This window comes from Acipenser ruthenus, chromosome 3, assembly GCF_902713425.1.
Source record: "Acipenser ruthenus chromosome 3, fAciRut3.2 maternal haplotype, whole genome shotgun sequence".
In the NCBI taxonomy this organism is placed as follows: Eukaryota; Metazoa; Chordata; class Actinopteri; order Acipenseriformes; family Acipenseridae; genus Acipenser; species Acipenser ruthenus.
The window spans coordinates 36,037,161-36,099,936 of record NC_081191.1 but is presented as its reverse complement, the minus strand read 5'-3'; the positions used below and the strand labels follow the sequence as shown (position 1 = coordinate 36,099,936).

The following is a 62,776-nucleotide window of genomic DNA, read 5'->3' as shown; positions in this document are numbered from 1 at the left end:
TATGTTGCTGAGGAAGAAGCGATAGGAGTGTGCCAGAGTAGAGATTGTGCTGAGAGTGGGGGGGGGGGGGGGGGGGGGGGTCGAGGGTGACAACGAGGTTCTTGGTGGATGAGGAATGAGAGAGGGTGATGGATTCAAGAGGAATAGAAATAGAGGTCAGCAGTGGGGGAGGAAGAGGGGGGGAGAAAAGGAGGTCTGATTTGGAGAGGTTGAGTTTGAGATGATGCAAGTGCATCCAGGAGGAGATGGCCGAGAGGCAGGTAGAGATACATGAAGAAATGTCGGAGTCGGAGGGGGAAAGGAGAGGAAGATATGGGCATCATCAGCATAGAAATTATAAGAGAAGCCATGGGAGGAGTTAACGGGACCCAGGGAGTGGGTGTAGAGAAAAAACAGAAGGGGTCCCAGGACTGAGCCTTCGGGGACACCTGTCAAAAGAGAGCAAGAGACAGAGGGTGAGCCATACCAGGACACCTGGTACATGCGATCAGAGAGGTAGGAGGAGAACCAGGCAAGAGCAGTGTCTGAGAGTCTCAGGTCAGTGAGGAAGGACAGGAGAATAGAGTGGTTGACTGTGTCAAAAGCAGCAGAGAGGTCGAGGAGAATTAGGACAGAGGAGAGGGAGGCGGCACAGGCAGAGAGTAAGTTAGTGAGCAGTTTTAGCGATGTACCGGTCACTCAAGGGTTTTAGAGAAGAACGGGAGAAGGGAGACAGGATGGTAGCGATGAGGGATCAAGGGAGGGTTTTTTTAAGATGGGGGTGATGCAGACCTGTTTGAAGGCAGAGGGGAAACAGCCAGAGAGCAAAGAGGTGTTAAGAAGAGAGGAAATAAAAGGGAGTAGAACAGGGGCAGCAGCCTAGAAGAGGTGAGTGGAGATAGGGTCCAGCTCATCAAGGAAGTGAGTAAGGAGGGTGGTAGAAAACAATGAGGAGGTGACAAGGGGAGGTGATTTCAACAGCGTGAAACTCAAAGGTATGAACAGAGAGGGAGGAGAAGGGGGGGACAGAAAAGAGCAGGGAGGGAGAGAGCAGAAGTCCTGTTCCCCCACCCCGTCCAGACGGACGAGGAGAGTGGAAAGGGTGGCTGGAGTGGTAGAGTTATTGAGAGATCCAGGTTTCAGTGAGAGCTAGGAAGTCAAGAGAGAGGTGAGAAGCAAAGGCGGAGATGAAGTCAGCTTTGTTGGAAGCTGAGCGACAATTCCAGAGGGCGCCAGAGAGGGGGGGGGGGGGGGGGGTGAGCAGAGGAAAGTGGGAGAGACAGGGAGATGAGGTTAGAGGAGATAGATTTGCAGTGGCAGGAAGAAGCCAGAGGACAGGAATGAGAGGAGAGGATTAAGTGGATATTAAAATTAGTCATTCTATGGAGCAGTAGAGGAAAGGAAGTAGAAATGGCTACGGGAGAGGGTGTTGCCAAAAAGGAGGCAAAAACAGACAGGTACAGAAGGAACGAGAGCATTAATTAATAAAAAGGAAATTAAGAAATATATGCAAACCTGGTCTGGATTTGAAGCCTTCACGCTTGTTGCTTGGATAGAAGATTTTGCAGCAGGTCCACATAGGCCTGTCCTCATTGGGACTACAACAGTTTAGACTATCAACCGTTCGGTGAGCTGGCGCTGAGTGCTGGTGTACCAGATTAGCATCAGAACATATATAATTCCCTAAAGGTTGAGAGCTGTGTGCATCAGACAGTGGCGTTGCAAATTAGTCTCAATGAAGTGAACCATGCCCTGCTGTGACTTTTGCAAATAGTTAATTCTACTCAAAATACACACTGCCTAGTATCGTTAACTTTACAGCATCAAAAACTGGCAACAGCTCAATTTACAATTAAAACAAAAACTTTACTTACTTATGAGAGCGATCTGGTCCTTCTGCTTCCCCCTGCTTGCTGTTTTAATAATGCAAACTCTGTCAGTTGCCAAGAGTAATTAAACTCCTCGCTTCAACATAATACATAGTAAACATAATGTACAACTTCTGGACTTGTTTCCATGCAAAAAAAAAAGTTTTGGTCAATTCTATGGCTTTTTTACGATGTGGAATGTGCGTGGTATGTGCGTGCTACGTCACATAAATAATGATTTTCTAAGCTGCATGAAAACCCAGCCATTGTCTTCCAAATTGAAAAATGTTAATCTTAAAATAAATAAATAAATAAATAAATAAATAAATAAATACAGATACAGTAAATACACATAACTGATATTGCATACCCATACCAAATTGCCCTGTTCATCCTGTAACTGCCCCAGGTCATTTTTTCCGAGGAGGCTTTCAGTTTACCCTCAGGAGACCATTCACAGATTTTATATTATATTTCTCTTTTATTCAACAAACCTGCATCAAGCATTTTTTTTAATGCTCAGCACGTTGGTTCCTGCAACTGTGTTGAATCCTTTGTCACCTTCATTTGCATATAATTAACTGGAGATATTCTGTCTAGTGGTAATTGATATTATCAAAGGATTTGTCTCACCAGTGCCTGCAAAATAATATATAGTAAAGAAGCTGGAACAACACTAAACATTTCTAGCCACCTGTACTCTTTCACATTTCTAGCCATTTCTACAATATGCTTTCTCATTCATTATTATTTTTAGAAAATTCTGCAGATGGTGATTGTGTATTGAGGTAAGGAAAATAATGGCAAAAATATAAATTACAATAAGTATTTCTACAAAAGACAAAGTATAGAATTATAAATACTTGTTTTTGTTCACATTTTTTTATCAATATTGGCATGTTTTTCAGTAAGGTATTGTGGCAATGTGCCCCGCCCCTGTGTGCATTTCTGTATTGTATGTTGCGTGTGGTGTGTTAATGTTGGTGTATAGATATGGCTGCACGGGATATAAATGGGTGTGTGCAGCACGAGTTATTTAAAATGTATAATTGTATTTAGGCACAGGATTGCACATCACTTCACGTGCATTTAAAGTATTATTATTATTATTTATTTATTTCTTAGCAGACGCCCTTATCCAGGGCGACTTACAATCTTAAGCAAATACATTAAGTGTTACAAAGTGTTATATAATATGTTAAGTATTATATAATATGTGAGCACGAGGTTGCACATAATTAATTCACGTGCCGGGATTCAAGTGAATAATTAATTAGTAACTGAATCCCAGCACAACAGTATATATAGATGCACGTTTTACTCACTCGGGGTTGTGTGTTCGGTGAGTGGAGAACGGGTGTGGAGAAGGAGGTAAAATAAAATATAACAAAAAGAAGAATAATAATAACTGTTTGACTCACTGTGTTTGTTTGTCTGTCCATCCACCGTTTTGTTTAAGTGTTAGTCCGTTTTGTTTATCTGTTTTATTTGGTGTAAAGTGCTGTGTCCTGTCTTCTGTTTGTTTAAACCTTTTATTTATAATAAACCGCGCAACAGCGCTTTCATCATTTCACCTCATCTGTCCTGTCTCTGTGTATTAATTTCCTGGATTTGATGGCACCACTCAGCCAGCCGTGTGACAGGTATACATTGCATGCAATATTTACAATAGATAAGACATTTTTGATCAATAGAAAACTATTTACAGTAATTTAGGGCACATTTGCTGATAAACCACAGCTGGATTTTAGTACCTGATTCTGGCTGATCAATTGACTCCCTTACCACCCATTTTTTCTAGTTGCTACATTACCATGGACTTATGCCTATAAAATAGCCTTAGTTATAATGCTTAAAGTACATACAGTAATTTCTCTTTTATGCAAACACCTACAAACTATTCCCATGTCCCCGGAATAGCTTGGATAAACAACCTCCAACTGTATTATGTTTTATCAAATATATATGTACAGCTTAAATCTGTAGATGGCAGTGAAAAAAAAAAAACAGCCTCAAAGGAAGAAGTGAAATATTCAGTTGCATGAGGTGACCCTGAAAAGTGCAGTACTGAACAATGAACAATGGAAAATATGAGTGCAGATGTATTCTCACAGAGACGGCCAACAGGGAGAAGGACCCTCTGGTACTTGAAATGCTTCCTATGCTGCTAATATATTGCCCTTGTAGTATGCTTCAAATACGCTTACACTAACTAACGAGCGCTGGTTGTAATCTGTACCAGAACTTGTGTTGCCTTTGTTTTATGTTTTTGATGCTCTCCCAATTAATACTGCATCAAAAATCAGTAATAAATGCTGAGTTATAATATTGAAGTTTAGTTAATACATCTGCTATTAGCATACATTTAGTGGATGTTATAACTGGATTATAGGTCAGTTTAGACTTTAGATTTTGTTAGTATATTTAATTAGTAATAAAATAGGAGTGCAAGCTTATTGTAGCTTATTTTTCAAAAAGATAATATTTTGTTAGCAAATATTGATTTATTTTTTGTATTGTGCTAAGTTTTGTATTTTTCCATACCTGTAAATAAATAAAACGTGTAGTAATTATGTACTGTAGAACCAAACAAGTTGGCTTTTTAAAGGCTGATGTAGTCCATTCACTTGGCAATTTGTGACAGCCATTAAGAAGTTACCGCAGTGCCAATCTCTGCATATCTGTGTGTTTTAGACACTGATTTTATCCAGCTGTACCCTGGTGTTTCTTCTTGCAGGTTTACTTTATCCTGAAGTTGTTGCATCTCCTGCAATCAGAAAATGTGATTATGTTGTGTTACTTATCTTCAGAAAATAATCAAGACTCTGTTGTTTGTACAACCCTCAGAACAGTGGAAAATTCTTTTCTGTTTGATTTGCTTTCATTTTTGAAAAGGGTTTCAATGACAAAGTCTGTTATGTGCTGACTCCTTTCACTGAATAACATGAAGGTCCATGTGGATCTTCACTCAGAATACGATTATCTCCTTGTGCATTCTTTGGTTGTTGCTTTAATATATGTATTGATCAATATATAGTATATCAATATATTGCAATATATACAGTAGCATTTTAAATGAGATCTCCTACTCTATACTGCTATCACATCCCCTTTATAAACCTCATCTATACAGGGGGGTTGATGATGACAGTACCCATTCAGGGAATCTGAGGCTGGGAAGACAACAGTGAAAGAGGGACAGTCACGTTCGCAGTAAAACCTTGTATTTAGCCAGGGTACCACATCTCTTCTAGTTTTTATGAATGTGATCATTATCCTTTGTGTTGTGTGCATTTGCAGATTGAATAGTCAGCTTACTGATGGTACTGGTGGAAGTCACACTTTGATATTGGAATGAGAGTTTTGCAAAACTGGTTTTGTGGTGCAGATGAAAGCATGGCATTAGGATACCATACTTTATTATTTGTTTATTTTGCAGACACCTTTATCCAAGGTGACTTACAGAGACTAGGGTGTGTGAACTATGCATCAGCTGCAGAGTCACTTACAACAAGATTGCATGTTAAAGGGACACTTTATTTGGTAATTTACACCATATTTTCTGGAAATCCAAAGAAAATGTCTGACAAGGATTGTGTCTTTGAAAAGTTGGAACCACCCTTCTTTTATGTGTAAGCTTGACAACATGGACAATGTTTATTTTTAACTGTCTTTGAACATAATGTTGAGGCATACGTCTTTTCCTTTCACACTATGCTCTTTTCTATTTTTACACCATGTTCTTGCTGCTTATATGATCCTCATTTTCAACTCCACGCTGGTGCTACCTGTTTTCTAAAATTTAAAAAAGGTTCATTTCTACACTTTGTCTGTCCTCATGTAGGGATTGTTGTTAAATTCTCTTGTTCTGTACAACTGTCTACTCACTTTTTTCTAGGTGAAGTTTTGTGCTGCCTGTCTCCTGTAAGTGTCTGCCTCACCTGTCTTCAACAGTCCTTGTAGCTTGCAAATATTTGAAAAAAAAAAAAATTTGTTTATACTGAACGTTAGTGTAAAGAAACCAGCGGCATGGAGTGGTTGTGTATGGTGAAACGAAGATGGCTGCCAACCATGAAAAAGTCTGCTTAACACTTGGTAAAAGACAATCTTTCCATAATAAAAAAATGTATCAGGGTACAGTAAATATATGTGGTAATTCTGCAGTGTATCATGCTTGACCAATGCTTGTACAATATATTGAGACCCATTGTTTCAATCATGCTTTATCATTATTAGTTCTCTATCATGGCATATTATTTAGCTTTCACAAAGTTAACCATGATAATAAATTCAAGAAAAAGGTACACCCTGCCCCTGTGTGTATTTTGTTTATTTTGTATTATTATTATTTAAATGTATTGTTTGATGTTTAAATACACTATGTTTTGTTATTGTTGTTTTACAGCATGGGTTGGGTTAAAATTCCCTATCCATGCTAAACTTGCGCAGAATGTGACCATCTTCAGATAGATTAATTTATTACTAAACTGGAGATGGTCACATGTATAAAAACCTGCAGCTTTGGCTGAACGGGGTTAGTGTGTTAGAGGTGGAATGAGAGACGTGAGTTGTGAGATAAAAAGAAAAGTTAAAATCAAATATAACAATTGCTACCCGTGCTGGTTTTACACCAGCACACTACTTGTTGATATTTGTGTTCTGTCCGTCTATTTTGGCCATTATGCCGTTTTGTTTCGGGTTCAGTGTTTTGTTTCTGTTTTGTTTAAATCTTTTATTTGTTTCTAAAACTCACGCATCAGTGCTTCATACCCCAATACTGTGTATCTGTATTTCATGGTCTGACATCACCCACAAGCCATCAGGGTCACAGATGCAAACCAACGTTTTTTTTTTGTTTTTTTTTTTAAAGAAGATGCAAACCAAATAAAACATGAAAGCACTTGGTTTTACCAATGATTCTTGGATGTAGTTCCTGACTTTAAAGAAGTACCGAAGCAGAATGTGATTTATTAAAGGCCTGCCTTCACTGATTTTCAGGAAAGTTAATTATGTTGCTGTTTATTTTTAGAGCTACACTGCAAAAATACCAACAGTCCTGATTGCACTTTCCACGTCACTCTAATGAGCCAACTGCCTCTGAATATTTTCTGCCAGTTCATTATAAAAACATGTCTATAATTCACACAATTTAAATGCAAGTTAATGGAGTTTTGTACCAAGTTCAATTTGGGCTACCAGGTTTTATGAGACAGATTTAATTAGCTATTTCTTTTTTTCATATCTAAGAAAATTGATGTTCAGGTCCTCCTGTCTACATTAGACAATATTGATATGTCTGCAACATCTCATTCTTCACTGACCTAATTGGTCAGAACATAAAATGTACTAAGTCGTTTTTGTTCTTAACCGCAGAATTCTTCATAGTCATTTGTAAACTAATCAGACAAACCAGATGCCCTGTCTAGTACAACAAATGTCTTTATAAATAGGTTTCCTTCTGCTTGTAAAGCAATATTGTAAATATAGTATGCTGCGGCTTTGACTCCTGCAAGGAGATCAACACAATTTGCATCACTTCGTGCACCCCACATGGCTGGTAAATTTTTGCAAAGCACTACTGTATAGTAAAACTGCCCTAAAACATGTAACTTTATTTAAGGCATCTTTCCACCATATTTGAATTAGCAATGATGATGGAAAAACACCAGGTCTGCCACACTTTAGACCTTTAAAATAGATACCATGAAAATGGATAGACATAGTAATATTTTTTTTTGCCTGTGTATTTTCTTATATATGTTTTTTTTTAGTTTTTTAATCAATAATTAAAATAAAATCCCTCTTTCTCCTCCTCCTCTACGCTACTTATGAGTATTTATACATATCTTGATATTGTCTGGTGTATTTATTTTTGGGGTGGATAATTAATGAACCCCAAATTTAAACAACAGAACCTGAAGAAGAGCTTTACCGTCTGGCAAACATGTTGTGTGATCTGTTTGTTATTTTATTTACTTCTTAAATGAAAAACATGTAAAATAATTAAAGTAGTGGCAACATTTTATTTTTTAATTAGGATTTGAGTGCAGGTTTGTATATCTGTGTAAGTTTGAGTATTCAAGTTACTGTTAAGTCATAACATATATTAGTGAAAGTTTTAGTAATTAAAAATATCTAGTAGCCTGCATGTGTTAATGCTGATCTGACTGTTTGTTCAATAAGGTGTTCACTCCAGAATGGAGTGTTCATTTTCTAGATTTGTGATGTCATCATACTGGCATCATACTATACTTTTCTAGATTTTGGAAATGCGGGGGTAGTGCCACTTTGGTAAGATTAACATTGTTAATCATGGGTCAAAATGTATCAAATTCAAGGAACAAATTGAAGAATCTTGGTTGAGACAAAAATACACTTCCTAATCTCCTGTAATCCCAGTACAAATCTGGTGTTAAGAAATGCTTATCACACAAAACAAACAACACAAGCGCTTAAAAGAAAAAAGCATTTGTAAAAAGTATTGATTGGAAATGATATAATAACATATACTTTAGTAAATATTGCATTTTTGGTAAAGATACGTTGTTCTGTCATTGTATCTTTTTTATTTAATTTGATTAAAATGACAATGATCTCTGTTTGCCTTATTGCTGCACAATTACTAATGTAATACTAGCTTGTTGTGGTTACACAGTCAGCATTTTAAAAGTGCCATATATAAGTTGATATACATACATCCAGACTGTGTCTGTTAATTCACTGACATCCTAGCAACAACCTGACCTCAGTAAAGTTGCTGAAAGTAATCAGTCTGCATCCAGTTGTTTGGTTTTACAATTTGTCATTCAAACCAGAGGCTAGTTGCGATTATTGTTGGGGTTACTGTATTGTTGCTGACAGCAAACCCTATTCTCGACTTTAACGCAATTTTCTTTGCTAAATTTAAACGGACAGTGAATGTATAGGACAGTGAGCAAGCAGACTTTAGTCCACATTGGCCGGGTTTCCACGCAATTTAGAAACTCAAAATTCTCTCTCCACGTACATACCACACACATTCCTCATGCTACAGGCAGTGCGAGTCTAAAACATTGTACAACCTTAAAGAGTGGGTAAATCACCTTCACAAGCTCAGGCTTTTGTTGCATGGAAACATGTACCTTATGCTCGTGAGACAGCAGCAGTGAAAATCCTGTTTGTGATGTAACTTTGCGCAACCTTCTGTTATAACTAAAGGGCTGTACCAAAAAATTATTTATTAACTACTGCGATCCGCTGAAAGTAACAAACGAAGTGTTTGACCAAAAATAAGCATACAGTATGAGGGGTTTAGAGACCTCTTCATTCAGTGTCTTTTTTATGTGACACCAACGTTACAAATTATTGCCATTTGACTCATAAAAAGTGCTTTATAGTTTAGTTGTTTTATAAGCAAGGCTATAAAAAATACTGAAGCTACTACAAATAAAAAAATGTAGCCCTTTGCAATAAATACATGTTGTAGGGAAAAGGCCGCTGGCCCGTTAAGGAAATCAGGCAGTGTAAAAAATACAGGTACCAGAATGCCCAGCACCGCAATTACAAAAGGGGTGGGGCCAGGGAGTATATAAGGAAATGCACAGAAAAGCCAGGGGTGTTGCTGTGGGGAGACAGCCCTGACTCTGCTGGGAGACTCGCCGCTATTGAAGCCTGTAAGATGATTACTGGTGTTGGAGAGGATCAGTATTAGAGTAGTTTGAGCAACACACGGCCCGAGCGGGACTGATCATTGAGTGTTTATATGTAAAAGTTTGTGTAAGAACTGTGCTGTTTATTGTGATGCAGTGGGTGAGTATAATCACTGCTAGGTTTAATATGTAATGACAGTATACTCCCGGTCTGGAGATAGACAACCAAGAAAGGAGACTATTGTGTGGTATAACCATTTATTATTGTTTACAACGGACACTTGGGAAGAAGGAATCTTTGTATCAAACGATATCGGACTGTGCTGAGGTGGTTGTCAAAGCGCAGCAGGGCCATCCTTCACTGTTCCTGGAAGGGGAGCTATTTCCCCAAGTTACCTGTGCTTCACTGTTCCTGGAGGGGGAGCCAACTCCCCAACTTACCTCTACTCCACTGTTCCTGAAGGGGGTGACAGTTCCCCAACCTACCTGTGCTACCCAATCACAGGATCAAGAGAGGTGATCATTCCCAGCTCGTGGAAGAACGCTGAGACAAAACTGGGAATCGTATGTTTAACGCTCTAGAATAGAGAGGGATGAAGAAGTGAGTTAGTTAATGTCCATACAGGACTAGGGACTATTAACTGACAATTGTAAATAACTTGTAAATAAAAATCAACTCACCGTGTATTTCCTGGTCCAGTCTCGTCTATATTGGGGAAATTACGCCAACTAGTGGCAGAAATCGGAGTGACAGTTTACAATGTATAAATAAATCAACGAAGCCCTTTGCAAAGCACAGAAAGATATTTCTTTCCTCCTTTACACTTGTGTTATCTTTGTGTTTTGTCATCGGATACCTGATTGCTTTAAGCCAAGACTTTTCTGTCCCTTAGCAATAAGATGCAAATCATTGTACACTAGCCTTAAGTAGCATATATCATAGGTACCTGCCAAGGAAATAAGTCATGGTACCCCACAGTTTATTACATTAACATATTAGCTATATTATTGCTGTAGGCTACCGACATACTAGGCTTGAGCAACTACTTATAGAGTTGAAGTAAAATCTCTTAAACCTAATTCATTAAGCAAGATTTGTTTTAAAAGAATGAAAACATGAAAAAGAAAAAAGAAAACCTGTTGGTTCAATAAATTTGTTCAAAAAGACAAATGCGGGGCTTGACATCAGCTTGCTACAAGTCTAACGAGGTCTCGGGTTGTGTAGCATCTGCTGAGAAATGTGTTGAACTCGTATGGACCCCAATTACAACAACAACAACAACTAATATATAAATAACCACATTCTACTGCTGAGAGCCTTGCACTGTCCCTGCAGAATTCAGATTGAGGGATGATTTGTGGGAGAGTAGGGTAGTCTATTATAGATTTGGATGAGTAGGGTAGGCTATTATAGACTTACAACCAATATTTTAAAAAAATGTACTGTATTAAACATTTTGACTGAATCATTTTTATATCATTAACCTAAAGTGCTTGTATTTTAGCACCGTTCGTAGATTACCATAAGGATCAGATTTGCTGAAGCTACGGTTCTGTAGGATGTGTATAATTGGTTTAGTAGTGGTCGTTTACAGCCCTATATATTCTATTAGAACTCCCAGAGTTTACAGTCTTAGTATGTACAGCTGTAAGACTATAAGGTTTATACAGAAAACGATTCAGTATTGTCAGCCAATCAGCTTCCAGTATAGCAGGCATTAATACACCGCATCACCTGTTAATCAAATTTAAAATCAATCAGTACTGGATTTTTTTCATTTTGACTTGCTGTATTTTTAAGCATAGTTCTATTAGACAGTAAATACTAAACAAAGACACAACTGGTCCAAATCTATTTTATTAGCCACCAAAACCAGACAATCAATACTTTGCACCGACGATAGCAACAAACCCCATGCCTGCAACTGGCGAACACAGCCTGTCAGTCCGAATGGAGTGAAGACACAGCATCTTTCAACGACAACAAACCAAGACACGGACAGTTAATTAATATTGCTCCATTCAGATATCTGGCACTGTTCAGATAAACTATAAGTAGCTCTGACAAGTAAAAAATGTCATTAGTTTAAGTTTTATTTATTTATTTATTTATTTATTTTTTCTCTGATTGTGTTTGATCCTTTATGAACATTTTTTTGGGACTATTTGCTTGAACCCAACAAATCATTACAAGTTCATATAGGTTTTAAAGTTTAAAAAAAAAAATAGTGAAAAAATCGTTTTCTAATATTGATAGTGCCCTCTCGATGAAGGCTCCACTGTGTGTTAGTTGACCTTGACTTTCGTTCGCGGTCAACTAACACACAGCAGAGCCTTCATCAACGGTCACTATTGCTTAATTATGTACAGGTCGAGTGGGCAGCTTAACTGACTTCACCACAGCACACAAACTGGCAGTTTAATAAAAATGACAGCCAGATTTTAAAATATTACTGATGAGACAGATGTTCGTCGAAAATCAGGAAAATGCTGCCACAAGAAAAAAGTTGAAGGTTATAAATTTACTAAAAGCATACTGGAAGAAAATGGTGAAAACGGGGACATGTATCAAATACCTGTACAGCAACTCGACAACATACAAGAGAAGGGAAATAGTCATATGTGCTACTTTTTCAAGCTATTGTAAATGGCTACAACTAATTATAATCAATAAAGTACACCAAAGTGTGCAATAAAAATCCTGTAATCTTATCTCGGGCTTCTGGTGACATTTGAATTTGGAAGGAGAATTTCTCTCCCTAAAAGAAAACTACATGGAAACCCAAATTACCTGAAATGTACTATCAAAATAGAGTGAGAAAAAGGCAAGACTTATTTGAATTTTTACATGAAAAACCAACCATTGAAAAGACAACCTTCAGAGGGTGTGAGAGCTATGGTCAAAAGTTTTGCATCACTCTATAGAATTAACACATTTTGCTTCATAAAGTCAAATGAAACCTGCTGAATAATGTTACATTAACGGGGAATTTTCAAATAACTATGTAACTTGGTATCCAGATGTCATATTTCTTAGAAAGGTAACATTTTAATCTACTCTGCACAATAACTTATTCATACATTTTAAAAACATTTTTGCCTTTTTTTGTACTTTCATATTTTAAATCTGGTAACTGACCCCTGTCCCATAATTAGATTTTTAAGTTTTAGAGTGAAATTTTATACATTTAATTATTATAATTGTATGTTTTTATACAAAAATCTGAAATTGTTTCTAAAACATGCGTTAAATATGAGAAAAATATACCATTCAATGTATGTCCCAGAATTCTACACATAACAAACAATTGCGCCTACAAAATTCAAATTGCATTGCGGCCAGGCAATTATTTTGCATTGCGGCCTATGTAAGCTTAAGAGCAATGCAAATTACTCAACACACACAAATAATGACTTGCAATCATGATAATGAGGGTCATAATGAGCACCGCCTGTGCATCGGGCTATTTAGCAGCCACACTTACAGCCTAGAGGTGAGGAGAGTTAGGAGTACAGAGGGCAGTAGGCGCTGTATGACATTTTACAGACCTTTTTAGGTGCATACATGAGGGAACCCCGACTGGTTCAGGCAGCGAAACCGACTCTTCAGGATGCCAGTTCTCTCGATGACACATCGCGTTGCTACATGGGCATGGTTGTAGCGAACTTGAGCTTCGGTTTCTGCATTGCTCAATAGTGTCATCACCCAGGGTCGCAGGCCATAGCCACTATCCCCTAACATAGAAAATTGTGTCCTATTATGTTATAATAATGTGAAAATTAAATTTTTGGGGACTCCATCACTAAAAGCTTATATTAAATAATACATGTACACCTTTTGTCTCTGACTTGCCATACCCTGTCACTGATAAAGTCTAGGTTTGAGAGTGAACTGGGAGTAATAGCTACAGATGATTGGTGGGAGAGAGCTCAGTCTCGTGTATACTCCACATCTTCCTGAGCCCGGCTGGGACTAATTCAGTTTAAGATATTGCATTGTGCTCACTTATCTTTATTTGTTTATTTAGCAGACGCCTTTATCCAAGGCGACTTACAGAGATTAGGGTGTGTGAACTATGCATCAGCTGTAGAGTCACTTACAACTACGTCTCACCCGAAAGACGGAACACAAGGAGGTTAAGTGACTTGCTCAGGGTCACACAATGAGTCAGTGGCTGAGGTGGGATTTGAACCGGGGACCTCCTGGTTACAAGCCCTTTTCTTTAACCACTGGACCACACAGCCTCTAAGGACAGATTGGTCGAGATCTACCCTGGGTTCGATGGGAGCTGTGACAGATGTAGGTGCTCCACAGCTGTCCTTTTGCCCTAAGGTGGCTGGTTTCTGGTCTTTCATTTTCACAACCCTCTCTCTCTCAGGTACTGCAGACCCCTTGGACCCATGCCCACTATTGGCAATTTTTTGGTGTTCCATATGAGAACCAACCTTTACAAGGTGGACAGGCGGATGTGGTGGCATTTATTACGCATCTGGCTCTCCAGAGGATCTTGCTTGGCTGGAGGACTCTCTCACCCCCCTCTAGTTCTTGTTGGATTAAGGACATATTGTTCTTTTTAAAATGAGAAAAAATGTAATTCACCCTGAGAGGATCAGTTGATACATTTGATTGTAGGTGGCAACCCTTTCTCTCACACCTCTCACACTTACTAGCACTGCCCTCTGCTTAGGAGGTGTGGGCTGTCCCTGGGGTGACTGGGTAACATACTTGAGAATTCATACAATGTTTCTATGGCTTGTATTACAATGTTATTATTGTTTTACCTATATAATAATAATAATAATAATAATAATAACAACAACAACAACAACAACAACAACAACAACAACAACAACAACAACAACAATAATAATAATAACAATAATAATAATAATAATAATAATGCATTAACATTTTGCCGTATAATTTTTTTTTATTATTTTGTCTTATAAAAACAATTTCAAATGTTTTGGTGCATTTTTAAAACTGTTTCCTTAAGATGCGCTTAGATTAAATGCAAATTAAATACTAAAATAAAGAATTTGTTTTAGTAAAAAAAAAATTCTCAATAAGGTAAATAATTAATAAAAAAATCTTACCAGCTTTCCATGAAGGACATTAAACAGTACTTTGCAACAGGTAAGACACCATCCGACGTTACTGACTTTACCCTCTCAGTTTAGCCAGCCTGAAAAGCCGTCAGGTTTTTGAGCCAGAACATTGTCCTCTATAGCGGAACGACTCATTTAGTTTTGTCTTGCTTACATGTATACACCAGGGGTTCTATGGAAGAGTTTCACGATGTGGCTTTTTTTTGTTGTTTTTAATTATGCTTTTTCAGCTGAGACTGTCTGAAGCCTACAAATCTTTTAGAACTATCAAGTGTAAATGAACAAGTACACAGAACAGTCCTGCATGTAGTTCAAGTTCAAATAGTGCGATTCATTGAACATATTCAATGAACAGCAGCATATGAAGCATTCAAAACTCTAACTACTGTTTTTATTACTTTTATTTTAATACCCTGCATTTTGATATGCATTTTAATTCCATGTACAGTTGTCATTTTATTGCATTTACAGCCACGTTGTGTTCATGAAGGATCACTTGGTGAGAAACGCTGAAGATTTTCCCTGTCCCACCCTAATTTAATTAATATGCTCTTGTGACAGAGAAAGAATGAATCTTGGTGATAAATCTCTCTTCCCACCTGTGAGGGCATTGTATAAAGGGAACAGAGTGCCCTGGACTGGATGGCCTGACAATTCATTCCCAGGGTTAGGGGGAAGTCGGACATCTAGAAAGGGGGCGGAGCTACGGTACATTAAGTCATTGCCTCAGGGGGAAAGCGATGTGACAACCGCGGATTTACATATTTTCTGGCAGAATGATTTGGAACACAGATTAAACACAGTTTGAAATATAAAATGTAAGGTCCTTTACCAGAGATTAGGGACCTTATATTGAGGTTAAAGGAAATCTCTGATTGATTTTCTAATCTGTTTCACGACATCACAATACAATAGTGGTCTCATTCCAGAAAGGCAATTCACAATTCCCAAGAAGTTTAGTTCTCTTTATTTCATTTGCTTAACAACATGCCTCATAAATGTTCATTATTCGTCATGGACAAAACGTTTAAATCAGCATTGAGTCTTCAGGACAAAACAATAAAAGCAAATGTATCAGACTTAATGAGCAATACAAGTAATAGAAATGCTTGTTTCCCTTTACAGCAATATAGAACATTTAACCAGATTCGTGAAGTCTACTTCAGCAAAGTGCAATTTGCTTTTTTTTTTTTTTAAAGGGGAACTTAACTGTAATAATCCAAAACTAGCAATAATTAAAGAAAAAATGAAGGACTTAGACATGTTAATTATAAATTGTAAATTGCAGTATGGATTAGTTTGGGTTAAATAAGACTGTGCTTGATGGCTTTTATGTGGTAAAGTTCTATAGTAATAGCTATTTAAATAGTCTCTTTGTAAAGTACTGTAACATACAGTCGAAGACTAAAGTATTGGCACCCTACACTTAACCCCTTAAGGTGCACAAGGCATTCTGCAGTTGTTCAAACAGTTTCTTCTTAAAATACATTTGAGGATCACGAGGAAACTGACCATTTGGATAACCAGATCCAAATGTTCAGTACATTTTAAACCCTTTTTTGTGCACCACATTGCAAAAATAAGAAAGTTCACATCATTTTTATTTGTGGGACACATAAGTCCCTTGTACCTTAAAGGGTTATAAGTTAATTCAAGAAAATATGTTAAATACAAGCATTTAGTGAACATTAGCCAATCACTAATATAACAAAGACCAAAAAACATAATTTCTAGTAGTTTAAAAAACAATCTTTATAAAACAAACGCACTTCAGCAATTTCAAACATTTGTTAGTGACAAAAGTATTGGTACCTTTACATTCAAAGTCTATAAACATTTAATAGAATTAATTAAAAAACTATATTCACTGATTGAAGGATCCTTGAGGATGTCCAGAGACATTTAAACTAGAAAGGAAGGGGGGAGAAAACAAAACAACAGAAGGGAGACCACATCAAAACAAGGGCAACAACTCAGGTAAGACAGCCATTAAATGTATTTATGTTAACGCTAGAAGTCTCAGAAACAAAATGTTAGAACTTGAAGCTACTGCACTAACAAGTAACTACGATGTGATCGGTGTTACAGAAACGTGGTTGTCTGAGAGTGATGGAGACGAATATCATATTAGTGAGTACACACTGTGTAGGAAAGACAGGCAGGGCAGAAGAGAAGGAAGGGTAGTGCTATACATAAGAAATAGTCTTGAAGCCCAGGTGTGAAATCTGGACAAAGAATCGAATACCGAATCAATATGGGTCAGAATAATGGACAAAAATTCAAAAGGCATAATAATAGGAGCATGCTATAGACCGCCAAATTCAGATGCCGAGCAAAATAATGTGTTATACAATGACATTAGAAATGCATGTAGCAAAGGAGAAGCCATTCTAATGGGGGATTTCAATTTCCCCCAAATAAAATGGGAAAACCCGGTGGGGAGCACGACGGACGAAACTGAAATGGTGGAAATGACAATGTCAAGGCACCAACTAGCGGGTAGGCATGCCTTGATTTAGTCTTTTCAAATAACGAAGACAGAATAACTAAAACAGAGGTCAGAGAGCCATTGGCAAACTCAGACCACAACATGGTCTCATTCGAAGTGATTTTTAAAACCCCAAAAGTAATGACTGAAGCTAAGGTTTACAATTTTAGAAAAGCAAACTATGAAGGTATGAAACAAAGACTAACAGAAGCAGCTTGGAGTAAAATAGAGAAAACATCCATAGAAAAGGGGTGGCTGTTTTTCAAAAATGTAGTACTAGAGGCGCAAAACAATTACATCCCAAAAGTAGACAAATCTAAATCTAAAACAAAATGGCCAAAATGGTTTAACAGATCAATTAAAAAAAATATTCAGCGAAAAAAGGCACTTTACAAAGCGTTTAAAAAGGACCAAAAACAAAGCACACAAAAGGAGTACTTGGAACTGCAAACACAAGTCAAAAAGGAAGTTAGAAAGGCCAAGAGAGAGATAGAAATCAATATTGCTAAGGGGGCTAAAAACAATTCCAAAATGTTTTTCCAATATTATAACAGCAAGAGAACATTCAAAGAGGAGGTTAAATGTCTAAGAGACAAATGGCAAAATCATAGATGAAGAAAAAAAATAGCAAATATATTAAATGATTACTTTTCACAGGTTTTTACAAAGGAGGACATGGACAACATGCCCCACATGTTGACCTGTTCCTATCCAGTTTTAAATAACTTTAGCATAACAGAGGCAGAAGTGTTAAAGGGACTAGGAGCTCTTAAAATAAACAAATCCCCTGGGCCGGATGAGATCCTCCCAATAGTACTCAAAGTAATGAGAGAAGTTATTTACAAAACGCTAACCAAGATCATGCAACTCTTGACACAGGGGTTGTACCGACAGACTGGAAAATTGCAAACGTAATACCGATCCACAAAAAGGGAGACAAAACCGAACCAGGTAACTACAGACCAATAAGCCTGACTTCTATTATATGTAAACTTATGGAAACTATAATAAGATCCAAAATGGAAAATTACCTATATGGGAACAATATCCTGGGAGACAGTCAGCATGGTTTTAGGAAAGAGTATCTGGTGCAATGAGACTCAGTGGCGTGCCGTCAGGACCTTCAAGGTATTGTCTGCTGACCAGACAGTGCCAAGTAAACCGTCAGTCAAATGACATTACGTTGCCTCACTCACTTGCGTACAGTGTGCTTGCTTATACTATGAAACATACTACTCTAATTATTATTTGCTCATTTGTCGGACGCCTTTATCCAAGATGACTTACATGGTTTACTAGAGGTTTTTTAAGAGTCTAGGGGTTTCCTGAAGGGGATGTGATCAGCCAATAAGAGATCTGCATTTCACCTCCATAAGTCTAAAACAACGACCAGACGCTAGAAAAAAAAAACATTTGAGGGTATTCTCCATTTAAGTTGAAGGTCTTGAGTGAGTTTTACCAATAGGCGAGTCGAAGAATGTCCTTTTTTTTTTAGACAGGCGACCAATCAAGAGTGAGCAGAGACGGGCCAGAAATCTCCCAGGGTATTCTCTGCCTCACTTGAAGGCCCTGCTTTAGCAACCAATGGGAAAGTCAAAGCTCTGACAGCTGACCAATCATTAGTGAGCAACCCCAAAACATGAATATTCCTTGGTTAGCACTGCAGTTAAGAGGATAGCTAGATTTCACATGATATTACTTATAAATATACATTGATAAATACAAATACCTTTACAACATCTAATTATTTCAAATTTCATTTTACACTAAAATAAAAATAAAAAATGTGAGAAAAAGGAGACATCAAAGTCGATTTGGTTACAAATCCTTTTTCAAGGAGAACCTTCTCTGAAAAATTGGAGATTGTTAAGAAAGGGAGATATACACCACAGATCCCCGAGCTGACACGTGCAGGGAAAGGATATACTCAGCACTTTCAGAATTAAAATTATGAAAGGTATCTGTGGTTTACAGGTAGCTGCCACTTAAAAAAGGAGGGGGGTCGGCGGCGGGGGGGGGGGGGGGGGGGTTGTGATGACTCTGCTACCCCAGTCCATTTTGTCACGGCACGCCACTGATAGTTGCAGTGTTAGTAGCAGTGTTAGTAGCACTTCTCCCCAAAAATGGACCAAGTATGTCTGAAGAAAAAAAGAGAAAGCCTTCAATGAAGAAAACCTTGTATCTACAATTAAACATGGAGGTGGTTCGATCATGATATTGGGGTGTTTTAGCAGTTCAGGGACTGGAGGCATTCTTGTGATTGAAGATAGAATTAATGCAGCCATGTATCAAAACATTCTGCAAAGTACAATGATACCATCCGCTCGTAGGCTGATTGGCAGTTAATCTTCCAACACGACAAAGACCCAAAGCATACGACTAAGTCAACTTTGGAATTCTTGAAGAAAACTAAGATAAAAGTTCTGGAATGGCCTTCATAATCACTAGATCTCAATCTAATAGAAATGCTTTGGACTGATCGGGAAAAAGCTGTAGCCAAGCATTGTGTATCTAATCTGTCTAAGCTGAAGCAAATATGCAAAACAGAATGAGCCCAGATTTCACCATCAAGATGTAACATACTGGTTAAGAATTATCACAAATGTCTGAAACATGTAGAAAAAAAAAGAAGACACAGAAAATACTAAAGCAAGAGTGCCAATACTTTTGTTATGAACAAATACTTTAAATTAAATGTTATTTTGCTTTTTGTATTTCGCTTTTTGATTTATTAAAAAGTGGTTAACGTTTAGTTTAATCAGTTACCTTGAATTATGGTATAATTAGCATAGGGTGCCAATACTTTTGTCTACGACTGTATATCTGTTGCAGTCATTCAGTCAAGTCTGGTATTTAACCAAGGTTGTACAAATTTCAGGGTTTTGGCCAAATGACTACAAAATGTCTATAATCATTTGACCAACTACCAAAACGTTGTAGTCATTTAGTCAAATGCTTAATATATCATACTGTAAGATATAGTGCACAGTAAGTTATGAATTTAACAATAGAAAAAAAACATAAGTTTCTGTATCACTAAGGGAACGAAAGAATGAAAAATGCATAAAATAACCCTGTATAATTAACTATATTTTTGACATTAAAGCAAAAAGAACAAATACTATTGTTGAATCAGGGGACAGGCAACATACATTTCAGGCACTTAAAATCTAGTAATTGTTCTGTGCTACATTGTGCTTGTCTTTCAGTCTTCCTCCCTCTGAGAAAAAAATACACACATACATATATAGATAAATAAATACTCAATACCATAGATCCCCACACCTTATCACTCTATATATTACAGCTGTAAAGTAAGTAAACAGACATTTAATAGCTGTCATGTATATCACTATAATGTATACCATTTTACAGTTTTACCCTTTGTTGTAATGAATATGATCTAAATTAGGTAGAAAGTGGGTATGTATACAGTATAGTGCATCAATAACTGATTTAATGCTGATATACCCTTGACTACTTCATTACCTCATTGCCAGCTTGTACCATTTTAAATGCCTATGTTTAGACTGCAAACCGTCTATAATGTAATTACAGACAAATTACAAGTGTTGTGTAGTTAGCCTCCAAGTGACTGGATTTCTTTGTTGGCCTTGCAAATAAAAGCGAGGTGTTGTCCATGCCATGCAGAGTCGCAAAGCGCACAATTTCCAGAAGACAAACAGGTACTGCTTGAACTTGTGATACTGTGACTAAGCACCAGACTCGCCAATAGTGTATTACATCAATGACTAAGTAATAAAATAGTATTCATTCTAATAACAATACAAATCCACTGGATTGCTTGTTTAAACAGAAGGCCAGGTTTGTGTTATCCTCATTTTCACATACAGTAAGAAAATGATAATAAATTAAATCAAGTAGAAACCCTCTATACAAAAGGCATGATGGGTGCTTGTGTGATGGTTGTGTGTAATTGAATTAACTAAATGTGTCTCAATTGTAATAATCTAGATGGAGAGTGAGGTACTCTATACAAATGATGGCTCTTCCATTTTGATGATCATCTTGCCTTGGGCTCTGAGCCTAATTAGCACCAGAGAGTCATTCGTACCTAGCCTTCCTCCACATAATCCCTTGATTCACCCTTGGTTTATTGAGACAGTAATTACAGCAATGGACTAGGCTAACAGCACAGTTACTTTATGCCCTGTTGGAATTGGTAGAGAAATACCTTTGGTGGGAAACAATTGCATTGTGTAAAACAGATTAAATAAAAATTGGGCTATTAAATTGGTGCTGGTTGTAATTTCCCTGGGGTAGTTTATTCATTAGCATTAAATGCAATAAAAATGTCCCAAATACTTTTCAAGCCAGTCTCCTCCCTATGCATAGCAGGATATACTCTCAACAGTGGGTTACATTTAGGCAAAACGGGTTTGTGAGACCTTAAAGGGATATTATATATTACAGTAGCTACATTTTAATATTTAATTTCTTAGGAGTTTAATATCATATAATGTGTGTTCCCCATTTCTCTTGTTGTTTCTGCTTAGGCAGTTAGACTAGCTACAGTACCAGTCTTACTAGCTTTCAACCACTAAAAATGAGGTGTTCAGCTGCCCTTTCTGAAACTGTGGCAACTGTGAATTAAATGGAAAAATCTCAAAAACAAAATCCCAGATTCATTCAGTACAGCTGCACAGCCTAGCGCATTTTTCTATCTAGAAATTCAAAGATTGAAAAAGGATGTTTTTGCTGGAATAAGCATGGTAAATAACAATCTAAGCAGAATCGACAGTGGAGAATTATAGAGAACATTCACAGGCCATTGAACACGCAAGATATTATTAAGGAAATGTACCCATTTTTTTAATGCTTGATATATGTCCCGCTCTTTGAAATGCACAGGGATTAATCTCTAACAGTCTGACAGCTGCTATTAGCAATGATTGTTATTAATAAATAATAATGAAAGAAAAAACAGAAAGCATGACACTAACTGCATTTGATAAAAGTCTCCTTAGTAATCAGCTTTCAGCCTAACGTTTTAAATGATAGTAAGGCCTGGTCACTTTCAGTTTAAATCTACATTCGAGTCTACTTCCTAAAATAAATGCAGACCAATTATATCTATTACTGTACTTTACTTACAGGAATGCTTCAGAAGCTTGCTTTTAAAATGCATTACTCTAAAAAGACGGTTTTCCTAGCTTTCTAAATACAATGTCTGGAAAACTGCCAACATTGTGTTTCTATGTATTTATTATAAAATGCATTCTGCAGCATTGTGTTTCATATTTTTCTAACGATTTAGATCTTTGTTCTACAACTAACTTTGGCCATACCAAGCTATGCACTACACACTTATTTCTACGATATACATCCAACTTAATCCTCAAACTAGATCTAGTTGATCATCTGACATACAACAAATGTGTTTCTTATTCAGAACTTTTTCCTCCTCTGTGAAATGTGCTCCACTTTTGTTCAAGGGAAATAAAATCCCCACTTAACTCCACATAATTACGTTTTTGGGGCATAAATATATAACTGACGAGTGACAGAAATGTTATGGTATGCAACAGTTCTGTCTTTCTGTGCCTTTCACAAACAAAAATGAAGTGATTTTTGCTTTAGAGATAAAATAATGTATAAGTGTTGGTAATTCTGATAAACTTTGTTGACTAAAGTTATTTCCCATGTACAAAAGGTAGCTTTAACAGGTGCTGATAGGGGGAATGTGAAAGAAATCAGTTAAACCATTAATATAGTATGGTTCTCTGTACCTGACTTCATTATTACCAAACGTGCCACAGACACTGATGTTGTATTTATCCATCAACCACCCATTTCAGACAACCCGCTAGCAGAAACTGGCAGCAGTCAAAGTTCAACAACAAATATCACGTCAGCATCAAAGTTGACATCAACATCTAACCTTTACAAACATGGGGGTTTAACCTGAGTCTCTTAGCTTCACCTAACTAATTTTTTCCACATGGCTATGCTTTGCAACATCCTAAGTGGTGGACAAGCGGTATTACAATAAAGGACCTATATGTGTTAAAACCCTAGTCCTTATCGTAGTCCTCTCTCCATCTCTGACCAAAATCTACTCTTGGATCAAATATTTTATAATGTTAGTAACAGAAGGATCTAAAAGTAACCCTAATTAATCAATCACAGTGCTTGTAACCCAAGATGAACAGCATTCCCTTTGCTTTTTGTTTTAGAATACAGTAGCAGCATTTACTGAAGTCTATTTCCTTAAAGTATTTGTTTGTACATTTTACACATGGAATAACCAAAGGGGGAAGAAACAACTATAAATATGTTCTCACTTTGGTTATCACGTGATGCTTTAATGTTACACTTTATTTATTTTTTCCAGCAATTATTCTCTCTATTTTATAAATGCCACTCTACAGTTAGGATATGGTGTAAAATTTGGTTATGTTCAAACATTTTCAGTCTTTCGACCATGTTAGTTTACATGATGTCATACAACTGTACTTATATCATCTGCTTCATCTGGCTTTATCTGCTTGCTTGGAAGTGACTTCAAATATTCAAGGTGCCTCCTTGTGTCTTCCTGGTTTTGTCGTACATAATACACCACATAAGAAATCACCATGGTGAACCAGCCAAACATGGTAACCAACATGGCGTAATCTGTAGTCTTTTTCGGCAGATTGCAGAGGTCGGCATCAGCTTTTAGAAATGGTCTCCCAGCATGCTCCTCAAGTACAGAGGTCTTGCAGATGACACTGTTGGCGGGCTCGTGGTTGGACACCATGCTTTTCAAAACCTGCTGAAGGGTGCAGTCACAATGCCATGGATTGTTGCCGATCTGGGCTTTTGCCTTCAGGTTGCTGAAAGCATTCTTATGCACTGTTTTAATCTGATTGTCAGAAAGGTCGAGCGTCTGCAAGGTTCCTGCCACGCCTTTGAAAGCGCGCTCGTCCACAAACCCAATGATGTTTTTGGACAAGTTAAGCACCTTGAGCTGGTGCAGGTCCTTGAAGATTTCATTGGGGATGGAGGTTATCTGGTTGGAGTCCAGGTAGAGGAGAGAAGTGTCAGGTGGGAGATCCTTGGGAATCTCTTTGAGGTTCGCATTGCTACAGCTGACATTTAATCCACCAGCGTGGGAACACAGACAACCCTTTGGGCACATACTGGCAGAATGAAAGCACAGTATCATGAGGACAAAACTCTGTAACAGCAGACACATGGAGAGGGAACGAATTAACCACAGGTCCACCAGATTCATGCTGGGCTGTCGGCATAATCACATGGCCTCCTCGCCTAGAATACCCAACAGTAGTGTCAATAACCACTTTTCAGAGCTTGGACCTTACTGTCTCAACCAGCCCGAAGAGAGGGTGGCATAATAAGTTTATTTCATTTTGGATCCACATTGGTGCAATCTAGTCTGTAAAAAAAAAAAAGGTTTGTTAAAAGGTTGTTTTAATACATGGTATGGTATAATTTGTATAACAGAAATACAGAAAGTATACACCAAACACAGTCAATTTCCATTTATGTTATTCCTTTTCTTCTCTACCAGTATTAAGGCACAGGAGAGCCATTATATGTTTTCTGGAATCCCTTTGTTTGTAAAGCTGCAGCAGCAGCAGCAATGAAATTGGTTTTACGGATCAAAATAGCAGAAAGAACAGGCAGTTCTTTCTTGGAGGAGAGTTTGGTGTCTCTTTGCCACCTTTAAAACCATTATATTGTACTGATAAACATCCTTCTGGTGGTTAAAAGTAATCTCATGTCTGGACTAGTGTTGATAAAGAAGTTATATTGGCATTTTACTGTCATCCTACAGGGTACACTGACACTTTCCTGTGATTGCAAATGTACTTAGAGTAGCTGATGCACATTATTGACTGAAGACTTTAATAAAGAGGAACCTTTATTGTAAGGGTCCCTTACACAACTCTACCCTGGTATATCTGCACTGTAATTCTGTAGTATACAGCATGTTTTACCATAGTCCCCAGCGATTCACCATCCTTGCTTTACTCTTAATAATCTTATCACAGAGAGAGAGAGAGGGGGGGGGGGGGGGGGGGGATAGGAAAGAAAGACAGCAGCCGGTCGCCCGTTCATCCAAGAGGTTTAAATACTGTATACTGAAATTCAGCTACTGGCACGACACAGTATGTGGAGTAGGTGGCTTATCTGGGTATTTAATGTTCTGAACAACAACTCATCTCTATGCTGCTGCAATTTAATTTTAGGATTAGAGATTAAAGAAGATGTTATGGAACATGTGCTCTTCTAAGTAAACAAGGAGAACAATTTAATTAAGCTGGTGTTGCAGATATGGTTACATGAAACAAAAAATGATATTGCACTTCCCTTTAAGGTATGTAAAATGCCAATTTTTAGTTAAGATCCTAAGGGATCTGTCTTCTGAAGTACATTAGGATTTGAACCCAGAGCCGTGGGTTTATAAAGCAGACACATTACCACTGCACCAAGGTTGATGTATTTTCATAATACACAAAGTTCTACCTATTATAAAAGTAATGTATTTCAAAGACAATATTGCCCAGGAGCAGGAGATCTGCCTCAGAATAAGATCACCCCTGCGTGATGCCGGTTTGCACTTTAATCAAATCTGCCCCAGAGGCACAACTGTCTTGGAGGCACAACTGAATTACAAAAAACAATTACTGCTACTGTAAACTCATGTAGTTTATAAAGATGTATAAACCAAAAAAAGGTGATTTGATGTGTTTTTTTGTAAGAGAAAAAAGTAATGTTGCTGTATAGTTTGTAGTAGATTTTTTTTTAGCTATAAATGTTTATGCTTTTTGGTCTTATGTCCATGTGAAAATCCACAAACCCCATCTTGGAAAAGAGTGCCACAGTTTTATGTTTTAGTAACTAACTGAAGTGAGTTGTAAAAGATTAATTAAATATCTGAGATTCTTATTGATTATGCCTTAGACCATTAGCTTGAAAACAACATATTACATAAAACTCTAGTTCATTATATAGTACTGCTAAGTGAAAAGCATTTCAAGTAATTCATCATCATGCCTACAATTCCAATAAACATGCACAGAGTAACTAAAAGGACAACCGGTCCCAAACCACAGAGTTATACAGCACCAAAAAAGCAATACATTATTTTAATGTATACAACCACATTTGTTAAGATTTTTGAAAATGCAATATAATTCACTAATGCAGAATTACAGTCCCTTGAATAAAAGCAGCACTAATAGAATTTTTAAAAAAGGTATTCAATGTTGCTTAATTTGGCAGTCCATTGTTCAGATCAACTAATCTAGTCAACTACTGAGAAATTATGTAAGAAAAATGTTAGGTCCTTGTTCACACCTACAGCTATGGCCAAAAGTTTTGCATCACCTAGAATTTTAGGATTGAGATATAAATATAAAAAATATATATACAGTATGAACATAATTTAGATCTTTTATTTAACATTGTGTTATCAAAGAAACTACAAAAGATATTGCAAAGGTCTACCGGAAGCCGTAACAGTAGTACAGTATTTCATGTTACATTTCAAAGCGTCACATTTTAATTTTTAATTTTTGTCAGTTTTTCGTCAAGTATATGGAAAACTACAATGCGGTATGTCATTCGACAAAACATTATTTAGCAGGTTCCATTCGATTATGAAGCAACATTAGTTAATTCTATAGGGTGATGCAACATTTTTGGCCATAGCTATAGGTTTAAAAAGTAAGTAGCTGGGTTACAAAAAATATAGCGTTATACTTCCCCACGTGTTGCTACAACTGTTTAAATAACATACCTGTAATTTATATTTTCATTGTTAGCATCCCGACAACTTAAGAACATAAGAACGTTTACAAACGAGAGGAGGCCATTCGGCCCATCTTGCTCGTTTGGTTGTTAGTAACGGAGGCTGTGTGGTCCAGTGGTTAAAGAAAAGGGCTTATAACCAGGAGGTCCCCGGTTCAAATCCCACCTCAGCCACTGACTCATTGTGTGACCCTGAGCAAGTCACTTAACCTCCTTGTGCTCCGTCTTTCGGATGAGACGTAATTGTAAGTGACTCTGCAGCTGATGCATAGTTCACACACCCTAGTCTCTGTAAGTCGCCTTGGATAAAGGTGTCTGCTAAATAAACAAATAATAATAATAACTTATTGATCCCAGAATCTCATCAAGCAGCTTCTTGAAGGATCCCAGCGTGTCAGTTTCAAAAACATTACTGGGGAGTTGAAGGAACTTTTTACACTTATAACTTTAAAGTCTGTTTCAAAGCTCTTTTCAAAATGTCTGCTCTAGTGCACTTGGGTTTGAGATCTTTCCTCTAAATCACTGCAGGAAGATTACGCGATTACAAAAAAAAAAAAAAGAAAAAACATAACAAGTGCTCTAACTTTTCTGTTCCGTACCACATCACGGATCGTTATTGCTGTGTTACCTGTATGTAGGGTTGCCACCTGTTCTGGTTTTGCTTGGATTGTTCTCTTTTTGAGGCCACTGTCCTGGGAAATCTGTAAGATTTCCCGGGACATTTGTCATCAAAGTATATGAGTTTTATTTTTTTGTTGTATGACTCTGGTGTCCTGGTTTTTTGTAAATCAGAGGTGGGAACCCTGCCTATATAACAATGTGGGCAACAATCCTTACACTATCAGTGCACTAGAGTGGCCATTTTGAAAAGAGCCAGACTTTAAAGTGTAAAAAGTTGTCAGGATATTAACAATGAAAATAAATTACATTACAGGTATGTTATTTAAACAGATGTAGCAACACATGGGGACGTGTAACGCAATATTTTTCTGAGCCCCGCTATTTACTCTTTAAATAACTTTTAGACACTGTAGGAAACGGAGACTATTTAAAACAATCCTGAAAAATAGTGCATCTGTGAATTAACATGTCTAAAATAGTTGGTACAGCAAAGTGTCTTGTTTAATTAGTGCTTTGACAGGAATAATTTATAATGTACAGCGCTGTTCAGAAAAAAAAAGGCAAACAGAAAGTTACTGTAGGACTAGCTAATCACAGTATCCATGCACGGCCACTAAAATATGAAATCATCATTTAGGGGCGAGTATGACAAAAAAAAATAACAACACAAAGCTGTGCAAACAAGCTTTTTGATCCATGATCACAGTGATCATCATTGCCAGCAGCATACATTTCCTCCATTTCCCCATCTCCTGCTGACTGATTTTGGTGTGAGCAGGTATTGAAAGGAATGGAAAACAGAAACGGATGGCTAATAGTGCCAAAATTAAAGCAGAATGCAAATAGCATTTGGTACCTACATGCCAATCAATGGAATAAAATGGTTAAGTAATACTTTAGTGTGTGGCGTTTGCCTACAAGACTGACCATGATTGGTATGTATAGAGTTTGTTGTATTTTAATATAAAATAAACTTGATTATACTGCATTTGTATTTTTAGCAGTATTAGCAATAAAAGTATGTCTCTGCAAGCGTACGTGATTTTTTTTTTTTATCCCACGATATTGCGATATGGAAATTATTATCGATATCGAACGATATCAATATCTTATCAAAATATTGATATTGGTGCCCATCACTAGCTTAAAGATTAACAACAATTGCCATTGCCAATGTAAAGTAGCATAAGCCAACATTTTAAAGCTTGGATATTGTCCCCTCCAGAATGATATGAATTCCCTTCAAGGAATAATAATTCCAGTTATGTGTCTGGGATCCTCATCATGTTGGAATTGCACTGGGTAGATCATGTGATCATTTCAGATATTTTACTGCTCCTTTAATCTGTTAATATTGGCCATAACTGGCCAATTATATGGCACTGGCAACTAAAGAAATTCGCAATGAAATCACTTTTCTTTATTTTAACCATTTATTTTAAAGAGGCAAGAAACGATAAAAAGGGAAAACATGTTATTTTGGTATTCAGCACTGTTATAAATAGTACTATTTCCATTTGAAATACACTTTGATGTCCTTGGGTCTTTATATTTAAACATATACAAGAAGACTTCTTTAATTGCCATTTAATATTTTAAAAAATGAGAATATAGCCAATCCAATTACAGTCATTGTTGCCTAGTAACTAGCACGTCTATGTTAGCTAAATTCTTGCTGATGGATACAGGCTTGCACTGCTAGGGTCTTTTTATTGAAAAGGCCAGCTGTTAACAACCCTGATTTAGATAGCACATGATCCCATGATAAACGTTTCAGACATGATCACAATAAACAGGCATGCCAAAAAGAAAACCAACCCTTTATTATGGGAAATAGAATGTTTTAACATTAGGGGTGCAGAATCCAGACTCACATTTATTTAACCCAAGATTTTTTCAGTAATACTGAATTGTGGTTTGTCACACTTGTACTTTGCTTGAACAAAAGTTATTGTATTTTTTGCTCTTATTGTATTACTTGTATTGTAACACTTAATGTATTTGCTTACGATTGTAAGTCGCCCTGGATAAGGGCGTCTGCTAAGAAATAAATAATAATATTAATAATAATAATAATAATACTAATGTTTGGTGTTTTATATTTGTACCCTTTGGAGGTTTATTTTAGGTACATAATACTACATTCATCCAAATATAATACAGAGAAGTCAACCCATATATGGACATGCACATACAGTACAACTGCAGGTTATACAGGTCAGATCACTGGAATCTAAATGATTTCTATTTTAATACAATTTACAACTTGTAGTATGCATTACCAGTCAGGGAAAATAATCTAAACAGCAACAGATATATACAGTACATAGAAGAACAAACACGCTTTATAGAATGGCATAATATCATAGCGTAGAAAGCTTAGCTGTTATGAACAATAAATGAATATGGCAAAGAATTTAAAAATAAACAATTAATTTTATTTTTTATTTATATGCATTTGGTATGGAAAAATATGCCTTGTTTTATGCCCTATGGTAATTACCTGATATGTGTTTTTTGTGAACAAAAATTAAACAATTCCATAACCAGCATCATTTCTATTCGTTTTTGTATAGGTCCTCCATATTTATTTTGTTTACATTAGCCTGCAAATCTAAAAAGAATTCTGAAATATGACACAGCAAGGGCTAATTTTTATTACACTGCCTTGACTTTACATCAATATTCACCAAACTTGTATCATTCCTAGCCTCCTGTAGACGTTTCGGGTGGCATTTGCTATTGTCCGATTAACCTTTGATTTGATATGGATATTTTTAACCTGTACACTGTACATGCACTCATTCAATTTCTTACCTCAAGCATAATGGAAAGTGGTCAGAAGTTAGTCAAGTTATGTAGGAGTCTACAGTAAACTTATTGTTTATTATACAGGCATAAAAGACTACTTACCAAAAGTGAAAAGACAAGGACATTATTATAACCGGCCTAAGGCAATTGTTATAATCATTTTTTAAACAATGTAAAAATGTTATTAATGGTTCTAAAGTAAAAGTGAAACTCATCATTCACTTTGATATTTTGAATGGGTTGTCTGCTTTGTTTGAAATCTTCATGGTTGTCTGTTTTGTTGAAATCTTCATGGCAGGTGATCATTATATTATTATTATTATTATTATTATTATTATTATTATTATTATTATTATTATTATTAACCCTGCAGGGGTGTGCAATTTTTGAAAAAACGCTTGTCCTTCTTAAAAATCTAGTTGCCCCCTCCCTGTTGCACAAAACACACACAAAAATGTAGAATATAACTTGGAGGATTTTGGTTTTATTTAACAGTGAACACAATCAATCAATTAGTGATTAACAGGGGCGGATCTAGTCTTGTAGCTTGACGGGTTCACTAAATTCTTCAAGATACACAAAAGGTTCCCTGTGACCCCACCTCACCTCAACAAATTTATAACATACTTTAAAGAAATGTTCCTTTCAGTGCAGTTTGGAAAACATTAGTAAATTTAAGTAACATACTAAGAGTACAAATATAATAAGCAATACTTGGGAGTTATTCAAATATAAAAATATCCCACTTTTTATAAGCTGAATCCAACTCCTGATGTGCAGGTGTTTTAGTTTGTTGCATCACAGATACGGAATCATTGCCAACTATTACTGCTGCTTTGTGGAATTCAGAATTTTCTTGACCTTCTTTCAGTTTTGTAACTGCTGACTCCCAGATTTTTAAAGGACTTGTGTATAACCTGTCAAGTTTCTCTGCATTTTGTACTATTTTTATACTAAAATGCACGCAATATTTTCAGTAGATTCCCATCAAATTCTGCAAAGACAAAATGTTTTTCTTTTGTTTATTTCTTATATGCTTTTTTTCTAAACAGTGTACAATATTTTGCAGCTATTCATCCAACATCTTGTTCCATGATGGCTAACTGGAACACTGCTGCAGCAGGAGGATCCTGGTTTCATACCCTGAGGGCAACATTCTTTCCCTGCACTACTCTCACTGAAAAATAAATACATTAATGAATTAATACATAAACACATTGCCATGAGATTTACAGTCTGTATTTTATTTTTTAAAAATAATAAAATATTGTACAGATAATCTAATATATTATTATCATTTCATTTCTATCATTATAAACATATTTGTCAATCTTCATGTTTTAATAGTTTCACAAATCTATGGATTGTGCATGTCCAATAAATAACTAAGATCGCTTCTGTTCAAATCTAGTTGAAAAAAGTCATTTTTTAAATATAGCGTTTATATTTTAAAAAAATATATGAAAATATGGTAAATAGCAAACTATGTTAGCAACACTAAAATCGAAAGACATTTTTGCTGGGAAAGTTTGTCTTGAACAGTAAACTTCGCATTTGTTTTTTACACATCCAAACAAGTGCACGCTAGACCACTAGATTGCTGCATTTCAATGCTACCTTCTTGTATTAAGAAAGCAGTATCACTTATTTGCTAATTTACAAAAAAAACATAAATAATACCTGCTGCCATTTCTGGGTTTCTTTATAACCAATAGAAGATCAGCGTCTTCCACAGCTAGCCAATCAAAAGGTATGTGTTTCCCTTTTGACTTTTTTTAAGATCCAAAATCATCCATCATATGAAGTATGCAACACTAGCGAGGGACAATGCAGTGAGACATTTATTTATTTATTTATTTATTCTGAGTATTGTTGGTGTGCATACACATTAAACACATTTCCTTTGACTGTTAGGCAACATTTTTATCCGATTGTTGCTCCACTTAATTTATATAAAAATTCCACACCTATGAATATAATGCATCTACATTTAAACTGTCACATGGACAGAATCAGTTCTATAAATAAAGCACAGTATATAGTATATCTAATGTTAAGTACATACTCCTAAAATACAGTGGCGTGCCATCAGGACATTCAAGGTATTCTCTGCTGACCAGACAGTGCAAGTAAACCGTCAGTCAAATGACATTACATTGCCTCACTCACTTGCGTACACTGTGCTTGCTTATACTATGAAACATACTACTCTAATTATTATTTGTTAATTTGTCTGATGCCTTTATCCAAGATGACTTACAGGGTTTACTAGAGGTTTTTTAAGAGTCTAGGGGTTTCCTGAAGGGGATGTGATCAGCCAATAAGAGATCTGCAGTTCCCCCGCATAAGTCTAAAACAACGACCAGACGCTAGAAAAAAAACAGTTATGGGTATTCTCCGTTTAAGTTGAAGGTCTTTGAGTGAGTTTTACCAATAGGCGAGTCGAAGAATATCCTTTTTTTTAGACAGGCGACCAATCAGGAGTGAGCAGAGGGGGGCCATAAATCTCCCAGGGTATTCTCTGCCTCACTTGAAGGCTCTGCTTTAGCAACCAATGGGAAAGTCAAAGCTCTGACAGCTGAGCAACATCAAAACATGAATATTCCTTGGTTAGCACTGCAGTTAGGAGGATAGCTGGATTTCGCACGATATTGCTTATAAATATACATTGATAAATACTAATACCTTTACAACATCTAATTATTTCAAATTTTATTTTACACTAAAATAAAAATAAAAATGTTTAAACGGAGACATCATAGTCGATTTGGTTATGTATCCTTTTTCAAGGAGAACTTTCTCTGAAAAACTGGAGATTGTAAAAAAAAGGGAGATATACACCACAGACCCCCGAGCTGACACAATCCATTTTGTCATGGCACGCCACTGCTAAAATATAAATTATACATTTAATGTGCCTGTTTAACTATCTGTCACTCACTACATGGTGAACATAACTGCACTGACTTTGGGACTATAACTTTCACTTACTGTGCACTTATTACTGGATTTTGAGTAGCCATCAAACATGAGCGAAAGAATTATATTCAACAAGAGCGGTTTATTTAAGCCTTCAGATGCAGTCAATTGTGGCATGCCTAATGAAAACAGCATTTTGTTTTGATGTATGTGTTAGGATCCCACAACACAAGGAACCAGCCAGTTCTAAACTCTCCAGAGGGGTTGGAATCTGTCACAACACAACTGTTATAATCTGCACTTTGAGTTTACTGATCTGAAGAAGGAAAATACGAAGAGAGATATGCAATTCATGTTCCTTACATTATTGTTTAACCCATGGGCAAACACCATGGTTTTAGTAGAGCTTATCTTGTGGTTATCTTTATCATTTGAGGAAAGTTGATACAAATTAAGTACATACCAGGTTTGACACATAAAATTGCGGACAGAAGGACAGATCATAATCAAGTTGTATGTATGTTGTCAAGGTGGATGGAAATAAATGTATACCAATAACTAACAACAACCCTGGCTGGGATTACACTTTAATTCAGTTTCCATTAACCGGTAAATACCGGTCAGAGACCATTTCAAAAGCTTGTTTTCCGGCAGAGACGGAAGCCTCAAGTCAGTTTGACTGGCAGCAAAATGTTTGAGAGGCAGCTAAATGATTCTCGCTCTGAGTGGCACATGTCATTGAAAGAAAAATCTGCCGGTTGTAAGCATAAACATATGTCTGTGGTTGTGAGCTGATATGTCTGGTCAGACATTAATATGGACACTTTTCAAAAATGCTGCTTCAAATACAGCTGCAAGTGAAAAAGAAACAGAACTGGACGTGCCTGAAGAGCCACAAGACATTGAAACTACAAAGCCTCCAACAAGTAAGAAAAATTTGTGTGGGTACAACGGAAAATGTCAATGGCACTAACAAAATATTTTGCCAGTTTTCCATAAAAGCTGCATGTAAAAATTGATTTACTGAAGGCTCGGTTAAAATGCAAGTTTCTTCCCTGGCAGCACACGCTGAGTGCAGCGAGCGTATTTTAGCTACTTACACTGAAGCAGCAAGCTACCATGAAAAAGCATTGCGATAAAGCCAATCATCAGGCAGCAAACTGATTACTCAGCTGAAAGCTGTTTATCACATGGCACAAAATTACATTCCAAGTCACCAGTTTAGCGATATGTATGCTAAAATATCAATAACGTTTGAAAACAAATAATGTAACTCTTTTGTTTTACGGTTAATTAAAAATATGAATGCGAAATAGTTTTTTCTACGTGTAATTCTGAATATGTGTATGTGTAGAGTGGACATAACTCTGTTCATTTTGTGTGGTGACCGATACAATATTTCCTAGCAGGTTACAGTGACAGGCTGCGGTTTTTTCCAGCGGAAACGTTGTAGTTAGGCCACTACCTTCCCGACGTCAGTTTAAAAGCCACCAAATGATGTAAAACAAAGCAGTGCCCAATTAGCCACTACAGAATTTCAAGGTCGAAACTTTAAAAATCTTTAATAACATACGGCCTGGTTTTGAAGCAAGAGCAAAGGTGATACCACATTTTTGGACTGGAATGAAATAATTCTAACAGTCTAAATCTAGCAAGAAACGAGCAAGAAAATGCTCATTCCTGCAACCAACAACAAACAACACTCTTTGATTTATACAGCACATATAACAACAACAACAAAAAAAAGGTTTTGCTTAGTTTTTATATACTTTTAATGACAGCACAATCATGCCCAGATAATTTATACCAGACAATTACTGCTAGAAGTCCTTGAAATAAATAGCAGTACAAGAATTGCCACTGAATTGCCTAATGTAAAATACTTCTGGTAATTTTGCTTGGAAAGTGAGAGGGTCTGACTGGGGAGCAATATACCTGTCAATTTTTCTAGCTATGATGCAATTTTCATTATCATTCCAACATGGTAATTTCCTCTGGTAGACATTTGTAAGATTAGCATCTGTCTTTGGTTCTGAACACATAAAGAATGTTTTAAGAAAAAAGAAGGGTATTTAATATTGTGCATGAAACAAGTATGTAATTAAAATGACAACTAGAGTTAAGTATGTTCAGAATCAATCAATGTGTGCAGGATTTACTTAGCTAGTTTTCTTAAATAATGATTATATCAAGTGTTTTGTATATATATATATATATATATATATATATATATATATTTTTTTTTTTTAATTTTACATGGCTATATTAAAACACCTATTCAGATTTAAACTCGAAAGCACATATGAAAATGGCTCCTGGGACTGTCAAAACAGAGGTTAATCTTGCTGTGCAAATTACTTTTTGTTGTTATTATAAGTGCAAAGTAGCTATTTCACACATCATTAACCTATTATGAATGACCAATATCAGATGCTTAAAATAGCTATAGTCCCCAGACAGCCTTGAAGGTCAACAGAGGAATCTTAAATATAACCGTTTATTTGAAAGGGATCCAATGCAAAGTTTCCAAGACAATGTAATATGTTCAGTTTGTTTGGCACTTGTCAGTATTCTTGCAGCAGCAACATTTTGGACCAGTTGCACTATTCAGATTATTTTATTAGTGTTATTGTTTGTTAGAATTAAACAAATGTATAACATTTAGGTTGCTATTTGGTGTGTTATTTTATTGTGAATACAGCAGAAATGCTGGTAGTCTGTTATATGCTTTGCGAGAAGTGTGTCTCTGCAGACCAGAGGCTCAAGCCATGTAGCTCATCATTCTACACTGCAGCCCGATCACATGATAAGGGTGATATCTTGCTTTCAATGTTATTGTTTAACCTAGAAGGTTGTACCCATATTGAGTTGGTGGAGTGAAGTACGTTGTTGAAGAGACATCGGTAAGTGATAAATGTTTAAAAAACAAACAAAGAAAGAAATGTATATTTGACCATAGCTATTGCTTTGCTTAAAATTATACATATATTTAGCTACCAAAACTAATTTTATGGGTAGCTGGTTACATTAACAGACTTATAAATATACATACATTTACTGTTAATCACGTTGCTACGTGCGAATTGTACTTGGTATGACTTGGATTAAAATACAAAACATCACTTTTAAAAAAATCTATTTAAATCCACTAATAATAAAAATGTTTAGTTCAATTATGCTTTATGCACATAAATCGTATTTATAGTAATATAGTAGTATATATTCATTGTATTGTTTAAATGCTGATATATTATGCCCAGTGTTTGAACGGATACAATGTTTACATTTTTAATTGGAAAATTAAACTTTTTTCCCATGACATTATAAGTACGAGTGTAGTGATTTACTATTCCTATGCTGGACATAGCATTTTAAAATGGTTGAAGTGAAGCCCACATGTATGGACCTAATTAGGCTGTATAACTTTTAATTGTAACAGCTATTTTGTACCTATAGTTGAGGTTCTTACTTAAGCGTAACAAACTCTCTTTTTTTTTTCATTTACATATCACTGTGTTGAAGGCATGAAAGCTGCTTACATTAAAACGCTGCTCACAATGTTGTCAGTTGTATCACTGTCCTTTTTGTAAGCCGCCTATATACAAGGCAAGGGACCAATATAGTAAGGCGATATTTGGAGGTCCATCTTAAATGGACAGTTTTTAATATAATTGTTCTTATGCTTTCACCTTAGATGGAAAATAAGTAAAGTTGTAATCTCCATTGTGCTAAAATCTGTTTCAAATATTATTTTTGAGAATGCGAGTAACAGTACCAGTACCAAACACTTTAGCAAATAGTGGAAAATGCCAGTATCAGTACCAAACACTTTAGCAAATAGTGCAGAATGGCATTTTTACATAGTAACCATGACCCTATGTGCACTCTCAGGAGTTAAAAGCCAGTTGTACATTTGACCTTTAGAAAAGGTCAAATGTCATGGACAATGGCATTTTTTGATAGAGCATACATGGGTTACTATATGTGTTCCATAGTAACCATGACCATATCTGCACTCTATAAGGAGTTATTAGCCAGTTTTGTAAGTTGATGAGGTCATCCAACATGGCCACCATGTTTTTTGTTGTAGCAACTTCTCTTGAACAATGTTTAAAGACAACCACACTAGGATCATGTGTGCCTATTTTGGTTCAATGGGACTAGCGGTTTCAGAAACAATGTTTTTTTAAGCCAGTTTTTATGTTAATGATGTCATCCAAAGTGGCCGCCATGTTTATTGTAGCAAATTCCCTTTAACACCCTTTAAAGACAACCACACTATGATCATATGTGCCATTGGGTTTGTTTCAATCGGACTAGCGGTTTGGGAGAAGAAGATCTTTGTAGTTTGTGATTATGACGTCTGTACCATGCAATTTTAGTTGCAGTCGAAGATTATTTGTCTTGTTCGCTTGGTTGGTGCTGCCGTTGCTGGAGGATGATTGTAAATCTTCAGAGAGACAGATTTGTTAAAAGTGCCTAAAAACCACGAATTGTGGGTGTTGTTGAGTGATTTAAAATGAGATATTTTGTTGAAAGTGGTCAAATATGGGTCAAAGGTCAAATATAATCTCGACGAGTATGCCATTTTGACGTCACTACTGCAGTATTATGCCTTTTTTCGAATGGTTCAGGATGCAAATATAGCATTCATCCATGTATTATATATATATATATATAGAGAGAGAGAGAGAGAGAGAGAGAGAGAGAGAGAGAGAGAGAGAGACTGACTTTGACTTAAATGTTCTTTACACAATTTTAAAATAAGTAATACAGATGAGATGAAGATTATTGCAGGCTTTGAGGATTAGCCGCAGCCTCCTCAGCGGAACAACATTATTTTCTTCCTACACACAAAATTTAGCAATTAAAAAACCAACACAATAAGACAAAACAAATAACTTTTAAAAACAAACAACAACACTACAAAGTGCAAAGCGCAACCTTAAAACATCATTGACAACTCACTGTCTTTTAACATTCAAAGAGCATCATCTACACACCAGATACATTCAAACGTTTCAGTATTATTCATCATACTATAAAAACTATATTTCAGTTTAATTCTAGTGGCCAGCAAAACTTAAATTTACTGAGCATGTTTGCTCTGTCCTTGCCAGCCATCTTCCTTTTCCTGCTCTTTAAAATTGACAGTTTGGCTTGTCCCAAAATAAAATTTGCAATCTGATATTTCAATCTTTTATTTTGCCGATATGGCACTCCCATTATAAAAACTGCCTTATTAAAACTCAGATCGAGCCTCTGAAAGAAACAGCTAACATTGCAATCAGGTGCTGCAGTCTGGAACAAGCCATGTACCCATGAAAAAGTCTCCCTTTCTCCACAGAAAAGACAGTTATCTGTCACTCCAGGAGATATTATACTGAGAAAAGAGTTGACAGCAATAATGGTATGAAGTATTCTCCACTGCAAATCTCCAGATCTTTTTGGTAAAATGGACTTATATAGAGTTCTCCATTCCGGCCGCACCTCCAGCCCTAAACTCAAATGCTCCCTCCAAGGAGTGTCATGGATTCCCTGCAGGACGGCAACATGCCTCACCCTCACACACACCCTGTATAGCTCCGTCCTCTCCCACATTGAGAAAGAGAAACTAGTGAGTCTGACAGGATGCAGCAGCTTTCCTTCTTAAATGTGTGTTTGTTTCAGTGCAGGACTTTCAATCAGCGAGGAGAAAGGGTCCTCTGGCACATTAAAACCTGGCTCCACACTATCCTGCACACCACTTGAGGCAGTTACGCTGAACATAACTGACTTAGGAACTTTCCCACTACATATACCAAATGCAGCCCCAGCCGTGCCGCCAGATCCTCAGGGCTACTCCAGCCAACCAGTCCTGGGCCCCGCAAGGCTCCCAGTTTGGCCACTCCTGCCTGCACCATCATAGTTACGAAACTGGGTGATTCCAACACTTTGAGCTTCAAAGCTGGATTATTAACCAGGGGCTCCTCCAGACACCAGTACACACTATTCGCTTCCACATCCCGTTCCACTCTGAACAACTTCCAGGCATGCAGCACACGCCTATAAAACTGTGGAAGCTGTGAAAAGCCCAGCCCTTCAGTGTAACAAAAAAGGTGCCTATCATAACCCAACTCTCCTCAGAAAACTGAAAGCCAGAGGCCTCCAGCTCAGTGGCTCTGTGGAGAACAGCAGCTTCTGCAGAGCCTGCAACTGGAAAGTGGAAACTCTGCTCATCAGATCAATTAACCTCTGTCCCCCTTCCTCCCGGGACAGGTACAACACCCCTTGCCTCAGCCAATGCAACCTGTCCCCAAAGAACTGCAACAAAATACTCTGTAACTCTTTGAGCAGCTCTGCAGGTTGCTCCACGCAAGCCATACGGTGCCACAACATGGAAGCTACTAAGTTATTTATAATTCATACTCTGCCTCTATATGAAAGCAGGGGAAGCAACCAGCGACACTTTTGTAACCTGCCCCTCATCTTCTCCACCACCCCTTCCCAATTAATTACCCAGGAACACCCCCAGACACTTCACCACCCCCCTCCTCCACTGCATCCCCCCTTGTAACCCTGGGGGCACCTGTCTCTACCAACTGCCCAACAAAGTGGCGCTACTTTTAGCCCAATTAATACGTGCAGAGGACACTCTTTAAAAAGCCTCCTGACAATGGAACAGAATCGACACATCATGTTGTCCAGCAATAAAGACAATGATGTCATCAGCATACACTGTCACTCTCACTGGCTCCATTTGGCAATTTGGCACTGATATTCCACTCAATTGTGTCCTTAGCCTATATACTATCGGCTCAATGGCTAATGAATAGAGCATTCCTGACAGTGGGCAACCCTGACGTACCCCCCTGTGCACCGGGAAAGGAGAACTTCCACGATCACAGTCCTCAGCCTGTTAGTCACTGCTTTAGCACAGATCTTATAATCGGTGCACAAGAGGCTGACTGGCCTGGGGTTCTTAATACAACAGAGATCCCATGCAGGAGGTTTTCACCCAACTTGTGACAAAACGCTTAAAAAAAACCCACAGGCAAGCTATCGATACCTGGAGTCTTGCCCGTATGAAGCCCCTCCAGGGCGGTACACAGTTTTTGCAGTGTAAGAGGACGATCTAGGGTACCCTTGTCCCCCTCAGGGACTTGCTGGAGCTTCTGAAAAAACAACTCTGTCTCACTATCCTGTGAGATGTTATCCGCAGTATACAGTTTAGAATAAAAATCCAAAGCACAGCGCCGAATGGCCGCCGGTCACTGCAATTCCTCCCCCGAGTCTGTCCTCAGACAGGGGATCTGCTTACTCTCAGCTGTTTTTTTCTCCAAATTGAAGAAATACTGTGAGGGAGTTTCTATGTAATTTGTATGTTGGTAACGTGAGCGCACCAGTGCACCCTGCACCTTGGTGTCCAACAATTCCTGCAACATCTTCCTCTTAAAGTTTTAATGTTTAATTAACTGGGCATTATACTGGGACTCCAGAGCTTTAACCAGCTGTATAACATCAGCCTCCAGCTGTTATCTCACCTCACTAAGACTTACAGTAACATCTTTAATGTTTTGTTGGCAAGGCTGTTTTATCTGGATTTTCCCAAAATCCCACCATTGCCTCCAAGAGCGGAAAGTCTGTCTGTTAGTCCTCCTCTTCTCCCAAAAAAATCAAAACAGTTTTTTTTAAATGAGCGCCCTCTAAAAGTCTGGTATTAAAATGCCAATATGGACTATGTGACCTTAAAGAAGGCAATACAACAGTGACTAAAACAATCCCATGATCAGACAACCCACTAGGCACAATAACACAGTTCTTCACATAGTTAAAATGATGATTAAACATATAAAAACAGTCTAACCTGGCACATGAAAAAATAGTGGCACTAGCTCTAAGCCACGTATACTGCCTTACTCCATTAGGCCTGGTATTACCTGGACATATTGTTGAGCAGATCCCACACATTCGAACCATTCACCCTAAAAAGCGGTGAAGGTCCAAAAAAAAAAAAAAAAGGGACCCTTACACTCTAGCTTGCTGTCAAGTGTCTGTGTGTGCTACTGCCTTTCTGTGTCTTTCTTTCGTTCTTTCTTTCGTTCTTTCTTTCTTTCTTTCTTTCTTTCTGTGTCTTTCTTTTTCTTTCTTTCTCTCTCTGTCTCTTTCTCCAGGTCTGTAGGCTGTGTCACCCCACTGCAAGCTTCGCGCTGCATCGGTTGTGTACCACACGAGTTCCAGATGGCACCTGAGGATTGCTCCACTCCGCTGTAAGCTTCGCGTTGCACCGGTTGTGTGACTGCACTGCAACTCTCTGTAGGCTATACTCCATACTGTTGCAAGCTACGCACTGTCCCTGGCTGTGTGACTGCAAACAGCCCAGACTAGACACACAGCTCAGTACCCTTGGTGCTGGAAGCCCCCGGTGCTTCGGCTCCCCAGTGTCTCGGCTTTGACGCCTGCGGCCTTGTGCCGTCAGTGCCCCAGTGTTGCTCAGCCTCGGCACCTCAGTGCTTCGGCATCCTCGGTGCCTCCAGGACTCGCCGGTTTTCGGTTCCTCGAGTTTCTCGGTGCCCTACAATAGTGTAGCCTTGGTGCTTCGGCATCCTCAGTGCCTCCAGGACTCACCAGTTTTCGGCGCCTCGAGTTTCTTTTCTGCAGGGGATCTCTGTTGTATTAAGAACCTCAGGCCAGTCAGCCTCTTGTGCACTGATTATAAAATCTGTGCTAAAGCAGTGGCTAACAGGCTGATCGGGGAAGTAGTGCACCATGACCAGACTTACTGTGTGCCAAACAGGTCTATTTCTGATGTCGGGATTTCACCTGTGCATGTCCTGCAAGAGGAAACTTCCCCCACAGGACAAACACACATTGTGTGTCAAGTCCCTGGGCATACAGCACTCCTCTACTGCCATGGCAGATAGGACATCCTGTGGAATTTGCGCAAATTCAAGGGACAGCTGTGCCTGTCTCAGGCAAGTGTCCCGGATGCGGAAATATTGCAACGCTCCCACAGGGAGTGAGAAGTGTCTCGACAGGTGGCTGTGATGCTCGCCTCCCGTGCTCCGGCACGAGAGAGGCGGAAGCGATGGCGTCCGGCAGTTACCACGGTAACCCGGACAGTTCCAATCCCCACTGCGCCACGTGGGGACCTGAGGCACCGCCTTCAGGCCTCTGCAGCAGCTAATACATGGAGCCGTCAGCAAGGACGGGGGAACGCCGGACGTGGGGCCCCAGCACATCAGCGCTCAGGAAGGCAGTTCCAATTGAACTGTCCCAGGCAGCCTCCAGGCCTGTCAGCTGACCGTGTCTCGCCTATGCTGGGAAGCCCTACACTGGTGGAGGAAAACCTCTCACTTGAGCGAAGGCATAAGGATGGCAGTGATACACAACCATCAAGTGGTGACAACAGGCGCATCCAATTCTGTTTGGGGGAAGTCTGGGCAGGCAGCGGAGTCCACGGCACCTGGTCGGGCCGCTGGACATCCCTGCACATAAGTGGGCTGAAGCTGAGAGCAGTCCACCTTGCACTTCAACACTTCCTTCCTGTGCTCCAGAAAAGACATGTCCTTGTCAACATGGACAACATGTCAGTAGGTGCGTACGTGAACCACCAGGGAGGGCTTCAGCTGTTGATCTGAGCACAGAGGCACTTACTATCCCTCCGGGCTGTCCATCTCACGGGAGTGGTGAACTGGGCAGCGGACCTCCTTTCAAGGGAGGGCCCTCACCCATCAGAATGGCGACTGCACCCTCAGGTGGCACGGCGCATTTGGGAACGCTTTGGGGAAGCTCAAGTCAATCTCTTTGCAGCGGCAGAGATGATTCATTTTCCCCCTGTAGGTCCACTAGGCGTCGACGCCCTAGCCCACGAATGGCCCAAAAGCGCTTTTGTACGCATTCCCGCCGATACTGTTACTCTCTGCCTTCCTCCAGATGGCCCAGAAGAATCTGGTTTTCAAACCTCTACCAGCTGCTGCAGTGCCAGTCCTGGGAGATCCCACTGTGCATGGATCTCTGCAGTCAGGCAAAAGGCACCCTCTGGCACCTAGAACCAGGCAGACTCCAACTGTGGGTATGGCCCCTGAACGGGACTGTCTGTCCACCTTAGGGCTCTCAAACGCAGTCGTCGGTACACTGCAGAATGCTACAGCCTCCTCCACAAGAGCATTGTACACCTATAAATGGAATTATTTTCAAAATTGGTGCAGGACCAGAGTTCATGACCCCATTTATTGCCCTATAGCAACTATTTTGCAGTTTCTGCAAGATCTGTTAGAGGCGGGTAGATCCCCCTCTACAATGACAGTGTACCTAGCAGCCATATCTGCATGCCATGTCTCCATTGACTAAGTGTCCCCAGGTGCTCATATATTAGCGACCCGTTTTCTGAAGGGTGCTAGGAGGTTACGTCCTCCTAAGAAGGACGTCCTCCCTGAATGGAGTCTGGACGTGGTATTGGAGGCTGTCACTAAGGCCCCATTTGAGCCGATAGATTCCACAGAGTTGCAATATCTCTCTATGAAGACAGCCTTTTTATTAGCCATCACTTCCGCTAAGCGGGTCAGTGAGCTACAGGCTCTGTCAGTGCACAGTTCCTGTATGCATATTTGGGACAATGGAAACAAGGTATCATTGCACACCAACCCTGCTTTCCTCCCTAAGGTGATTACGGCTTTTCATTTGAATCAATCAGTGGAGCTAGAGGCTTTCCATCCCCCTCCCTTTGCGGAGGAGACGGACCAGAGATTGAATTGCCTCTGCCCTGTTAGAGCATTGAGATGTTATGTGGATAGGATGAGAGCACTGCGTCAGTCTGACCAGCTCTTTGTCTGTCATGGTGAAAAGACCCTGGGTCAAGCCCATTCTAAGCAGTGACTGTCTCGTTGGATTGTGGACACAGTCTCAACTGCGTATACTAATGCTCACCTACCCCCACCTGGGAGGGTGGCCGCGCACACTACCAGAGGTGCAGCTACATCATGGGCCCTCTTTAGAGGAGCTTCATTGACTGACATTTGTATTGTGGCTAGCTGGGCTACGCTGCATACATTCACCAGATTCTACCAACTTAATGTGGTAGATCCCTCTATGCCTTCATTAGGCACAAGGGTCCTTGAGGTTGCACGCTCGCACCACTAACACTAGTTGGCAGCAGCAAGACATCCCAGCGAAGACACAGATCGTCTTCGAACTGAAAGGGAACGATAAGTTACGGATGTAACCCCGGTTCCCTGAAAGAGAAGACGACCACCAGACCTTCACTTGCATGCAAAAGAGGATTTGAGCTCCGCAGAGTGACTACTTATTCCCTCGGCAGGCGGGACCGAGGACAGCAGCTTTGATATAAAATGCTCAGTGAATACCTGACCTGTAGCAGACATATCCCAAAGGTATGGTTGGTGGTCATCTTCTCTAACCTATTGTTATCCATGCATAGAATTGCATAAAACATAAAAGGCAATGCAATTTACCAAAATCAAAAGATTAAAAAAAACAACAACAACAACACAGTTTCCAGAATTAAAACAGTATTCAAAATTGCAGAATATAGTGCTCGATAAGGCCCTAATGTCACAGTTCACTTGCAAATAAAAGATATTTGCAAAAAAAATAAAAATACATCACAGTATCTAAAACTGTTTAATGAGTAACTGTTACGTTACCCTAGCTTGTCTTGTTCGCTTTGTTTTGGCTGCATTTTCGTCAGGTAAAACTGGAGGAAGCACTATGTAACTGTACAGTATAAGACAGATTTGGCATTAGAGAGAATAAAAAAAAAATGCAGCCTGTGACGGATATTCAGATAAATTGTAACATTGAAGAGATGGGCTTTGTATCAGAAAACTAGTGATGGAGTCGGAAAACGTGTTTCATGGGTAAGTGCATTAATTTGTTCATATATATATAATGGGGATTGATTTTATTCTTAATACAAGGGCGGTAAAAGGCGACTGACGTGTATCTGGGTAACGGATATCTGAGTGCTTACTGTATTATCATTCTTAGCTTGATTCATGGGCTTGCAGTGATCCTGAATTTCTGTCGAAACTGGTGGGTTTAATTTGTTGTTGTATTGTTTTTGTCTGTAGCAGAAGAGCTGCTCATGTATTTTGAGAAGTGAAGGCGTGCTCAACACGCAGCAGACTATATGTACTCGTGTGATACTGGAACTCACTTCAACAGTAGCCAATTAAGCGTATTTCTGTCCAGTGCGCCGTCAGAACATACAAAATAAAATAAAATAAAACCCCCATTCATTTTTAGTGCTTTGCTCCATTAAGCGGTTCAGTGACTAACTTTCTATTTAAACAATAACTGCACTCACACTCAATCCAATGCTGCCGCGGCTGGGAGTTAAGACACAGCAATGCGATTAACGCGCGTTAAAAAAATTAATCGGCAAAAAAATTAACGTGTTAATCGCAGAAGTTAACTGTGATTAATTGACAGCCCTAATATATATATACAGTCACCTCCAAAATTATTGGCACCCTTGATAAAGATGAGCAAAAAAGGCTGTATAAAATAAACAACACAGATAATAAGCTATATTTTGGCTTCCTGTTTCACTGGGGTATAAAAATGAGGATATATATAATGTTATCTTTTAATGTTCTGATAATCCAAACAGTTCCATTCTAGGGTAAAGTTCCTTTTCTAAAAGCTCTGAACCTTAAAATGCTTCTTGACACTATGTATGTGAACAAAATCGATGAGCTATTTTAAGCATCTGACATTGGTCATTCCTAATAGGTTAATGATGTGTGAAATAGCTACTTTGCACTTATAATAACAACCAAGGAGAAAAAGTCATTTGCACAGCCGTTTTGACAGTCCCAGGAGCCATTTTCATAGGTGCTTTCGAGTTTAAATCTGAATAGGTGTTTTAATATAGCCATGTAAAATTAAAAATATATGTATATATATACAAAACACTTGATATAATCATTATTTAAGAAAACTAGCTAAGTAAATCCTGCACATATTGATTGATTCTGAACATACTTGACTCTAGTTGTCATTTTAATTACATACTTGTTTCATGCACAATATTAAATACCCTTCTTTTTTCTTAAAACATTCTTTATGTGTTCAGAACCAAAGACAGATGTTAATCTTACAAATGTCTACCAGAGGAAATTACCATGTTGGAATGATAATGAAAATTGCATCATAGCTAGAAAAATTGACAGGTATATTGCTCCCCAGTCAGACCCTCTCACTTTCCAAGCAAAATTACCAGAAGTATTTTACATTAGGCAATTCAGTGGCAATTCTTGTACTGCTATTTATTTCAAGGATTTCTAGCAGTAATTGTCTGGTATAAATTATCTGGGCATGATTGTGCTGTCATTAAAATTATATAAAAACTAAGCAAAACCTTTTTGTTGTTGTTGTTGTTGTTATATGTGCTGTATAAATCAAAAAGTGTTGTTTGTTGTTGGTTGCAGGAATGAGCATTTTCTTGCTCGTTTCTTGCTAGATTTAGACTGTTAGAATTATTTCATTCCAGTCCAAAAATGTGGTATCACCTTTGCTCTTGCTTCAAAACCGGGCCCTATGTTATTAAAGATTTCTGAAGTTTTGACTTGATATTTTGTAGTGGCTAATTGGTAGGGGTGGGTATTGGGACTGAGGACCTGTATTTCAATATATTGCAATACAGAAGACAAAATGTATTGCGATACATATTGAAATTCAATGCTAAATGATGCTGATGTTGATTTTTTGCTACCGAAATAAATCTACATATATAAACTGTGCTTTTTGTCATTTTTATGGAATTTAAAGTATTAGAATGTAATTTAACAAATTAAACTCTCATATGAAATGCCCAGTCACTCATTTTTGTTGGATCCTCTGAAGTACGTGCTCCCAATTTAAAAAATAGACAAAAAGTGCTGGGTTGCCTGTCTAAATAAATATCAAGTCCATGAAAACAATACATTTTTATATAGATCTTACTGCCATAAAAACATTTTCAACATACAAAAATAATTACACTTTACACCTGGACTAAATAATATCTTTATTTTCATTTGTATTAAACATGTTTTTTTTTTGTTTTTTTTTAACTCAACACGTGTGAATAAATGCCAGAGTTATTATACGTTAACACATACTTGTTTAGCAGTCTGCAATTCAGCTTTGACTTTGTTGTACATCTGTGGTATTATAACCTCTGAATTGTTTCCTGCTGGGTACTTGTATCGTGGGTCCAGGACGTTCACCAAGCCTCTGAAGTCTGCAGAATCAATCATTCTGTATGGCCTGAGGTCTTTAATTAAAAAAACGTGCAGTCTTTTCCGTGATGAATTTCGCCCTTGCAGAATTAGCTGGGTACTTCGCCCCTAGCATAGATGTGATTGTCTGCTGACCTGAAATCGACATACTAGCCTTTACTTGTTCACTGGAACTTGAAATTCCTTCTGCAATTAAAACCCCCAGGTGATGCTGGCGAATGTGATATGTAAGGTTGGTGGTACCGCCAGCATATTTTACTTCAGCCTTGCATAAACAACATACCACAATGTTTGATGCGATACAGCCATCCTTTTTAGATTTGTTTTTATTAGGAAACGATTACAGACATGCGACTTTGCTTTGCAGAATTTAAGCAGCTCAAAATCTCTGTATGCTGTATATTTTCTTTTGTGTTAGCGCTGCTCGCATTACGAGTTCTTGCGGGAAGTTATTATCTCACGAGATAATAGCTGACATTTTCCAATAGATGTTTCCCTGAATCACTTAAACCACAAATACTTGTATTTTTGCCAAATACCAATTATTGTGTTCCCTGATGAATATCACAATAATCCCAGCCAGGCTTGTTGTTGGACTTAATTGACTTTGGTAGTGTGTTGCTAATGATTTCCTTTATTATTATTATTATTAATAACAATAATAATAATAATAATAATAATAATAATAATAATAATAATAATAATAATAATAATAATAATAATAATGCACATATATACAAATACAGAAGTACCTCTTACACAAAGGGGTCTAACCTTGACATTGCATAAACTCTATGAGACATATATTTAGTTAGTTATTGGTATATATTTTATTGTGCCATTTTAATGCTACTTCTTAGTGGACAGCAACATGGAATGTCTAACTGGACCTTATTTCCGTCCACCTTGACAACATACATACAACTTGGTTATGACCTGTCCTTCGGTCCGCACTTTTATGTGTCAAACCTGGTATGTACTTTATTTGTATGAACTTTCCTCAAATCATAAAGATTGCCACAAGATAAGCTCTTCTTAAAACCATGGTTTTTGCCCAATAATATGATTTGAGGAACATGAATTGCATCTCTCTCTATCTACCCTCCTCTCTCTCTCTCTCTCTCTCTCTCTCTCTCTCTCTCTCTCTCTCTCTCTCTCTCTCTCTCTCTCTATTTTCCTTTTTCAGCTCAGTAAACTCAAAGTGCAGATTCGAGTAATTGTGTTGTGGCAGATTCCAACCCCTCTGGAGAGTTTAGAACTGGCTGGTTCCCTGTGTTGTGCTGTTTACTGCACTTCTCCTCAGGTGCAGAAGTCATCCCCATTTCTAAACTGCTGAGTTGAAAGAATGAGTCATCTTGTCTGGGAACATGAAAAGTCAAATTAGAAGCTGCCACCCATTCTGAGCCAATAAAAACATCTGAATGAATCGAACGCAGTGCACTGATACTCATGGCCCCACCGCCCCTGGAAGCCATATTCAATCTTTTGAATCCAAGAGTAAATAAACACAGTAGAAACCTGTTTCCCACATACAGCCATTAACAACTAACCACTATTCATTAACCTTGAGGTTATTTCCATTCGCATTTTTATATTCGGACAAAGAATATTAGCATTTAAAATGCACCCAAGGAAGAAAATAAATACCACACCTTCCTCTTAAGTCATAAAAGAAACCTGTTATCAGGAAATGTATCTTGATGCTTGGCAGTGGTACTGTATTTATGCACAGGCTTTTAGTGGTTTGAATCTGAATGGATTCCACAAAGACCAATGTGACAATTTGAAAGGAAATGTTTTGTGTAACGTGGTCCCATCTGTCTCAGTATACAATATGGTAGGAATTAAGCTATGCCTCCTAATGTCACAACAGGTTGGTGTCCTGAGAACCAGCATTAGTATAAAAAGAGGGAGAAGCCTCAGTGTTGCTGTCCTATAGTTATCTCACATTTGGTGTCGTCCAATTTCTTTATAGCAGCTAGCATGGTTTAAGTTCATCAGTATTTGTGCATAAAACAGAATCAGTTATGACATTATTTTTAGATCTCTCCTGTTCTGGTGCCTTTAATTATGGATAACCTTTTAGTATAAAATAAGGTGACTTTATATCCTCAATAGAAGAATAGCATGGGTCCATCGCCTGCTGAATTGCTTGCCATCCCTGCTGTCTTTTTAAGACTTCTATATTTGTTCTATCCTGTTTTCTTCAGTATACAATGTTTTAAAAATAATAAACAGCCTACAGCCCTTGTAAATTAACTGGCAGTACCATATATATATATATATATATATATATATATATATATATATATATATATATATTAGCTTTTTCATAATGGCCTGCGAGTATACCAGATATTTTTATCGCTCACATTGGTTGGATCTAGTCGGGTTTGTGGATGAAGATAGAAAGCTGGTGGATTCTTCAGACATTTCATTATATATTTCTCCAGTGACTTGAGATGTAGCAGTTTTGGATCATCAGGGGACTTAAAAATCATATTTTTAAAACATTACCATTTTAAATTACTCCTTCATGTTTTATTGCAGTACAGACATAGTGCACTAGGGCTTAATCGGCTCCTTCCATTTTCGACAGGCTGTTTACAGTGAGAGATGGTGTTTTTAGAGGCACATATTGTACAGCCAAGTCAGGAATTTGCTATTTTAACAAAACAATGTGGCACACGTTTGCTTTTTTATTTGAATTGTTATGTTACTTTAATATAACTATTTAACTAATGAAACTCAAAGATAATACAGCGTGCATAAAAAATCCAAGATGGACTTCCGGACAAATAATGAGCGAATGAAAGTTTTTGTTTCAGATATCTTTAAGTTGGGTTAAAACTGATTAATACAATTCTATTTGAATTTATTTCTGTTTAACCCTTTGCGGTCCTATGTCGGACCTGGTCCGACATTGCAATTATTCCTATCCGGTCCAATGTCGGACCCTGTCCGACATCATCAAAAAGACGCAAAAAACGGGGTTCTAGTCGTTTTTTCTCCGGAAAAAGCCGAGAAAACCATTAAATGGCCGAGTGGGAGCGACAGGAGCCAAGACAAGCCGAAAAAAAAAAAAAAAGGGGCGTATCTCATGATTAGTCATACTTGCCCCTGGCATCAGATAACAGTGGCCATAAGGAAACAAGCTGGCTGTGACTGCATCAGCGCTTAGAGAATATCACGGACATTTGCAGAGCTTTTTTCAGATGTTATAGTAATAAAATTATGACTTGAATCGCATTATTGATGCGTTTGGTGATAAAACGAGTGATCAGGAGATGATTGATCGGTATGTACGACTATTATTATTATTATTATTATTTATTTATTAGCATATGTGAAAGCTATAGCGAACGAAAGGGTGGGGCGGGGCTGGAGATGCCTAGTGAGTGCGTTGTTGATATGCAGGGCCTTTTAAACCCGTTTGACTGTGGAAAAAAAATACTTTTAAACAGCGCGTCTAAAATTAACTGCGCGTGTGAAAATAAATTGGACCTGACGCGCACTTAATAAATGGACTGCAAAGGGTTAAATAAAAAAATACGTCTGACCACCGTGCTAGTAGCAGTAGGTTTTTCAGTTTGTTCGACAGCATTCCTCTCTGTACTACTTTATTGTGGGTAGACATCTCAGAGGTGCTCGTATTATATTCCGGGAAGTTTTGACTTACCCATTTTTTCAATTAACATGTTATTAAAAAGGTGGAAATTTACTTCAAACGATCATTACATGCAATGTCTTAACTATCCGATTCTTGACTTTCTTCAGGTGTAGTGGGCTAGTCGACGAAACACCAAGGATGGAAGGTGCCCACTTGAAGACCCCAGAGAAGTACCCTACTCAGCTCAGTCCAGACGGTTGTCATGCTGATGCGCTAGGGAGGCCGCACTGTGGTTAATCTCTCTACTCCTTTACTACCTACCATACAGATACATAAGCAGGTCCCCCATGAACTGAATTTTGAACCTGTGCTAAAGAAAGTCAGTACACGGATCCTCACAATTAGTGAGTAGTACATGTGAACAGTATAGTGTGTTCAAGATCTGTACACCTGTTCATATTACTGTTGAAATTATCTAACATAACAATGTCTCAACTAAAGTTTACTTGCTGACATTTATCAGTCATCGGACATGCCAACCAGAAATATTACATTTATACTGTCTACAAAGGTATGTTCCATTGTTTCCTGTAAATGACTGATACACTGAATGGGTCAGTACAACCAAAAGACAAATTCACCAAAAAATAGTTTTTAAATTAAAAATGCTACATTCTGTAAACAAAATCAAAGTATCAATCTGGCACAAACTGTGAATTCCGCAATGCACCATGCAGCCCTCTATGAATGTAAAATGAATCCAAAACCATAACAACATACCTTTATATGAAAGTTACTTTTGGAGACTGTAACTAGGGTGAAGAACAAAATAGTCAAATAGTCAAGGTAAAAATAGTCGACTAGTCACCACTTAAAAATAAATCTATAAATCCTTTGCTACTTTGAGTGCGATTAAAAAACTACCAGTTTCCGAGTTTGACTGTCACTTCTCTAGTCGACTATTTGGTTGTACAGTGTTCCCTGGGGAGCACAGCTGCTTATGCACCCACATCACACTTTATTAGACAAAAGGGGCAAAACAAAAGGGTTGGCTTCAGCCATTTACACCTCTCTTTTAAAGACCTCGTACACACCTCTAACAGTTATTGCCATACGGGGTAGAGCTGCACCCATTGTCAGGGCATTATTGTAAGGTCCTGTGGGGTGAAGTCCATAGGAGAAAGGGGGGTACCAATGGGGTGGGGGGGGGGGGGGGGGGGGGGGAGTGGGTGTTGGGTGGGATGGGGTGGGGTTGGTTTGTGTTACGGTGTGCTATGTACTTCTGTACTTTTCTTCTTTTCTAAATAAATAAAAAAAAACATTTGTGTAGCAGGGCGGTAGAAAGCCCTGTATATTTATTTGTTATTTATTTTTAGAACAGGGTCTCCCCTTCCGCCCCTGTGTTATTTTATGTTTGTTTTATGATTTATATATATATATATATATATGACGGTGTAGCCGCATCGTTTGTTATTGTTTTGTTTTGTTTCAGCGTGTTCTGGCAGAGGCGAGGTTGGTCACTCGTCCTCTGCCAGGAGTAATTAAAAACCTCGTGCAGAAGGTGGCCATCTCCCGAATTAATTAAGTGATTAATTTGTTGCTAAATCGGGAGATGGTCACCGGCATATAAACCTGAAGCTCTCTCGGTTCCGGGTGGTGTGTGTTTGGAGGAGGAACAAGAGCGAGTGAGATGCGAGAGAGAGATTTAGAATAGGTAATACAGGATCAGTGAAAGCGATTGCTCAGCCATTAATTTGGTAGTCATGGTGAAACCTGAGCCATCCACATAATAGATATAAGGCAGGGGTCCCCAAACTTTTTTTACCAAAGGGCCATATACAAACTTGTACCAGCCCAGGAAAAAAATACTATAGTAAAACTGTAGTGGATTTACTATAGTTTCATCACAGTAACTTATCATTGTATTTTTGCGGAAACTATAGTTTTACCATTATAGTATTTACTATAGTTTAACTATAGCATCTTTAATTACCGGTATATGTACTATAGTTTACTGATGTATTTACAGTAGTCAATACTACTTTGTTGACTATGCTTGCTGTATTAAAAAGTATGACTAATATTATAGTATTAACTTTCTCTGGAATAAGATGAGATCCCAGAATCAACACAGAGGTACTAGTTGGAACAAAAGACCATGATGCTGGTGAAAACTTAAAACACGAAGGAAAGGTGTTTTGGGGTTCGACAGGACTCTTAGACAGAGATATCGTTCCAAGCACTTCTTGTCTAATTTTTATTTAACCAAGTTGCAGTTTAACAAATTGTGTACAAACAAAGCACAACAGATCAGCGGCCAGTTGTGTTGTGTCACCGCGATAACAACTGCCTGTGTATGTCATCATGTTTTTATTGGTTGGATTCCCTAGCAACTTGAATGGAGCGTGCTGCCAGTTTGCCCGCTGATCCAATGGGAATGGAGGTTAGAAGAGAGTGTCTGTGAATGTTCTGTCTCTGTTCCTGCCTGTTTCTGTGTGTTCTTGGTAGTGTGAGAGTGCTTAGATCGCATAGCTTTCAATCTGAGTAATTTTTTATAGAAATTTTCCACAACATTAGCGGGCCGGTGTGACAGAGAGAGGAAGAATTTGAACTGTAAATCTCCCTCCCGTCCAGAAAGGGCGCTGTGTAAGGTTGGTGGTATACTTCCTCCTAGATGGGCAGCCTTGACGGTAGGCGGAAACAGGAAGGTGACCATATTAGGTGGAGCGCGTAGTTGCACGTACCCGGAAGGACTCCGTTGCAATCTACTGGAGAAACCATGGCGACGGGTTGATTGCAGGGAGGAGCTTTGGGTACAAAGGGGAAGCAGCTACGTCAGTACAGCCCCTTTGCGCTGACAATGCAATTCAGCCGGAGCTTGTGTTTGTTGCTGTTTTTGTGTTTTATGTTATAGAAGAGGAGTAAGAGTCGGGAGCTGCAGCCACGGAGCCAACATCAAACCCGGAGCACGTCCCTCACAGCACAGCGTAGCACAGCACAGCACAGCACAGCACAGCACAGCACAGCACAGCACCAACACTCACCACGATCCCGGAGGAAAGGAGCACAGTTTTGAGCACGGAGGATTGGGGTTTAGGAGTGAGTTTCTTTTGTTTAATCAGGACTGTAAACCTGCCATCTTCCCCCCGATACCATTGCTGGTAAAGGGGTGGCTTTCCCATGTTATTGCACCACTCACATCCTGATCACCTCTGGTCATGAAAGTTGCACGGGATGGATTTGGCCCGCAGGCCATAGTTTGGGGACCCCTGATATAAGGGATGTTTATAAGGCACGGCAGAGATCTACATATAATTTGAAAACAATATGAAAACCTCTTGCAGGCATTTTGCTAACAGCTATGGCTTCTTGAAAGCTTAAAATAGAATAACTGAAGGAAAATGAAGCAATTAGCACTTCAAATGTGCAAACAAAACAAAACCACCAACATGAACAGCAAAGCAAATACAGACAAGTATTTGCCAACACATTATTGTCACTATCTTCACAGCAACAGAAAAGTTAGACTACTCAGTGTCAGGACTATAAAGTGTGAAAAAACTTTAACCCACTGCACACCCAAGCATTGTTGCAGAAGCATCTACTCAAGAATACTTAAAGAAACAAGGGAAGTCATCTCCAGGGAGCTGGCAGAGATTTTTGAGAGATATTTCCTTTTCTATGTTTTAAGTTATTATGTATTAACACAAGAACCGCCATGTGGGTCAGTTTGACCCATTTTGCATTTAAAATGTTAATTACTCTTAAGTTGTAAATCGTATGTGTATGTCTGTTTTTGACTTTTCCTAAATATATGAATTAAATATCCTGACAGTGTTTCATAGCCAGAATCGCAAAAATGATAAAGTTATAAACAGTTCTACCAGAACCGCCACGTGGGTCAATTTGACCCATGCATTACAGTACATGTATCTTTTTTAATATAATGTAAGATATTATATTTTTTTTGTAAATGCAGCAAACAAGACACGCCTCCTCCTCCTAGCACACATGTTTTTTTATTTTTTATTTCAAGCCTTTCTTTGATTGTAGACTGACTACGAGACAGAGATTGCTATGATTGTGGATTTGTCAAGATGCAAACTCAGTGAAAGCCTAGTTGCTTATTTTTCAATGTACCTGGGAGACAACAATCTTTCGTTTTGTTCCTGAAATGCAACTGGGAATATATCAGAAGGAAATATTTAATCTTGAAAGTAGTCATTTTGATTGGAATACGACAAGCTGCACTCAGCAAACTGAAATGACAGGTAGGATAACAACTTATGTGCCTAATATGAAATGTATGTTATATATTCTTTTTTTATATTACTGTTAGAAAAAAAAAACATTTCAGTTTTACAGGTTTGTATGTACCAGTTTACACGTGTTTCCACAATAGTGTTCAATGGAACTGCGTCTCTGTTTACACACAGCTCCTGGATGCAGGCACAGTCAGCTGGCAGACGCATGCGCTCCTCCATAGAGCACAATGCAGCCGTCACACCGGAAGTAGTGTTATATTTTCTTTTTATGTAGTATTAGAAACAATGATTTCGGTTTTATAGTTTTGTGTGTACAGACCGTTTCTTTTGAAATGTGTATTTTATAATTTTTTTCACTGTTTGTAGTCGTGCTGTATATGCGCTCATTTTGAAAATAAAGCCTTTATGTTCAATTTTCCATTTAAATACAGTGTTTCTGCGATGCAAATGTTAGATATGATGTTCATGAATAAAACTTTTGAGTTGTATCTGATAGTAGTCTTTCATTTTCATAACGAAGCAGTTTAAAATGTATGGGTCAAAGTGACCCACGTGGTGGTTCTAGGTTGCTCAAATATCCGGCGGTTCTAGTGTTAATACAATTAGAACAAAAGCTCTTGAAAACATGTTTACTGAACATCACAAAACACAGCTTTCCTTCATATAAACAATAACTGAGTACAAATAACAACCTGACAGTGTAATTTAATACAGAAACTGTTGTGATAAAACCAGTTAAAACCACTCAAATTTGTTTTTGGTTTTTTTAATTAAGTAGTCGCCAATTGTTTTTATCATTTTCTCCCCAGTTTGAAATAACCAATTATGGACAAACTGAGGACAACGCAGCGCTGGGCAGCTGTGGCAGGATGGCTTGCAGTGGTGAGGTGTGGTGACGTCACGGACCAGGAAGTACAGAAACCAAAACAGTGGATGGGCGGGTGAAACTGAACGCAACGGCGTTCAGCTGATTTTATTAAATCAATAAACCAAAATATATAAAGAAACAAAACACAACAAAACAAAAGGGCACGTTGGCCAAACAAATAGAAATAAACAAATAAGCAGATACTTAGCAGTTGTTTCTCTTCTTCGCCTCGCTCTCTCCACTCCCCGTACTCTCCTCTGTACACTCCACCCCGCAGCACGGACAGCTGCGGGTTCTTATACTCTGGCCGAGGGGTTAACTAGCTGTTAATTATCTTATTACCCCTCGGCCACAGTCTGCACGAGTTTAGTAAGGATGCGTGATCAGCGCCGCAAACAAAAATACAAATAATAATAAATAAATATATAGGGGCAGGACACTCCGCCACAGCACAGGGCTCGCTGGTGCTCGGTGAGCCTAGGACACCCTGGCCGACCTAAGCCCCCCCCCCTCGGGCGGCGCTTGGCCAATTGTGCGCCGCCCCCTGGGAGCTCCCATCCATGGTCGGCAGTGGAATAGTCTGGACTCGAACCGGCGACGTCCAGGCTATAGGGCGCATTCTGCACTCCACGCGGAGCGCCTTTACCGGATGCGCCACTCAGGAGCCCAAAACCACTCAAATTTGATCTGCCATTATCTGTTTGCCTTCCTTGTATCAATTTGATAATAAATATTTTTTCCTTTACTTCCTGGTTTTCACTTTGCTTGTTTCCATAGAAACACTTTGCTCTCCCAATGAATTGTTGGATTGTAGTCCTGGGCAAGATTTAACCTCTGATTAAACTTGACAAACAAATACATATCCCAGTATTCAATTTAAAGAAGAGCAAAGGAAAAATGACATGTACAATGACATGTCCATTAGCTTGTTTTGCAAAATATTTTGTATCAGTTTAAGGCCACTTCTGCGGTACAGCAGTAAAAAAAATGTCAGTGCCCTGGGTGAAAAAAAAATCACTTACAAGCGGCTTTTTAAATCACTGCAGAAGTTCATTCTCAATATTGTATAGATGAGTGAAATTCATCTTTTCTTGCCGTGAAATTAACACATTTTAATAGGCTTAAAAGGAATTACTCGGAAAATCTGAGTATTTGCACAGCCCATTATGGGAGCATATCTCATTGTAGAAGACGACAAACATGGATTCAGAAAAGACTGATCCTGTTTGAATAATCTCCTGGACTTCTTTGAAACAAACAGAAAGTACAACTGGTTGAAACACAACAAGCATGGAGTACTTCTAAAGGGAGTAATGCAGCGCCTTCCAGACCAGGTCTTTGTTCCAACAATGTTCTTAATTGTTTAATTAAACCTCCATTCAGGTACTAAATCAGTTATTTGTTTCATTATACCTGTTAAATCTGATGCATAATGGCCCTTCGGGAACAGAGTTGCCTATGCCAAAACTAATTCCAGAGCTAAAAGGGACTGTATGAATTATGATTCTCAAGAAAGATTGGGGGAATTTAACCCATTTAGCCCTGGAACAAAGAAGGGTTAGGGGGCTGAATTGAAGTCTCTAAAAAAATTTTATTTTTTTTATTATTTTTTTTTATCTGTGATTAATAATAATAAACTGAATATAACTCAAATAAACTTCTTAGTCTAGTTGTTACACTTAACGAAAAACTGACAAAAATCAAAAAATGTGACCTTTCAAAATCTAACTCTAAATATTGTATGTATTGTATTATGGCTTCCGGTAGACTGTGATATCATTTTGTAGTTTCTTTGATTACATGATGTCAATGTCTCAATCATAAAATTCTAGGTGATGCAAAGCTTTTGGCCATACCTGTACACTTGTAACCTGCACTTTCCCTTTGTTATAGAAATTGTTCCCATTGCCTAGTGCAGTGGTGCGCAAACTTTGTAAATGCCGCCCCCCTTTTTTAACATACATTTTGTTGCCCTCCCCCACACATTTTAAAACATTAGACCTTAACTTTATATTTTAACAGTTGTTTATTTTCTCGATTTCGTGTAAATCGCGTATTTTTTCCTTAACCACAAAAAGTCCAGATTTAGCCAACATTTGTAACAAATAAATCAGTGAAAAAATACATGTAACTTAAAACTTTTTTTTAAACTTGCCCATTCAACATTTACCTAACATAAATCTGAAAAACATTATGCACACGGGGAGCGAAGCAAATGACACGAATACAGCACGAGTACAAAAAAACAAAAAAACAACTGTAGCTAGTCTCCTTTTGCTCCTTTTGTGGAGACGAAATAAAATAAATAAAGCACACACTAAAATAAAGGAAACAGTTCGGGGAATACCACAGGCGTGTTAAAGAGCTAATGTGATTATTATTACTGGTAAACATTATTAAAACAAAGAAGAGTCATTTTACAGAAACACGAAACCAGTGTGTGGCACTCCCCGTCACTTTGACTAAAATGAAGGTGAAATGAGGAGAGATAGCATACCATCAATTTCCAATTGTTCTGCTATTTCTTCCCATGTGGTTTCCTTCTTTGTATTGTCTTTCTAACCACAAACACTGGCATCATAAAGAACATTATATTTTTTTAATTTAATAATTTAATTCTCATTGATGTTGATTTTTTTTTTATTTCTGTGGTAATCTCTGCATGAGCGAGACACTGACAGCTTGACAGCCACTACCTTTGGCCTTATTTCTGATTGGTCCATTGCCACACGAACAGCGCGTAGCTTAAATACAAATAAAACAAATGTATTTCTATGTTTGCTCGCTTCATTCGCGCCGCTCGCTTTGCTTGCAGTGTGCATTACTCCATTTAAATCAATAGTTTTAATTTGTTTTTATTCACTCGCATCGTTTGCGTCCGGTGTGCATAGCCGTTTAACATGGAAGCCCACGCCCATTGACACATTGGATTTGGCACTGTGTGCTGCAGAGTTGTGCTTACACTCCCACTTTTAAGAATGTGTTTGTTAACATTTATGTATTTAGCTAAATCTGGACTTTTTTTGTTAAATCTAGGAAAAAATATGCAATTTACATTAAATCCAGGAAAAAATACCTGTTAAAACATTAGTGCTTTCTTTTTTTTTTTTTACACTTGTGGCCCCTGTTCACTGCAGTTTCACTGACACACTCGCCACTTCAAACATAATATCTCTGGTTCTACAAGTCTTTGCGTGATCATCAACGGCTCATTTGAAAGGTAAGAACTTGGACTCATTAGCTGTCATTTATGTATGTATTTAAAATGTTCTATCCTTTAATTTTTTTTCCAAAACTGCCCATTTCGTCATAGTCGCACCCCCCCTCCCCCCCCCCCCTTACTGACTCTCTGCACCCCCCCACATTGCGCACCACTGGCCTAGTGTAACACAGTGGAGGCTGGGCGCAAACTGGCCACCCCGCACACCACAAGCAGGGGTCTAAACCACGATGCAAAAGTGCTGGGCTCCTTTGCATCTGTGATTTTAGAGCATTTACCTCATCTCAGCTGACCGACAGGGGGACAAGACACAATGCGAAACTACAGTGTGTCACACAACACTGCCCTTTACTGGTAACCTACGCTTTCCCTGTGATAGAGAAACGTTTCCTGTTTACTAGATTACTGTCAGTTCGATAACATTCCCCATTATTATGCGCTGTAGATATAACTTCAGGAATTTTTTAACGGCTCTACAATGTTTAAGTCACTCAGGTTAAATATGCTTGCATTGAATGTACTGTATGGGACAAAAAATGGAAGCATATAAAGAATGTGTTGTAGTACTACTTATATTGGCTAGCTATACTAGTATTCACAAACTTATTTAACCAAATTATAACTCCAGCTTTATGCAATGTATTCCAAAAGGTACAAAGCTATTACATTCAAATACCATCTGTGAGGTTACAGTACTACATTTTATTACTATTTATTTTTACTCCGAAGTGAAATTATAGAATTTAATTTTTTGTGAAAGGAATATAGCAAACAACTTACTAGTTTTGTAACAATAAAATAAAGACATTGATAAATATGGCCAAATCTGTTGAGTCCCAGCAACTTATACTATTGCAATACAATACATCAACATGCATTTAATTTAAATATGCACATTTGCAAGCAAGCTTTGTTTATCTTCCAAGTATATTCCCAGTTACACCACATACTAGTACTATAACATTTGCTGTTACCGTTCCCTTTAAAAAAATGCAAGAAACGCCTGAAAATGTAGTAATTTTCTGTATTTTTAAGTATTAAAACAATTAATTATAATGTGATGTAAAACCTGTATGTGTACATTAAAATCCATATTACATATTGTACCATAATAATGATTTGTTCCTAAATGTACACACATTAATAACTATCCCAAATGCATTTCCAATAGGGAACATGCCAAAAAAAACAAATAAACATCACAACATCATAAAATAATACCTTCAACAACATCTTAAACAAACATCCTGAAATTGAGGACATGCAGTAGGCTAGAGATTTTTCCAACATTCAAAACATATTCAAAACACGTATTCTTTGGATAACACTAGCATTTGTTTTGTGCCACCATTCACACTGAACAAGGTTTATGTAGAATTCACAATACATATAACATAATCTGACTTATTTGCAATCAAAATGAGATCTTTATAACCAGTTTGTATTTTTATAGGTGACATTTATTATTATTATTATTATTATTATTATTATTATTATTATTATTATTATTATTATTATTATTATTATTATGCTTTCTAATACAGTCTTGTATAATGTAGCCTGCATTATATGTTGTTTTAAAGAACTAAAACAGTATTTTAGAATAACAAAAACAAATCATCTTAGCAGATCCTAACAGCAATACAGACCTTGACACTCCATGCTAAGCACCAAGTTGAACTCCCCTGGGCCTTTGCACTGTTTTCTCTTTTAATGAATTCTCAGCGTTGCCACAGCTGCCCTGAACTGTCAGCTGATGTGGTTCGTTATGTAAACACATTGCTATTACCACTCGGTATTTACAGATTCAGTATGAATGAAATGCATAACTTGATTTCTGTTATTCTGGACATATGCCATCCCCTAAAAAATGATTTATCGAACACAGAATAATAAGGAATTAATAAATAAATTTTAAAAATGTAATTAGCTAACCGTTTTGCACTTTTAAAAAAATGTACATACAGTTATTTAAATCGCCAGTAAACAACTAACCATTCTTATAATAAAGACGCGGACGTGCAAAATCTTTACATTGAAAATAATATTGTATTGAGTTAAGGTAAACTAAAAAAAAAAAAAAAAAGTAAATTCTTTACAATATATATTCAGATAACAGGTATTTTAAAAAACATTAAAAAAAAAAAAAAACACATTTCATTAAAAAATGAACTGTACGCCCTGGGTACGCCTAATAGTTCGTGAACAGGTGGTCATGCTAATGGACAACACACACACACACACACACACACACACACACACACACACACACACACACACATCTATCTATCTATCTATTATTATTATTATTATTATTTATTTCTTAGCAGATAGATAGATAGATAGATTGATAGATAGATAGATAGATAGATAGATAGATAGATATACAATTACACCGGGTAAGATTGCGTTAATACTGTATTATCCAAAGAAAACATGACTAGAAACCTCAAAGCATTTGCTTATGGAGCAACAGGCTTCATGCATTTCCTTACCTGCAACAGCATACAATCAAGAAGTACACCACCCGTCGTAGTTATCCAAGTAGTAATTATACCTTTGACTGGTGTGATCTCTGCTTCTTGATCTCTGCTGTTTGCATCTAGACAGTTGCTAACTGTATTCGATCTTCAGCACAAGAAGAGTGTGTTGAAAAGGGAGGAGTCCCAGAGAGAAGCTCGATGCGCTTCCCTGGGAGTGCAGGCTGAAATGAATGAGTAAAGCAGAGGAGGGTCTGTTGCTTGCCGTGGACAGCGTTCAATTCTCTTGTCACAATTACCACAGCCCCGCCCCCTATTTTGGTCAGCTTGTACTGTGCATTTACCAGGTCACACATGTTCAATGTCATTGGCAGTTTATAGAGCCAATACTTAAAACGAGGAAAACTGAAAGAAAATGTAGGACATGCATGTTTTATGTATTTTATTTATGCTGGCATGAAGAATAGATGCATTGCCATTTCATTTATTTTTCATAGATCTGCGGTGTTAATGTTTATGCTGCGATGGACTGGCGTCCCGTCCAGGGTGTAGTCCCGCCTTGCGCCCTGTGTATGCCGGGTTAGGCAACGGCTCACCGCGACCCTGTAAAGGAGTAAGCGGTTAATGATAATGGATGGATGGATGGATGTTTTATGTATTTTTTTTTTTTTTTTGACTAGGGTTGTGCTACATGATTTCCTTCATACAATGTGGAATAATTTTAAATGTTATTTTGAGAATGCACTTTTATTTCGAGCAGATATCTCACAAAGTAAAAGTATACACAGAATAACCACAAATAAACATTGTTTCTTTTGTCAAAACAAAAGTGAGGGGGGTGGTCAGGCCCCCTGCTCTGGTGTACCTGTAATGCACCATTTTTATATTTTAGCCAACATACACCA

The 62,776-nt window shown here is 37.9% G+C and overlaps 1 protein-coding gene across 1 annotated transcript; it reads right to left on the bottom strand.

Moving 5' to 3' along the window:
• Positions 1–19,106: 19,106 nt before the first annotated feature.
• Positions 19,107–61,974, bottom strand: LOC117435368 (leucine-rich repeat-containing protein 3B-like). Its single transcript, XM_034058463.3, has 2 exons — positions 61,887–61,974; positions 19,107–24,471 (listed from the first exon to the last, which is right to left on the bottom strand). Exon 2 carries the CDS (start codon positions 24,307–24,309, stop codon positions 23,536–23,538), a length of 774 nt encoding a protein of 257 aa, XP_033914354.1. The 5' UTR covers positions 24,310–24,471; positions 61,887–61,974; the 3' UTR covers positions 19,107–23,535.
• Positions 61,975–62,776: the final 802 nt, after the last annotated feature.

Coding starts and splice junctions, on each gene's coding strand:
- LOC117435368 (XM_034058463.3), bottom strand. CDS start 24,309: ATGAATCTGGTGGACCTGTGGTTAATTCGTTCCCTCTCCATGTGTCTG.